This window comes from Aulonocara sp. 'chitande type north' Nkhata Bay, linkage group LG23 (genome assembly GCF_057382095.1).
Source record: "Aulonocara sp. 'chitande type north' Nkhata Bay isolate Kocher_YH1m ecotype deep benthic linkage group LG23, A_spYH_male_GT1.1, whole genome shotgun sequence".
NCBI lineage: Eukaryota > Metazoa > Chordata > Actinopteri > Cichliformes > Cichlidae > Aulonocara > Aulonocara sp. 'chitande type north' Nkhata Bay.
The window spans coordinates 20,154,960-20,217,133 of record NC_141365.1 but is presented as its reverse complement, the minus strand read 5'-3'; the positions used below and the strand labels follow the sequence as shown (position 1 = coordinate 20,217,133).

General features: G+C 41.5%; 2 protein-coding genes across 3 annotated transcripts; one reads left to right on the top strand and one right to left on the bottom strand.

Annotated features, from left to right (window-relative positions):
• Positions 1-11,314: 11,314 nt before the first annotated feature.
• Positions 11,315-22,746, top strand: LOC147301571 (uncharacterized). Its single transcript, XM_086281783.1, has one exon. It carries the CDS (start codon positions 13,177-13,179, stop codon positions 15,682-15,684), a length of 2,508 nt encoding a protein of 835 aa, XP_086137909.1. The 5' UTR covers positions 11,315-13,176; the 3' UTR covers positions 15,685-22,746.
• A 933-nt stretch (positions 22,747-23,679) lies between these two features.
• On the bottom strand, positions 23,680-43,982 carry LOC147301570 (hydroperoxide isomerase ALOXE3-like). Of its 2 annotated transcripts, none has more exons than XM_086283379.1 (14): positions 43,836-43,982; positions 43,543-43,745; positions 43,303-43,380; positions 42,940-43,062; positions 42,742-42,845; positions 36,960-37,126; positions 36,686-36,829; positions 34,888-35,091; positions 32,441-32,527; positions 32,161-32,330; positions 27,969-28,090; positions 26,587-26,687; positions 23,975-24,145; positions 23,680-23,859 (listed from the first exon to the last, which is right to left on the bottom strand). In XM_086283379.1, exons 1-14 carry the CDS (start codon positions 43,980-43,982, stop codon positions 23,680-23,682), a joined length of 2,001 nt encoding a protein of 666 aa, XP_086139505.1. The 2 variants fall into 2 exon arrangements, with proteins under 2 accessions (XP_086139505.1, XP_086139504.1); XM_086283378.1 differs by having other exon boundaries at positions 43,303-43,387; positions 43,547-43,745.
• Positions 43,983-62,174: the final 18,192 nt, after the last annotated feature.

Sequence of the window (62,174 nt, the reverse complement as noted above, 5' to 3'; positions counted from 1 at the left end):
GGGCCCTGGCCCTGTTTAGTGCAAACTCTGAGTAAGTATACCCTGAGTTAACGAAAACTCTTGGTTTTCGGTTTCACAAAGCGAGTTTAGATTAATTCTGAGTGAGTTACTATGACGACACACTCCGTGAAGCTAACCTGCCCCCTAGCAGGTTTACTTCAACTAACCCTGACTGTCTCCGCCTCTTTGTCGGAAACCTGACTTTAGGAAGTGTCAGACATGGCGTGTCCCTTCCTTGAAGAGCCAGTAGATGTTGAAGCCCAAATTCTCCGTAGAGCTCTCCGCCGGGAGAGAGTGATTAGAGCGCGTTTGGACATTTTATCATTTCCTGATGATTTTCTGTGTGTTTATCATTTCCTGATGATTTCCTGTGTGAACGTTACCGTTTTTCAGCACAATCTATAATTTATTTGAATAACATCCTCAGGCCTAATATTGCTCATGTGACACATCGTGGACATCCTCTCAGTTCTGTACATATTATTTGTATCGCACTTCGCTTTTTTGCAAACGGGAGCTTTCTGTATAATATTGGTGACGCTGAGCACATTTCCAAGGCTACCGTCTGTCGGGCAGTCAGGAATGTTACAGTTGCACTGAAACGTCTCCTGTACTCGTTTGTGGTGTTCCCCGGTCATAGACCCACAAGATTTATCAAAGAGGGATTCCACAAAATTGCAGGTAGCAGGATGCACTTGAAAGTCCTGCCGGTTAATGTTGATACCTTTAGTTCTCTAGAGGTCCTTGCATGTGAGCTGACTGGACCCATTCCCACTATCATATCTACTGTATACCGCCCCCCCCAAACCTAACCCTGTCTTCCTCAGTGACTTTGCTAATCTACTAACCCATCTTTCATCTCTCTCCCCAAATGTGATCTTGGTGGGAGATTTCAACATTCACATGGACAATAATGACCTTCTGCTCACCAGAGACTTTTCCTCCTCTCTCGAAGGCTCTGAATTTAAACAATTTATCGACTTCCCCACTCACTCTAAAGGACACACCCTGGACTTGGTCTGCTGTTCTGGTCTTACTCCCTTGAATCTTTCTGCTACTGAAATCCCCATAACTGACCACTTCCTCCTTTCATTTAACCTCACTCTCTGCTGCTCTTCTACCAAGCCAACCCGTCTCATCTCGTTCCGCAACATCAAGAACATTGATATGGACATTCTCACTACCAGTTGGGACAATGTTCAGATTCCGGACTTCTATTCTACTCCTGATGATTTGTTGTTATATTATAATAATTGTCTATGCACTGTCCTTGATTCTCTGGCTCCTGTAAAAACCCACTCTGTTTCCTTCACTCGCTCTGCTCCCTGGTTTACCTCTGACCTCCGAGCTCTGAAGGCCAAAGCTCGGCAGCTAGAGCGTAAATATAAGAAATCTGGTTTAACTGTTGATTCAGAAATCTATAAATACCATGTACTTCAGTATAAAGACTCCATTAACAAGGCCAAACAAAGCTTCTACTCTGGTATTATCAGTTCTTATGAGGGTAATGCTAGGACTCTGTTTTCAGTTCTCAACAAACTAATTCAAACCCCCAACGCTTTACCACCACACTTCTATTCCTCTGAAACATGCAACACCTTGATGCTGTTCTGGACTACGAAAATCGATAACATCCACCAGCAACTCAGATCAAATGTTGTGTCTACGCCCTCTCCAGAACCTTTTCTCCTTTTTGAGCCGTTTTCCACTTTTCATCTTCCTGATTTATCTGATATTTCCGAGTTAATATGTAAATCAAAGCCTGCCACATGTCATCTTGACCCCATGTCCACAGGGCTTGTGAAATCCTGCATCTCTTCTTTACTCCCACTCATCTGTGCTATCATTCACTCTTCTCTCACCACCGGTATCGTTCCCTCCTTATTGAAGACTGCTCTAGTCACTCCTATACTGAAAAAACCTTCTTTAGATCCTAACAACTTTAACAACCTCCGTCCGATTTCCAATCTACCCTTCATTTCTAAGATACTCGAAAAAGTGGTTGCAGCTCAACTTCATTTACACCTGGTTAATAATAACATCTATGAGAGATTTCAATCTGGTTTTCGCTCATGTCACAGTACCGAAACTGCTCTACTTAAAGTCACTAACGATCTCTTAATCGGAGCTGACTCTGGTCTTCTCACCATTCTCGTCCTTTTAGATCTGAGCTCAGCCTTTGACACCATTTCTCACTCTGTCCTTCTAAGCAGACTTTCCTCTCTCGGCATCTCTGACACACCCCTCGCCTAGTTTCAATCATATCTCCTCGACCGTTCCCAGTTTATTCAACTAAGATCATTCCGCTCTCGCCTATTCCCCGTCACCTCTGGTGTACCCCAAGGCTCAGTTTTAGGCCCTCTTCTCTTTATAAATCCCTAGATCAATGTTTAAATTAACACTCACGCATTGACTCTGTCGGCTATGTTTTGCCATGCATGCTCCCTTTCTTTTGCAGCTGAGGCTGTGTTACTTTTTTTCTGCGGAATTTGCATGTTATCGGCATATGCTGCCATCAGAATTTCGGCCTCAAGCGCTGTACAATACATTGACCGCGCCTTCTTTCCCTCCGTCTCCATGGTGACTTGCTTAATCTGTGCTCCACTAATCAGGGCTTTATGTATCCTCGTGCGTGCGCTTAACTTGGGGTTTAAGCAACTCCGCGTTGACTGAACTAATTGTTATCAGCCTTTCTGAAACCGAATATTCCGAGTTGGACAGTTCGGGGTTACTCAACCCTGAGTATCGTTTTTCACTCTGAGTTTTCTAAACCGGCTTCCTGAAATAGGGCCCAGGTACTGCCGCCTAACTGAAAACCAAACGTAGCCAGAAAGGATTAAGATTTGTCATTCTAGCCTTTCTATAGCAGTGATAACAAGTAGCCCCCTGCAACAATTTTGATGTCTTGTGTGGAAAGAAGATGGATTGGCTTTGCAGAGATTTTCAGAAGTTTTGGGCAGAGGGGCAGGTTTGTGGGACCTTGTGGGGCAATGGTAGCGCATCTGAATCCAGATCAGAAGGTTGCGTATTCAAATCACGTCAAGGTCAACCAAGAGTGACAGGACTGCAGCCTGTTTGAATTAATATGTGACTCAAAGTCTGTGCACATGCCACTGATCGACATCTCCCACCGTTTTTGTTTATAAAGCCTGGAGAGAAGAAGAGGGACTCTCCTTGGAGACAAGCACATTTTGTACATGAATGATTAGTATGTAAGTACAGTGGTGTGAACCGGTGATTGGAGAACTGTCAGTCACTCAATGCTCCAGGGCACCGTTGCAACTTTTGTATATGAGCTCCTCCGACTAATTGCAACCTTATCTTAGCAGAAAAAGAAGCACCCGTAACGCATTTGTGAAGAGGTGTGAAGGCACATGGAGAAATTTGTGAGCTTTACTGAGTGGTAGAGGTGACGGGGGAGCCGCAAGTGTTGACCGTCTGGGGAGGGGGCCCGGGCAGCTGGACGTTCCATTGTTTTCTGAAAGCACCAGGTGTGAATACATTGGATAGGTGTGAATAGTAGCTGAATAAGAGGGCTTCTGTAAATGGAACTGAATACAAATGGCAAACAAAACACACAGACCATCAGGGTGTACACTTCACCCCTGGCGTCGTTTCCCACCTCTAAATTTTAAATACACGTAGACACTGATGGCTATCAGGAGGGGCTATGCGCTTACCTCCTGGGTTTTAAATGCACCTTAAAACACACATGCATTAACACTACATATGAGCGGGCGGAGGGAGGTTTGGAGTCTTCTCACACCCCCGCTCTCTGCGACCTGCTGGAGCAGGGGGCCAGGAGGAGGAGTTGGCCGTCCGACTGGGGTCTGGAGTGTGGGGCATCTCTGCTGCTGCGGAGTCGGGGTGGTCTGCTTCTCCCCACCACAGGGAAAAGGGTAACACCACCTGGGTCTGTGTGCAGTTTCCCCCTCCAGGGGCCTAGACCCGGGGCTTAGAGTATGCTTGGGGAGTGTAACTGTGTGTACAGTATCTCTATGTCTGTCTCCACGTTGGTTGAGTGTTGAGTAATTGCATATGAGAGCATGAGGGTGGGAATGGATGTTTGTATCTGTGTGTGCCTGTATGTCTGTGTCTATATGTCATGTTGGGTATCAGATGCCACATCTCTGGGGACATCTCAGGCCCTCAAAGGTATGGAGGCCTATCTCCCCCTACCACTTCCCCTGCCAGTGGCAGACGCCCTCAGACATTATTGCGTTGGTGGTTCTTTGTGGCTCACCCCTTGTTGGCTGCTTATTGGGGCCTGGAGCCTGGGGCTCGCTCGGGCCACTTCGGGGGTGGGGTGCCCTCAGCCTCTCGGCCTGGGGCTCGTTCACTCAGGCACAGCTGGCTGCCGGCGGAGCTCACGGGCACGTCACTGCCACCCCCCCTGGCTAATGCTCCACGGCTGCTGAGTGACCACGCATCTGGGACTCTCCTCAGCTCTCTCTGGGATAGTGGCGCGTTTGCCCCTCTGTTGGTCTTCCTTGGTCTCTTGTGTTCTGAGGGCCTCTGGATGTCTGGAGTCTTGATCTCCTCCATACCTGCTTCATGCCCTGGAGGACGGGGCTGTGGCCCCCCCCACACCCTCTAGCAGATTATTACATGAAGGAACCTTTTAAAAACAAGCGCGTCCATGCTCACAGGTGTACACACGGGTGATCACACCCACAAACTACACCCTTTTTGGCTCCTACCTCAAAGCACACTGTGTGCTGTCGATATTACGTGCTGCACAATAATGTTTAATATTTAGTATTTACTGTTATATTCCCATATATCATTGTGATGTTGTTTATTGTATTGCTCTCATTTTCTTCTGCTTGTTTTCTTTTTTCTTTCTCAACAGGTGATCCAGGTGATTGATATATGTATTTTTTGTCTGCTTATTTAGTTGGTTTTTCTTTTCTTGCCCTTTATCCCCGTCCCTCTTCTCCGCAGTTTTTTCCCCCCTTCCTTTCTCCCTTTTCTTTTCCTCATTCACGTCTGTCCCGTATCTAGCAAGCAAAAATAAAAAATAAATAAAAGAAACAAGAAAAGGTGAATCAAATAGACCATAACGGCAAGACTGGGATGGTCAATTTGGTAAAGTAAATTGGTTGAGCATCTTTCTTCGCCTTTAGACAACAATTCTGATGGCAAAAGAACCAAACGGGACAGGCAAAAAAAAACAAAAAAAAAAAAAAAACATGCAAATTAAGAAAATATCTTTAAAACTTTGGTAAATAATAAATGCTATTCTATATAAAAAAAAATAGAGGTTCCTGACAAAGTCAAAAAGCCTTGATACAATAAACACATTTATGTGATTCTTTTATGCATTTAAAATTTAAAACGGGTCAGTGCCGACCCTAACACAAGAGGAAGGGTAAATGTAGTACAATGTAAAACTGTAGCTCTTTCTCTGTCCACTAGGTGGAGATGTGGGCTCAATTTCATCACCCACTATGTTAAAAACAGGTGGTGATCAGGTGGTAATCAGCCACCTGTTTTTCTCTGCGAAAAAATGCGGCTGAGTGAAAGAGCAACTAGACACTTCAAAATAGTGTACGTGAGTGCTGATGAGAAGAAAGCATTGATACCTCAAACCAAAGTTCTTTTTCGGCTGATTATGTGTTTGTTTATTAAATATTTTTTGTGTTATCCTGATATATCATATCACGTTGTTTAAGCATTACACATGCTGTATGCTTTATAGTTTTGTTGATCTTTTTTGATTAACCTCAGATGTGAGGTTTTTATACTTTTTTAAACACCTGGATCACCTGTTGAGAAAAAAAAAAGAAAACAAGCAGAAGAAAACGAGAGTAATAGAATAAACAACATCACAATGATATATGAGAATATGACCGCAAATACTAAGTCAGCACGTAATATCGACAGCACACAGTGTGCTTTAAGGTAGGAGCCAAAAAGGGTGTAGTTTGTGTGTGTGATCACCCGTGTGTACACCTGTGAGCATGGACGCGCTTGTTTTTTTCAAAAGGTTCCTTCATGTAATTTGGTAAAGTAGCCGCGCTACTGTCCTAGAAAGAGCTGAGGAGAGTCCCAGATGAGGGGTCACTCAGCAGCCGCAGAGCAGAAGCCGGGGGGGGGGGGTGCATTTAAAACCCAGGAGGGCATGGAGCTACCTGCCAGATAGCAGCAGATAAGCGCATGGTCCCTCCTGCTAGCCCTCAATGTCTACGTGTATTTAAAATTGAGAGGTGGGCAACGACGCCAGGGGTGAGGTGTACACCCTGATGGTAATTTGGATTCCGTGTTTCGTGCCCACCCCCAAGATCCTATATGTATGTGTAATGAGAGTGTGAGTAATGTGGATGTCTAAGTTGTGGGATAAAATTGAGGCAGAGGCAGCCTGAAGGGGACAGAGGGGGGGATGCCTCCTCTGCACCCTGGTGACATACCTTTACTCCAAGGCCCTGCATGTGTGGGTGGTTGTGGTGGAGCGGGAAGAGGGAGGCAGCTGGAGATGGGGAGGGAAGGAAGGGAGGGGCAAGTGACCCCTCCCTGGGGCCATCTCCCCCGCTGACCCCAGTAGGCACCCCCATACTCCGCGACCCGCCAGATGGGCCTGGGCCCAGTGCAGCAGCGCCTCCCGGCCCCACAGAGCCCGGGACAGTCCACCCAACCCCACCACAGAGAAAACTGCACCCACCCCATCATCCACTCATCTTCCAGACTACATAAGACAATAGACGCCCAGGCTGAGATCTTCCTCCACCTCTCCTGTATCTCCCCCTCCTGCAGAGAGAGTTCCTGAAGAGAGGAAAGCTCCTGCAAGATGTGACAACCTCCCTCACCAGTTGAAGAGCCCCCCAGGTGGCTCGACGCACCGGCGGCACCCTGCGCCAGGGCTGGGCCCCCATACACCCACCCGCCTACAACCCCGGCAACACACCAACCAAGACCAAAGCCCCCGAGGCCCAGCCAGGGGCTTTTTTAAACTCTGAATTCACAAAGAGATTCAGTCCAGCACATTTTTTCCCCTCAGAGTGATGTTTACAATAAATAAAGTCCCAGACTGAGAATCAGTTTTAAGCATAGTAAGCAAGCAAGATCAAAAGATTTGTTGTCATTGTAATGATGCATGAACACATGTTATGTATGCCACAAAATGGCCTCTGTGAGATGCACTTCACCCACGTACACACACACACACACACACACAAACACAGTTTGTTACTGCCAGATGCAACGTTTATTCTGAGTTTTTATTCGTTTTGACAGTCCACCGTCTGGACAGCTCCCGTCTCAGCTGATCCCCACTTCCCCTCCGCTCCTCTCCCGTCTCACAAAAAAGGAGAAGGAAACCGTCATCAGCCCAAACTCCATCAACTGTGTTCTCACCTGCCTCTCCAGCACCACCCTGTTGAGCTCACTGCACCACTCCTTCCCTGCAGCCGCGCCCAGGGCCACACCTCCGCCACAGCCTCCTTACAAGAATGTGTTAAGTTCTAATAGTGACCAGTAGGAAACCACCACACACACTGAAAATGGAGTAACGCAAGATTTATTTTTCCTCTAAAGCAGACTAGTGGCTGAAGACAAAGTTCTGGACTGCAATCAAAGGCCCAAAGCTGCCATGGTTAGAAATGTTAGACTGGCTACACACAGGAAAAAGTGGTACGTCAAGGGAAAGAGCAGCCAAACACATATCAATCTTGCATTTTTCTGAGAAAGGCTTTCCATCCACCTTATCAGGGCTTCTGTTATTAAGGAGTAGGTTTCCACACCAGATCCTGGGACTTCAGCTCTCAAACTTCAGAAGTTTGAGAGCTGAAGTCTTTACCAACTTCCTCTCATTGGTTACTTTTTAATTCCAGAGTAGGCTATTCCTCCATGAACTCAGCACACCGAGCATCTCCACTCCAGTAATTTTATCACAGCAAATCCACAGGAATCCTGATTAAAACGAGTCCTCCCTCCAGTGTCATTTGATTATTTTAAAAGCAAAAACTTCCAGGTTAGGTTAAAAATAATTTCCTTTGAAATGTGCACTTTTCTCATGTCTCATGTCAACTGGCTTCCATGCTGTAACAGTGCACTCCAAAGAGCTGGCAGCTGGACTAGAGTAGAATCTCCACTCCACATGGTTGTGGCCCACACCTCACAGCTCACACAAAAACACTAAAGCATGCGATTATTAAAATGAAAAATAATACCAACCCAATGCTTAGTGGGGGATTTTCTCAATTTTCCACCATGCCACATTCTGCAACACACACAAATCAAGTGAATCCACCCTAAAGATTGTTCATTAGCTCAGCAACCCTCTGCTGAGGTTTCATTGAAATGAATTACACTGAATTATAAGTGTGGTTGGGTGGGTTGTGCTCTCTGCTTTGATTCTTCTCTCTCCTTCTCTGGAGGATGATGTTAGCTGTCAGTAGTTTGTGGTGGTAAACTCAGGTGGTTTGATTGTGTTTCACAACAGCTACAGGTAAGCTGCATGTCTGCACCTTATTGTAGGTTACCCACACTTTGGTTTATAGTGTAACCGCCTCTTAATTCCAGCTGCTGTGTAGGAAACATCATTCCTACAGTTGCAATCATTAAATGCAGAATAATAGGACTATTTTATTTTTAGCACTCTGTCTCCAGTGGCAGCTGGTGTTGATGCCTTTTGGCATTCTGGCCACACTTAAAATTAAGAGTTTACAACCTGCAGCGGTCTGTTCTCAGATCTGCTGTCTTGCCTGCATTGTCCTCTCTGGAAAAGAGCAGCTAGGGGTGGAACTTTTCTCCCAGAGATTTCCTGGGGCCTGGGTTCTGGTTGCCATTTTCTATTATAGAGTGATTGTTTTGCCAGAGCTATCGCGGGTGAAACTGATGCTACACAGTTCAGGTGGCAGCCTTGTAGGGTTTTATTTCTCACCTCTGAGCCCCTGTTGGACAGCACAGCATGGCGAAGATGATGTCACATCCTATGGTGTGATCATGTCAGTTTTTATAGCCATTTTAATGACATTCCAGAAGCTGAGAAATATTAAAATATACAAAGGGAGATGAAAAGAGGAAAAAAAGATTCTTCTCCTGCTATATCAGCGCTTATGTGGTGGTACTCTCTGAGTGGCAACACCTATCGTTCAGGAGAATATTGTAGTGGCTATTCAGCTCTCTTGGTTGCTGTGGGCGGCCGGCGTCTCCTTTAGTACATTCTGCTACTAACACTCACACACATCCTCTCTCTCTCTCTGTCTGTAACTCTCTCTCTCTCTCTCTCTCTCTCTCTCTCTCACACACACACACACACACAGCAAAATTGTATATTTGTCTACAGAAAGTATACGGTGCTCCTCTAGGGAAACCAAATATGTCTGGCACAACAAAACATTCAGACCATAATTTTGCCTGTTACAACTGGCAGGACATGTTTAAACAAACAAACAAACAAACAAACAAACAAACAAACAAACAAACAAACAAACAAACAAACAAGCAAGCAAGCAAGCAAGCAAGCAAACAAACAAACAAACAAACAAACAAACAAACAAACAAACCTGTGTGGCCTTTGGATATTTTAGCTTGTGGATATGGACAATACTTTTATTTTTATTGCACAAAAGGATGAGAGTATGAAGTGGAGACTGCTCCAGGACAGAAACAACTGCAGTATACTGTTAACACAACTTTGGCTTCTCGCCTCCACTTGCTAATGCTAAGTTAGCCAAGAACCCAGAATTATTTTGTTTTGTAAAAGTTGTAAAGGTGAAATATTCTTTTTGGGAAGACCAGAGAGCAGGGCATTACAGTAATCAATGCGACTGGTAATAAAAGCATGCATCAGCATCTCCGTGTTGGCCCGAGAGAGAATAGGGTGGACTCTGGCTATATTTTTTAGATGATAAAATCCAAATTTGGTTACATGTTTAATATGTGGGATAAAACCAAGCTCAGAGTCGAAAATAACACCCAGGCATTTTCACTTGTAGTGAAGGACATAGTGAAAATGCCTGTAATTTAGACAAGAGTTTCTCTTTCTGAGCCTCAGGACCGATGATTAAAATTTCAGTTTTTGCCCTGGTTAAGCTGCAAAAAGTTTTCTGCCATTTTATATCTAGAATACAGTTAATACAGTGTTGAATACAGTGTTGTTGGCTTTGTTTTCATACCTAAGTACTAAGAGAAAAATCATGTGTGTCCTCATTATTATAGGGATTTGTGTTGTTGTGTGGGGCTGGAGCCTCAGGTATATACTGTCAAATAGTAATTATGAGTGTGGTTCAGGTTTTTTGTTTTTTTTAAGTAATATGAAAGTAATGTAACAGGTAGTATAATGAATGTCTTTCTCCTGGGTGTAATTAAGTGCATTACTTTTAAGAAAAATGTTTTGTGTAGGAACCTTTTTACTTTACTTTACTGAGTAATGTCCCAACACTGATCGCAACAAAGAGGGACATACCTCCAACATGCACAAATATTTGACCACACAGAATTAATTTGCATGAATGTAAGTAATGTCTTTGATATTCTGCTTAGTGGTGGTGGTGACTCTCAAAGTGGAGTCAGTGAGAATCAATAAGGAATCCAGTCGATAAATGATATCAATAATGTGTGAGCAGGAGATATTTTATTTTGTATTCACATAATTAGTTATCATTGATTAATCATTTACCATTGTGGAATCTGATGACAGTATAATCTTTGCTTTATATCTATGGTAATCTGAGTAAAGAGTAATGGATGCATATTATCATCATTGTAATCAAGTCTCAAATGGTATCCATAGCATTGTATTCACCGTCCAAAGAGGAGAGACCTTGTTCTAATTCATTTGCAGGCCTACATCAGAACATGCACATACAGAGTTATGTAAACACGCACGTTCGCACACACACTTATTTACACAGGGAGGTCATGTCAGGACATTCTCTAGTTGGACACACAGGCTCACAGAACTGCACAACATGATATGTCACACACTTGTGTTCTCTAAAGTATCATCTGATGTTTGTATAAGGAGAACTTTGGACTATGGGGAGACTGTTATCATTTCCAGTAAAGATCCAACTGTGATGTCATAATGGCAATATAAGGAGTCGGGATGGTTCAGTTGACGAAGGATTGTATTGCAACTTGTCTTCCCACACTGACTGCGCAAAGTGTGTAATAAAGGTCACTATTTTTTGACACCTACACGGACTCGGCTGTTTTTCCTTCTTACCCAAACTGAACCAGACGTAACAACTTGGTGCCGAAACTCCGGTTGGGGGAGAAGGGAGCTTGCAGCTCGTCGTTGAGGTGACAAACAGGGGCGAAGGCCAGCAGCCTATCTGAGTGACGCCAGTCGACATAAAAAAAGGTGAGTGCCACCTGTTGATTTTTATCCAAAGGCGCTATATTGGAAGTTAAAACTAAATTTAATTAAATAATATTCACTCAGTCTGGGCTTCTGGCGTTGGTCCATAGTGATCTTGAGTAATTAGGTTTAAAATAGGGTATAGTAGTCTGACTAAATTCATTGCTGTTTATTTTGGGGGTGAATTTTGAGTTAAGAGGTTATGTGTTTAATTTAATACGGTTTAAAGAGTTTGAAGGAAAGTTGACTGGGTGCCAGCCGGATCAGCAGCTAGTGTAGGGCATTTGGTTTTAATTGGGTAGCAAAAACGCGGTTTTGGGCTTCAGATAATTAAACGGGGGGGCTGAAAGCTCACCGTGAGGCTTTTAAAACAAGTAAATTTATTTAGGACTGGAGACGTGCTCTCCTAGGAATGCAGTTCGTCCAGCAGGTGGCACTGACCCCTAATTGCGGACGCGTGGTTAGGTTTTAGCCCGGAGTTGGCCTTCCGCGGGGATTCGGACTCCCGTCAAAAAAGGCTAGACAATCAATGGGTGATTGTCTTATACTGCATTTTTTGATCGACAGGGTCGCGGACCCGGCCGGGACCTTTTAACGTGGCTGCCTTGTGAGTTTTAAGTATAGCTGAAGGCGTGGGTTTGATACTAGCGCCAGAGGTGGAGCTCCTTTCCAGCCGCGGGACACGGTTATAAAGAAAAGTAGAATTTAGTAATGTGACCGTTTTCAAGGCGGCGTACTTGAAACGTTAATTGACCAGCAAGGGCGCGGCCCTGGGCTATAGATGCTTATAAATCAGTCTAAAATATAGGAACACCGCTAGAGAAATATACGAGATAAGTGGTTCTGGCATGCGGTGTGTTTATACGGGCCCGTGTGTATATTGTATGTAAATTACCCGTGTGTGTGTGTGTGCATTTAAAAGTGTAAATTGTATAAACTGTCTTGTGTTGTTGAATTTCTTCTGTGTGGATCCAGAGTGTGAAAAAACGAAAACGCCTTTCTCTTCTCTCGCTGTTAGAAGAGAGGTGTGTGTGTGTGTGTGTGTATTTCTTCTTAGGAGAAAGGAGGGGTTGTGTGGTGCTGCGCAGTAGCGGGCACACGCGCGCGAGTACGAGCGGAGTGTGTGTGTGTGTGTACAGCTGCGGCCCTTGGTTTCATCTCTCTATTTCTCCATATTTGTCCTTCTGAGCTTCTTTTCGTTAGGTGAAAGGGGGTCTCAGAAGTGTGGTTAAGAGATTTCAGTATATTAAATAAACTAAACCTTGTAGTCTTGTGTTTGTGATTTCCTAATGTGACTATGGTTTAATAGAATTCCATGAGTAATGATCCCTTGTGTAAAACTCCAGTAAGGTAGGAGTGCGGGGGATAAAATATCTTGACAAAATTTGAGAATTGTGGGTGATTGCTGGGAGATTTTTAGTTGGGGCGTATTTCCTTCTCTACCTGGAAGAGGCAGAGATCTGTCCTTTATTTGATGTTGTGTAAATAAAGCTTTTAAAAGTTGGTTGAGTCTCTCGTATAAGGAGGGAAAACGGTGCATGGTAGATTGTCTGGGTTATTTTTGTATGTGAAAACTTTGTAGTCGTTAGGGAAGTGAATGTGAGAGTGAATTTTCGCTGGCTTTGCGTGCTTAAAACTGTTATATTAGACGTTTGTCAAGCTTTTAGCTTGAAAGGGGGATTAGACAGTGTGTGTGTGAGTGAAGGTGCGTCTGTGGGCGGTCTCTCTCTCTCAGGCTGGAGCCTAGCGGAAGTTCGGCTTGACCAGCTTGTGAGATTCTGACTGCCGAAAGGAAAATACAACGAGGCAACCCCTAAGGGAGGAGCCTAAGACCGGCCATTTTGGTAAGGTAAGTGAGGTCAAAAAGCAAAATGGCTGAAGAGGAAAAGGCGACCCCTGGTGGAGGAAAGAGATACAAGCCACTGAAGGAGCAAATACAGGAATTGAAGAAAGCCATTAAAATGACTGAAGGGACTTCTTCAAAAGAGATTGCTCGTCAGTGTCAGGATTTAGAAAAAGAAGTGAAGGAATTATGTGAAAATCAACAGAAGACATTGGAGGACAGAATCCCTCTGTATTCCATCTTTCAACTGGAAGGGGAAAAATGTGAAGAAAGGATCAAGGAGCTTGAAGAGGAACCCTTAGGACGTTTCCAGGGGAGGAAAATAAAGGCTGAAAAGAAACTTATGATGGAAAAACAAAGTAAGTATTGTAAGCTTATGATTATCTCCCAAGGTGTTTCTCACTGGATGCAAGAGGAAGTGAACGACATCAAGCCAGCCTTAAAAAAGGAAGCTGAGGCTGAGGGAAAGCTATATCCCAGCCTGAAGGACTTCCTGAGTGCCCCACCCCCTCCTTATATTTGTCCAGTGGTGGCTCTGGAGGGTGGTACTATGTGGGGGCCGGAAGGAAGAACAGGAAAAGTGACAGGTGGAATTGTCAATTTACAGGAGAATCCTCCACCATCGACATCTGCTCCAGCCACAGTGGAGGCAGACACAGGAGTAGTGCAGTCTCAATCAGGGGCACCTGCACAGAAAGCGATGCAGTCTCAATCAGCGGCAGCTGCATCAGAGGTAAGCCAGCTTCACCCAGTTGCTGGGACATCACAAGGAATCACTACACGGGGGTTGATCTTGATTCCTCCCTCTCTTTTTAGCCCAGATAGAGCTACAGAAGAAGCTCAACCTGTGGCGTCTACAAGTACCGGTCAGGTGACATCGCAACAGCCCAGCCAGGAAAATCCATCCCAGGAGGTCTGGACTTCAGAGGAAGACTCACCTTCAATGCAGTATCAGAGGGCGCCATCAAAGGCGACCCGTAAAACTAATCAGAGGTCAACGGTTGATGATTCTGAGAAAGAACAGTGGCAAGGCCACGTTTTTGGAAAACAATCTGACAATCGGGAGGCCGTGATACAGCTGGAACGCCTCTTTAGAAAATTAGAGGAGGAAGGCGTAGCAACCCCACGTAGCGTAGCACAAACACTTTATGCCTTGGAAAAGGACTTGGCGGCCTCAGTAAAAACCAACACACGAAAATCCAGAGAAGTGTCAAACCTGCAAAGGGGAGGATTTGCCCCAACTTTTCAGGCTCCCACAGGAATGACGACCCTTCGCTCTGGGAGGGTTTTGGAGGATCCAAGAGATAAAAGACCGTCTATCTTTGAGAAGAACCAGAGGAAGACTGTTGCATTGCCAACTGAAGAAGGGCAGGGTGACACAGAGGAGGAATTACCCCTCACAATGCCTTTATTGACGGGTGTAAGGGGTGAACCAGTCTACCACCCCTACAATATCAGAGATCTTGAGGCTCTGGTGAAGCAGCTGCCCCCAATCACGGAGGGAGGAGCCGCTTGGTTGAGGAGACTAGGAAGTCTTACAGAAGGAGAGGAATTGGCTCTGGGGGATTTCCGAGCTATCGGTGGGAGGACCTTCAGAGGAGGAGGCCTCGCAGATGTAGAAGAGATAGCAAGAACTGTATGCCAACCAAACGACGTCCCCTATGCAAGGGTGCGAAATGCTCTCTCTGACGCAGTGCGTGAGAAGTATCCGACTCATAACATGGGCACTACACCTAGGATTGTTTGGACTCCAGAACATTCTCCTAGAGAGTTTATGGAGCATGCAAAAGAACAGTGGATTCTTCAAACTGGTGAACATCCTGGGCGGGAAGGAGAACCAAGGGCGTGGTTCCGATCTGCAGTATTAGCAGGTCTCCCAGAACGAGTAAGAACAGATTTACAAAAGAATCCTGACTTTGCGGTGGCGGAGTCAGCAAAATGGGAGAGGCACGTTATACATCGACTTGAGCTGGAGAAAGACGAGGTGAACAAGAAGAAACAGGAGCTGGAGGAGGCGCAAGGGCACTTAGTGAAATTGAAATTGGCAGAGGCGAGAGAAAAACTAAACGAAAAGAAAAAGGAAACCAAAGATGGACCTAAGAAGATGCTGGTGGCGCAGCCACGGGGCGATTCGGGGCCTGATTGGCCAGATTTGAATCCGGTTCTGTACCCTGATGACCGATGGCCCGCCAATGAATTCCCAAGGCAAGGAAGACCCGCGGGGAATTGGGGGACTACTAGGTCGTTGAGGGGACGTGGTGGATCCCAAAGGGGAGGTGGACCAAGGGGCCGTGGTCTGGGGGGACCTATGCTGGACCCGAATGTATGCCGAAGGTGTGGAGGACGAGGACATTGGGCTCGTAATTGTCCTACGCCATGGCTACCAGAAACAGCTTATCCATCATCTCCCCAGGCACAGGGAACTTTTCGAGGCAGAGTGGGCCAGACAAGGGGACATCAAGCTCCGAACCCAGGCATGGCGCCAGCGGCTCAGTATCCCATGGGCTACTGGGGCGGAGAGGAGGAGCTGTACTGACGGGACCCACAGAGACCAGACAACATGGGAGTGGCAGATCCTATGTTGTCAATGAGTGTGGAAGGAGATGAAATGACCTTCCTTGTGGACACTGGGGCTACCTATTCAACACTGAAACAAAAACCAAACAGTGCCACACTTTCCAACCATGTGGTCAGTGTTGTCGGGTTCTCTGGGGTACCAATGACGCTGCCAACAACCAATCCAGCCCTGACGGTGCTGGGAAAACAGACATTGAAGCACAGCTACGTGGTGTCTCCCCATGTGCCTGTGAACTTGATGGGCAGGGATCTGCTCATCAAACTGGGGGCCACCATCATGTGTTCAGCTGATGGACTAACAGTTACACTTCCAGGAGGAAAAGAGTTTCCGTGCCTGGGGACATTTTCAAAGAACCAGTACTTGCTGAAAGACTGTGAACAAACGACCGCGGACATCTATTGGGGTCGTGTGGTGGAAGAAGGCATACTAAGACAATATCAGTTGTGGAAACCTTGGATTATGGCCTTGGCAGTCTTCTCTCTCCCCAGGGATCCGTTCCATGTCACCCTCTATTATGATAGAAATGATGATGAAATTTACAGGGACCTGTTCCAGTCTGACCTTGAAGGCCAGACTTGGAATGTGTGTTCTCAAAACATCTATGTCGGTCCGGAGGGCGTCGCGGCAGCAGTAAAATTAACCGACGAACAACGGCCTTGGTTCAAAATGGGACCTGATTCAGTGCCCCATATAACATTGGCGGTCCATGAGAGTCATCAGGCGAAGGAGCTGGGGACGATGGTCAAAAGAGCCCTCGAGGAACCTGGCTGGCAAGCTACTCAGATTCCAGACGTTTGGTACTCGCCAAAATGCAAAATTTATCGTATCACTTGTCAATCAGAGGACACAGTGATGTTAGAGCATGAACAAATCTCAAGAATCCATGGGAGGGAAAGAACAGATCATGCGGATGCAGTTGCCGCACTTGCGACTCTTCCTGACACCTTGTGGTCAGCAGGGCCTACGGATGTGGGCCAGGCAACGTGTTCGCCCGTTTTATTCCAGCTGAAGTCTGAAACTCCAATTTGGAAACCACAGTATAGGCAAAAGAGAGAAGCTGAGGAGGGAATTGCAGAAACCATTGAGGGGCTATTGAGAGTAGGGGTGCTTGAGCCCTCTCAATCCTACTGGAATACTCCTATTTTGCCAGTAGAGAAGCATGGGACAGGAAAGTACAGAATGGCACATGACTTAAGAGCCATCAACGCCATTTTACGTACTGACACGGTGCCAGTCCCAAACCCATACACAGCATTGACGGCATTAACACCAGACCAGAAGTGGTTTACATGTATTGATCTAGCGAATGCATTTTTCTGTCTCCCATTGCATGAGTCTCTGAGGGACATTTTTTCATTCACATATGGGGGACAACAGTACAGATACACAAGGTTGCCACAAGGGTTTGCACTTTCCCCTGGCATTTTCAACCAAGTGTTGAAAGAAGCTTTATCGCCATGCCATCTCCCAGAGGGGTGTTCACTAGTGCAATATGTTGATGATTTGCTCATTGCAGCTCCATCTGCTTCGGCATGCACGGCAGCTTCACTTACCATACTGAGGAGACTCGCTGAGTGCGGTTTCAAGGTCAGTAAAGAAAAGTTGCAGTTGGTCCGACCAGAAGTAACATTTCTGGGCCGTGTCATTGCTCACAAATCAGTGGGTCTGCTAAACACTCATCGTGATCAGATTTTGACACATCCAAGACCGCGTACGGTTAAGGAGTTGCTCTCATTCTTGGGGTTAACAGGATACAGCCGGCACTTCATTCCAAATTATGCAGGCAAAACAGCCCTGTTGAGGGATTTGGTAAAAACGGCAGGTGTCAGAAATCTTAAGGCTGAACTGCCATGGACATCGGCCACTGAGGCGGCGTTTATTGCATTAAAACAGGACTTATCCAGATCGGCTGATCTTGCTATTCCTAATTATGAACAACCCTTCTATCTTGATGTTTCTGAAACACACGGGATAGCTAATGGGGTGTTGTTTCAGAAAAAAGGGGGAGGAAGAGATGTACTTATGTACGTCAGCATCAGGCTGAATTCATTAGAGACAAGGCACCCGAGATGCACTCAGCATGCCATTGGGGTGTCAAAAATTATACAAAAGACAGCACATATAGTGAGGGACCATCCGTTGAAGGTGCTGACCACCCACAGTGTGGTGGCATATGTTAACTCACAAGCCTTCACCATGACACCTCTTACACAACAGAGAGTGTGTAAAGTTTTAGACGCTCCTAACTTGACCTTCACACATGAAGGAATTAACATGGCAGATTTAATGGAGTCAGGAGGAGAACCTCACGACTGCGCAAAGAGAGCTGAAGTGGACGAGAAGATAAGAGAAGACTTGAAAGCAGAACCTCTGACAGGAGCTGAAGATTGGTTCACTGATGGATGCTGCTACAGGGATGATGAAGGATTAAAAGCAGGCTACGCGGTAGTTTGCAGAAAAGGGGCTGCATTTGAAGTGAAGGAGGCTGGAAGACTTGAAGGGCAGCAGTCAGCCCAAAGAGCAGAAGTAATTGCTCTAAGTCGAGCTTTGAGACTTGCAAAAGGAAAAAGAGTCAACATTTACACGGACTCAGCTTATGCCTTTGGAGCGGCTCATGTCGAGCTGGCCCAATGGAGAAGAGCAGGATTCAGGACAGCAGATAACGCACCAATCTGCCACAAAAAAGAAATGGAGGAACTTGAGCAGGCCTTGGGAGATCCAGAGGAGGTGAGCATCATAAAATGCAAAGGCCACTCCTCAGGGACCGGCCTGATGGCCAGAGGAAATCAGGAAGCCGATCGAGCTGCAAAAGAGGCAGCGGGTTATAAAGCATCACGACAGATGGTACAAATAACGGTGGAAGAAGAATTAGGAGTTAACATGCTAGAGGAAGCCAGGAAGGCCCAAGGGGAGGCTGCCCCAGAAGAGAGGGGGATCTGGAAGAGTCGAGGAGCCTGGGAAGAAGGAGGTCTCTGGCGAGGACCTGATGGTCGACCAGTGTTGACAGCCAACTTAGCAAAACAGAAGATTGCCGAAGCGCACGGCCTTGGACATGTAGGTGTCGCCCAGATGGGGAGACATCTGTGCCATTGGTGGCATCCCTTTTTGAAGGATATGATCAAGGAGAAGGCTAGGACGTGTCTGATCTGTGGGAGGCACAATCCGAAGCCAGTGATTAAACCAGAGGCAGGTAAGTTCCCCATTCCAGAAAGACCAGGTGAAGAGATTGTCATTGACTTCACTGACATGATTGATCCAGGCCCAGGAGGAGTTCGATATCTACTGGTAAGTGTAGATGGTTTGACGGGCTGGCCTGAGGCATGGCCTACCAAGAGGGAGGATGCAAAAAGTGTGATTAAGTGTTTAATCAATCATTACATCCCCCGGCATGGTTTCCCTAAGCGGATTAGGTCCGACAATGGGACTCATTTCAAAAACAAAGATTTGGCAGAGGTAGAACAGAAGCTGGGGTTGCAACATAGATTTGGCACGGTATATCACCCCCAGTCGCAGGGAAAGGTAGAAAGAATGAATCTAAACCTGAAGAATAAAATTGCTAAGATTTCTGCTCACACGGGGCTAAATTGGGTAGCGGCCCTGCCAATTGCATTGATGATAATAAGATGTTGTGTTAATCAATCCACAGGTTTCACACCATATGAGCTGTTGACAGGACGACAGTTTCCAGGTCCTTGGACAACAGTACCGGCGGAAGAAAGTGTAAAAAGTAACAGAAAACATATTGAATGTTGGAAAGAATTAAAAGCTCTTGTGTCTAGTTTCACACAACAGGTTGGAGAAGGGGTGAAAGCGGAGGACAGGTCCATCCCCGATGCCAAGGCGGTGTGGCTGAAGGTCATTAAGCGAAAGTGGAGAGACCCGAGGTGGACCGGACCCTTCGAAGTAACTGCCCGAACCACCAGTGCTGTCCGTCTCAAGGGGAAAGGGGAGACCTGGTTCCATTGGTCTCAGTGTGCAGTCGCGGACGAGAGCTTGCTGGAGCTAGCCTCCACCCAATCGACGCAGGGGGGAACATAGAGCCAGAATAATACTCGTTCCACCTGTGCCACGGTCCTCCTCAGTAGTCTAACCTGAGTGAGGCGAAGAAAGAAGAGGAGCGTCACGCGCCAAGGAGGAATCCATTCCAGGCTCTTAAATAGGCTAGGGCTCTAGTCTAAAGTATTTGATAGTTTAAAGGGATCGTAATAGTTTTGTATGTTACTCGCATATTTCTATACTCATAACTTTATACTCTTCTTTTGGTAATTTTATCTTTTTAGTACAGAGTAAAAGTAAACGAGCCTGGGAACAGTCATCATGAAATTGTGGGAAAATTGGAGAATAATGGGGGTGTTGGGGTTAATAAGTGTTATAACGTGTTTCTTTGTTTTTTGGCAGACAGGTGAATTGCCCAGACACAGAGGTTTATCCGCTCCAGAGCCCGAACCGATCAAATCGTCGAAAAAAGTCAAGCGTACGGTTGGTTCAGGTGGGGATGATGGGTGTCTCAAAGCCAGTGGCGGAGTCGAGTTTGGGTATGTTAATGGATCCACAACAGCGTTCACATTTGATTTGTGTGAGGTAATTAAATGCTCGGGTGACGGGAGTAGTTGGAGAACATATAATGTGTGGGTTTGTTATCATCCAATGATGTGTTACCCTAAGTCGGTGTGGGGCCCATCATGGGATAGTGACATCTACACCTATGTAACGGATCAGTGGTGTTCTTGGCAGGATGTGGTCGCGTGGACAGGGGTAGGATGGCAGCCAACGGTGCCACCGGCCCTTGAAGGAATAGCTATTCAGAGAGATTATTCTGTTACAAATAACCCTATTACTCTTTCCCTAGGACCATGGAGTGAACTCCCTGAACCTGGGTTTGATGGAGGTGCGTTTTATTTAGTAGTAGGGGTAGATAAAGTAGGGACAGATCCATTCGGGTTAATTCGGGTGAATTTATTTAATCCCAGGTCTAAACCGCTGGGAAATGACTCAGCACTGAATCTCACAGTGCAAACGGATCCCGTAGGGACAGTTACTTACAAGGATCCAGAAGAAAAATGGTTTGTTGCCACTGATTATACTAGGTTAAAACCTCAGGAGTTGATAGAGCGTGCCACAGGCTTTGGAGATAGGAATCTTTGGTTAGATTGGGTGGCTCAAAATGCAAAGGAGCAGAAAGTGGTTGATTGTGTTGCTTGTGCTACCGCTCGACCACATTTGTTTACTGAACCTGCTCCTCTGTATCCAGAGGATGAGTGGGGATATAAGTGCATGTTGAGATTAACTAGAGAGGCGGTGGACACAGGTAACTGCACCACTTTATCAGGTTTATATCCGCCAATTGATAAACGTACACAACCAGGTTCATTCACACCAAAACGAGATAATTATACATGTTTTGAGTTCTCTACAGACAGAGTGAGATTTAGGCTAGGAAGGATTGATCCAAGCTGGTGTCAGAGGACAATCACCGGTAGGACTACCAATGATGTAAGTGACCCAAGCACAATTATAGGCACCTGGGCGAGAGGTGGGCTATATTATTATTGTGGGGAGTATACCCTTTTGGTGCAGGTTCCCTTGGGGAGTGTGGGAACGTGTGCTCTGGTGCGCCTAGCTGCACCTTTGATGCTCATAGGCAGTAGGCTAGAGACAATTCCACAGCAAGGCGCAGATGTGTCTACAGCCAGGCGGAGGAGAGCTACAGGGGCTATCCACAAGTATGATCCAAGACGGGACTCGCCAACCTGGATAGACTCAATAGGAGTTCCCAGAGGAGTTCCAGATGAGTATAAGTTAGTTGATCAGATAGCGGCTGGGTTTGAAAGTGTGTTTTTGTGGGTGACTCCAAATAAAAACGTTGATCGCATTAATTATGTTCATTATAATGTGTTGAGACTCTCTAATCTCACTAGGGACGCGGTGGAAGGTCTTGCAGAACAATTAGGTCCGACGTCGTTAATGGGAATCCAAAATCGCATGGCGCTGGACATGTTATTGGCTGAGAAGGGAGGTGTGTGTGCGATGTTCGGAAATTTATGTTGCACCTTTATTCCCAACAATACAGCTCCGGACGGAACGGTCACGCGGGCGCTGGAGAATTTGAAAGCGTTATCTAGAACCATGCATGAGCAATCAGGCGTAAACTCGAGGCTGGGAGACTGGTTCACATCTGTTTTTGGGCAATATAAGGGATTGTTTATGTCTGCCATGTTTTCTCTTTTAGTTTTTCTAGGTTTATTGCTGTTCGGGTGTTGTCTCATTCCTCTGGTGAGGCAGGTGTTGGGTAATCTGGTGAGCAGGGCCATAGCTTCTGGTTCAGCTGGGTCAGCTGGTCCGGAACATATGATGCTGTTGCGAGAAGCCGCTTGGACGGAGGAGTGACACAATATCTCGAAATGTTGGCCTTTTTTCTAAAGGCCAAAGAGGAGGAGTGTGAGCAGGAGATATTTTATTTTGTATTCACATAATTAGTTATCATTGATTAATCATTTACCATTGTGGAATCTGATGACAGTATAATCTTTGCTTTATATCTATGGTAATCTGAGTAAAGAGTAATGGATGCATATTATCATCATTGTAATCAAGTCTCAAATGGTATCCATAGCATTGTATTCACCGTCCAAAGAGGAGAGACCTTGTTCTAATTCATTTGCAGGCCTACATCAGAACATGCACATACAGAGTTATGTAAACACGCACGTTCGCACACACACTTATTTACACAGGGAGGTCATGTCAGGACATTCTCTAGTTGGACACACAGGCTCACAGAACTGCACAACATGATATGTCACACACTTGTGTTCTCTAAAGTATCATCTGATGTTTGTATAAGGAGAACTTTGGACTATGGGGAGACTGTTATCATTTCCAGTAAAGATCCAGCTGTGATGTCATAATGGCAATATAAGGAGTCGGGATGGTTCAGTTGACGAAGGATTGTATTGCAACTTGTCTTCCCACACTGACTGCGCAAAGTGTGTAATAAAGGTCACTATTTTTTGACACCTACACGGACTCGGCTGTTTTTCCTTCTTACCCAAACTGAACCAGACGTAACAAATGGAATCAGAATCGCTAAATTCTTATTAATTTCGTCCTTACTGCTAGTATTTACTAATATCTTAGGACTCCACGCCTTCATCTAAATATGACAAAAGCAATCTGCAATAAAATGAGGATTTTGACTGGGTCAGTGTTTATATTCCATCTTTTACATACAGAAAACAGTTCAGAAAGAGATCAAATTATCATCATTTATGTCAGGCAAGCTTAAAAATCAGTTGATATAAACAGGGCCTAAGTATAGTTCACACAGAAAAATAACATAGTAAGCTCCTTCTTCACCCTTTAAATCATGTATTCACAGGCAGAAATTTCTAAGAATTTTAAATGAAACATCATAAAGTTATGCATTCATGTCTGTCTATATCTGTGTTAAATCTCTATGATCTCTAAAAATGATATAGATAGCTATTAATTTTCCTATTTCAAAGTAGGGACACTTTTTATGGATTCATGCAATACACTGCAATAAGACAAAAATATTGATTATATAAAGCTTGTATTGAAACAAAATTGAGAATTAAAAACCAGAGAAGTGCAAAGGAGACCTTATTTCTTAAAGCCCTTCTCACCCTAGCAGCTTTCTATCTACGTATTTACCTTTTCATTATCAAAGAGAGAAACAGCTTTAAAATTATGATTAAAAAAGTAGAAATCATTATAAATCAGAAACACTCTTTCCACTGATATATTTTCTAATTATGAAACATAAAACCTGAAACATAAAACCTGGTCATTGTATTAACTCAGAAGAATATTTTAGAAATTGCTGGTAAACTAAAGTTAAATCAATAGAATGAGTTTCAGGCAGAGCTCAAACTTCACTTTCTTTTCTGTTTTTGTTACTGAACTAAAGGAAGAGAAGCTGCCTTCTAATATTCAAATGGACACACTGTTTTCAGTCACGTCAGGATCCAAGTATGTGTATGGCAGGTCCAACACTGAGTTTCTGGCTTTGATCTCTGCACTCAGCCTTTTGAGCTCTACTTGGAAATCCTTTATTTTTTGGCAGGGAACCTCCTCAGTGAAATGCTCCTCTGGGTACTGGCCAAGAAAGATCTGATGAGATAGATATGAGATCACTGGCATGTTTTGCTTCTTCCACTCAAAATGCATAGTTGTATGACTTTTGAATTTGACATTTTGATGTACATTACATAACTTGAACACTTACAGAGTCAGAGGACTGCTTGCTGAGTAGCCACATGACGGCCATGCCATGAACTGTTGTTTGAATATTGGGGAATGTATCTATCATGCTTTTTTCACTTGCTTTCCCCTTTTTAGTTGGTGGGGGAAGCTGCAAGGTGACAGGACTATTGGGCATCCAGGCCCCAAAGTCGTACTGCATTGAAGGAGTAAAGGAAAGGTCATTAATAGGCTCTGAAGCACATAGCAGTGTGATATTGGTGTTTGGTCAAGCCTGGAGAGTCAAGGGGTGTAATACACATTAGGCTCTAACTTGATTAAGGACAAACATGAAGGAAAAGAGTGCATCCTTAAATTGCTGACCCAAAAACTAGAAATATTTGATGAAGAGATCTTTAAGAGCTTGAATGAAGGTGACTGGACTAGAAAGGGATCTCAAGATTGCATTGTAGGTAGCCAACACCACCCCTGTTTATTGGTCATTCAGTGGACATTGATGGCTTCTTTCACTCCTCTTTCAAACCATCTCTGTCTTCTCTGTCCAAAATGTGAATACCATCAACCCTAACTCTTTTGATCTCTACAGCCACTTCATAAACACATGGGACAACATAGAAGAGTCACGTCGACAGGCAAGACGTTCAAGATGTTCCTCTGCATCTGAACAACAAAGGTCACTCTTTTGAGGATGCCAATGTTCGCATTTTGGACAGAGAAGACAGATGAGTAATGAAAGAATTCATCCTTGTCCACTGTGGATGATCATCCTTGAACAGAGGTGGTGGTTTATGACACCAACTGTCTGCCATCTATAATCCAATTTTGAGATTCCTTCCCAGACACTTTAACCATCTTAAATTGGTCAGAGTGGGCACGCTCCATTTTGCTTAACTATTTTTAAATCCCTGTAGAACTGGAAACACGTAAGCTACCGCAAAAATTTTTTTTTGCATATGAAACCGGAGGAGTTGTGCTTACATTTTATGCCATCAGCTTGTCCTAGGTTACGATTTCCTTCCACATATAGCAAACGCTCTGTGTCCACACTACCGTTTTCAGTAGTTTTCAAAGAGTTGTGCATCCACATTGAAATGGCCAAAAACGCCTATATTCAAGCACAAAAGCGAGTGAGAATTAAACAATTTGAAGAAAAGCTATCTGGAGCATGTAAATACTGATATTAATCTTTAATAGGGCTGTTAAAATTGAGAGCAATCAAAACAACTGCTGTATAATGCCCTTTGTTCAATTGGTCACATGACTGCATCACATGACTAAAATGCGTCATCGTTTTAGAAAGTCTGCGTTTTCCAGCGCCCACACTGCGACAGGACACCTCCAGTTTGAAATGTATCCATTTTCGAGAGCGTTTCCAAAACACTGTGTTTTTCCTTGAGGAAAATGCCGGCTCAGTCTGGAAAACGATGCATTTTCGTTTGAAAACGCATTCGTGTGGACATAGCCTTAGGTCAAATGGCCCAGGATGTGAGTGGGCACTGGTTCTTATGTAGCACTTGCTACTCTCCTGGAGACTCAAAGCACATTTTCCTATGTCTCCATAAGTGCTTTCTAACATTCACACTCCACTGGATGCATCATAGAGTTACTTAGGGTTAGCATCTTGCCCAAGGATATTTGGCATACAAACTTGAACTCGACAGGGTTTGAACCACCAAAATTCCAACTAGTACGGAGCCTGCTCTACCACCTGAGCTTCAGCCATCACTAAAAATTTAATGTGAAAAGCAAGATGGACCTGAGATCATCAGTCAAGCCAGACTCTAAAATTAATATTCTCTTAGGACTTAAGTATACTTACCTTTTATAAATTATCCTGCCACTAACAAAGGAACACTTGTTAACTGAAGTGTTTTCCCAAATTGAGAGAAAAGTATTCATGGAGTTGGCAATAATTTATTTTGCTAACTAAACAATGCTCCTTTGCCTTTAATGTCTTGAATAATGCTATATCATCCAGGTAAGTAAATTGAGGTTGATTCTGTTCATCTAGATGTAGCATTTTCAGTGGAAGAAACATTTCGTCACTCATCCAAGTGACTTCTTCAGTCTCAGCTGACTGCAGGTTTCCCCAACCTTTACGCAATTACTGACACTAGTGCAACTGAAAGGGATGTGAGGTCAGTTCGTTTATCATGAATATGCAAACTGTCATGACCTTTGATCAAAGGCAACTTTTCAAAGCCCACTGATCTAAGACCATTGATCAATGGCCATGAGCACTATTTAATGAGAGTTGGGGAATGGCTTCAATCACAGCATTGTAAGGCGGTGAAAGATGTACCCTTAGGCCTCCTTCTCGATTCAGAGATGTTTTTTCCGTTCTTGTGTAAATGGCCTCCTTGACTCCCTGTGTTCCTCCCTGTCCAGGATGTGTTCAGGTAGCTGAGACTGAAGTCACTTGGAGTAGTGACGTTTCTCCACTGAAAACTTTACGTCCAGATGAACAGAATCAACCTTTTGGGGCTTAGCAATTGAAATTTGTAAAGTGATTGTAGTTTATTTCTGATATATTGTAAGGTGGTTAATCTTACCACTTTAAGGTCTTGAAGGTTCTTGCATGGCCTTAAACTATTACAACCTAAATAAATGAAATTAAATGATGTTAGAAGGTTTCACCTGCCCAGAGTTGACAGCTGAGTGCTGGGCAGAGCAAGTGAAGATCACCATGGTGACGAACTTGACCATCTCATCCACAGTGCTGAATTTCTGTGGAATTCCTGATGATCAGAACAAAAAGAAATGGCATTACTTCAATACACTGGGGAAACCAAAGTAAAGTTGTATCAAAATTACAATATTGTAGGTGCACATAAAGTTCTATTATCATAATAAAGTCTCACATCATGCTTTGGTCAGTGTATATAATATATAGGTAGTCCAAATATGCCAAAAACTTTAAACTGCTCTAAATGCTCAGATTCACACATTTTTTAGGATGGGGTAAAGTGTCCAATAGTAGGGATCACTACTAAACTAAACACTACTTACACTTTTTTTAATGCTAAAGTGGGAGTAGCACAAAGGTAATCCACAGGCAGTAACAGACTGCCCATCTACCTGCATCTACCTGTTGTTTTCAAGGAAGTAGGGTACTCCTGATTTTGCTGTTGTTGATCTTTTAGCCAGTGGAAGAGACAAGTGAAGTTATGACATACAAAATGCTGAAGTGGATCAAAATGTAAAAAAAAATGTTTCCACCACAGCCAGTGTCTGTATTGTTCATTCTATATTTTTAGTCTTTGATTTTTCTTCTACATTTCTGCTGTCTCCCCCTTCTGTTTCCCAGCCCCTTGTGAACCAATCAGAATTTGACCATGGCCATTCATGCTCAGCAAACTGCTTATGGGATTTTGGTTGACTGCATGGGAGCTTATTTGCAGTGGTTTCTAAACTGAAACATGTACGCAGACGGACACATTTGTGGGACCGTAAATCACGTTGGGTTTTCACCCAAATTCTGCTCAATGTCAAGGTCATCTTCTTGTCATTTTTACAGGCAGTTTTTCACATTCACTAAAATCTGTACTGATAAAAGTTCTAGTTTGGACTGTGATGTTCAGAAAATGAATGCATTCTTGCACCCCTTTACCACTGAAACATAAATGCCATCATTAAGTTTAGTTATGGTATAAAAATGTAAGATAGTTTAGAGCTGGTCAAAAACTTGGGCCACACCATTGACAAAGTATATCTTAGTGGTCAATAATAGTTGGTGAATGAGAACCAGTTGTCCTAAATTGATTTACAGGATTTTATTTCTCATTAGTTTGTGCATTATAGCCAGTGAATGACAGAAAAAAAGCTATAACTTTGCTTCTGTACTTTGATGTTATTTTTTTGGTAGGTATTACAATAACCTGTGAACTCGAATAGATCATGGACCAAACGACTTGGATCTATATATTTGAACTGCAAATCAGGCATTTAAATTCTAGTAGAGTTAAAATCTAAAATCACAGAGCTTTAAATGAGCAGAGTAAGTCCAAAATAAAGCTCACCTCTGCTTGCTTGTGAAAGGAATCCATGTTCATAAATGTCCTGAATCCACTTCTGCAGTTCAGAGTCTTTCTGGACTTCAGCATCAGTCTTGTAGTAGGAGGTGAGAATTTCTTTCACAAACCTTTGAAATATAGAGCCATAAGCAATGAAGCACAATCCCAATTTAAATACAGATTTCTTAAACACACTAGACCATAAAATTTGTTAATGTGTATAAAATGTGCTATTTTTTCCCCAACCTTTGGATCTTTTTTATATGAAAACTTTTATTTTCTACATAGTAATGGATGACAGTAAAGGAGGCAGGGTATGAATTTTTTAAGGTTGTTTTCAAGAAAACCAAGCCATGGGAGTACCTCAAGTCTACTAGACCCTAACCTTAACCTAAAAACAAAAGTCTTATAAGAACCCTCGTGAAGCTGATTCTGATCATCTTCTTGTGACGTTTTTAGTGGGAGAATCGCTCTGTCACTCATCCAAACAATAATTGACACTGTCTCAGCTGAACTCTGCACGTGGCGAATAAAGCCTTGATTGATTGATTGATTGATTGATTGATTGACAGCGTTGTAGCATGGGCATTTATGGGTGCCAACCAGGGTTTTAATAGTTTTGCAATTTTCATTAGTTTTTAATTTTATTTAGTTTTGACTTCAGATTTTCAATTTTATATCAGTTTTAATTAGTTTTTACCAATTGTTTGCTAGATTCGTCTTTTTTTTTAATCCTTAGTTTCAGTTTAGTTTTGATTAGTTTCAGTTATAGTTTTAGCTGTGTTTGCAATAATTAAGTGAAACAAAATCCCAGTTTCATCATATCAGTCATGCTCTTCTGCTTATCCTTGGGTATGTTGCTATTCCAGCTACCATACCCTGCACCCTGGACAGGTCGCCTGTCTGTCGCAGGGCTAACACGCAGAGACAGACAACTCACATTCCCACCTATGGGTTCTTTAAATAAATAAATAAATAAATTAGGGCAGATGAACAACCATTGATACCAGGCAACTTGTTTATATTATTGTATTTTGCACAACTCTGTTGCTTGTGAAGCTCGCACACAAGAATTTCACTCACATGTGCTGTACCAATGTACCTGCACATGTGATGTGACAATAAAAGTGATTTGATTTGATTTGATTTGAACTATAAAAGGTATATCTTAGCCCGAATGAGACTATTAACTCTTGCAGCACCGGGTGTTCATATTTTGGTTCAAGTGAATTGATAAACTTCTTGAAGGCTCACACAGTTGTGTAGATATCCCCGTCCTGTTGTCTCGGGATGCATCACACTGCCTGGCCTGGGGTTAGATTCTGTTTCTGGGGATTAGGGTTGAGTGTGCTCCCTTACCTTCTCAAGGTAAGCTAGGTTAGCCTTCTTGTGCGAGCTTTTCAAGTGCAGTTTAAGGATTGTGGGATTTTTTTTCCTTATAGAAATGTCCCTCATAATTAGGGATGGGTATCGTTTAGGTTTTATCCGATACCGGTGCCAAATCAGTACTTTTTAAACGGTGCCGGTGCTCAAACCGGTGCTCAAACCGGTGCTCAAACCGGTGCTTAAAGAATGGAGAACACAAAATTGGTCCAAAAACCTCTCATGTTCAGCTGTTTTTTGTAAAAAGATAACAATGTTAGCCTTTTCTGCAGCTATGGGGCATATATGGCATCACTCTTGGCTGGAAGCAGTGCTTAAACAATGGAAAAAACACAAACTTTGTCCAAAAACCTCTCATGTTTAACTGTTTTCCACTTTTTCTTTGGTCATTTTAGCCTTTTTGGCCAGGGTGAAGGGAGTATCTGCCATCAAACAAGAGGACAGCCGCATGTAGCTATGATGATGTTTGCTAGTTCGCCTTATATGCATTAATGTAATAACGTGGTTAGCCTACTCAACGTAAATTACACACGAACAACATTAAGCTACTCACGCAGAGAAGAACGGCTGCTGCTGCCATCATCATCATCATCCTCATCATTTCTGCTACACTGGCAGGACTAGGGGCCAGGACTCTCCTCTTCGTGTTTTTGGGGGATGTTGCATAACAGGCAACCCACCCGCAGTAGATGTGCTCGGTGTGAGGTCTCGTAGCAAGCTATCAAATACGGCACATTTCTGGGCTTTTAAAAAAAATGCTATGCGTCGCCAGGTGTTTCATCAGATTTGAGGTGTTACCTCCTTTGACAGTATCACAGTATCACCTTAAAGCACTTGTTGCAGGCTGCTGAGTTTGCATATTTTGCTGTGAAGTACAGCCAGACTTTTGACCGCTTCGCCTTGGGCATTTTTAATCTGTAGCTCTGCTCTAAAGGAACGTACGTAACTGGCCCACCTACTATCCTCGGAAACGTAAAATGATTGGCTAGAAGTGTATCACAGCTCAGGAAAAAAAAGCACCGAAATAAAGCACCGAAATGTGCGCTGCTTTTCGGTCTGGTTACTACCGTTTATGTCAGAACCGACACCGGTACCCATCCCTACTCATAATTTGTCGCTTTCCACTACAAGACACTTGCTTTATCCAAAACACAGTCATATTCAAAGTAATCCCAAATTGGACCTCTGCGCTTTCTCCTGACTTTTCCTGACATGATTCTGCGCGTGGACGGAGCAGCAACACAGACGATTTGACTAACGTACTTGCCACCTGCTGGCATAATGAGACACAGCAAGAGAAAAACCTGGAAACTAAACTTCATTTTCACCCTTGACTATTGTATGACACACACACATCAATGAAAACTAAACACATTTTTGCTATAAATTCAATTAATTTTAGTTCGTTTTGTGAACACTCATTACAGTTTTAGTTAGTTTTCCTTTTTTTTCGCAAAGTCTCGTTTTTAGTTTTATTTCCATTAACGAAAATGTTTTTTCACTTCTAGTTTTTGTTATTTCGTTAGTATTCGTTAACAATAATAACCTTGGTGCCAACCGAACCAGAGCACTAGTATTTATGATAAGACTGCTGATAGAAGTACCAGAATGAGTTGGGAAATGTATAAAGCTCTGCTTGCTGCTCAGATTTAGCTAAATGCTGCAAAACTGATCAGACAGTTTCACAGTGTAAATAGATAATCACAAAAGAAACCCAGAACTATTTTAAGCTAAAGAAATTAGATTTTCTTCCTTAACCACAGCCTTCACCTGATCCTAAGCCAACAGCGCATGCTTTTTTAGTTACTGAAGACAAAAGTGAATGTAGACAGACCTACAAACAAGAAGCAACTAAAGATGACTGTGGTAAAGGCCTGAGCATCTCAAGGAGAAAGCGTAGCATTTGGTGATCTCCATGGCTTTTCATCTTCAGGCAGTCATTGGCAGCAATGGACCCAAGCATTAAAATCTGCACCTGTGTTTAAAATTAAGTTATTCAAATTAATTTTAAGCCCCTGACAACAAGTTACTATGTTTAAACATGTATAAAATATGTATAAACAGCTAGTTCAATACTTTGTGCTTAACCCCTAGAGTTAAAGCTGAAAGTCTGCACATCTTGATGGACTGATTTAAAATCCATTGCTGTGGTGTAGTAAGACAATATTATAAAAATGTTGTTACACTCCATATATTTCTAGACATAGCTCTATATTTACCACCATACTGTAATAAACTGTTTGACCCAAATTTAACACATGAGCATCCTGATAAGGCTTTTTATTTGAAAAAAAAGTGAGTTTTTCCCCACTGCTCCACAAACTGACCAATTAGGCCTAACCTGATAGTTAGACTAATACCTCTTTTCCCCTTTTACCGACTTGATTCTACTCTGTCTTGGTCATTTTCCTTCGCAAATGAGTACAGTGTGTGGGTGGATGGGTGGGTGGGTGGGGGTGGGGGGGGGTGGGGGTTGAGCAATGTGGCAGAAGCTCCCATTATGTAATATGTATTCAACACAAACAAAGCAATGGAGGATGTCAAGGCGATGGTATACTGCCCCTCTGACTTTTCTTTTTGTCAGACTGAGGAAACCACGGTGTTGGGTTTTGTGTTGCCCTTTCCCTCATTTCCAGGTTTCAAATATGGAAGTTTTGATTTTTGCAGTCTACTGATGTCACATTTTTAGATCAACTCAGGTTGCTTGGAACGCCAGCCGAGTAGGTACTAAACAAAGTATCTGGTATACCACCTAATGGAAAACGCTAAAAATAAAGTTGACCCGAGTAAGCACTCAGAGGGAGAATTAGAGAACCTGAAGATGATTTCCCAAAGCTTCAATCCATCATCCCTGTAGTAGAAATTTGGTACATCTTTCAGCCCACGTTCTGCAATATCATCTGGGATACAGAGGGAGCTGTAGGTCAGGGAGGATAACGATTTCTGCAGGATTGTGATTACACCCTTTCCACCAGAAGCTGCATACTAGAGAACAGATACAACAAATACAAGTGAGAAGCAAATACTGTACACAATAGTAAAAAAGAAAATGTTGTTTAGGTTTTGGTCTGTTCAGTGTGTTGGTCTTTTCGTACCCGAGTCAAAACTCCCGTCTTAGATATTAGAAGTTGCCGAGCTAAGACGTTAATCTGAAGTGTGTAGCGAGTGTGAGGCATCAGAAGCTGGCAGAAAGGGAGAAATTTATTAGTAAGAAAATAACTTTTTCCTTCCTTATTTGATGATTTCAACGCAGTCATGTGAAAAAGAATTTTTAAACAGGTTTCTATGCAGTCTTGTGAAATTCTTACTACACTGTCACACACCTGGACAAAAATGACTCATATGTTCGAATGCTGTTCATAGATTTCAGTTCAGCATTCAACACCATAATCCCCCAACAGCTCATTCAAAAACTGGTCCAGCTGGGGCTCAACACCTCACTGTGCAACTGGCTGTTGGATTTCCTCACCGGAAGACCTCAAGCAGTACGGGTCGGCAGTAACACATCCAGCACCATCATTTTAAACACGGGGGCCCCGCAGGGATGTGTGCTGAGCCCCCTCCTCTTCACTCTGCTGACCCATGACTGCACTCCATCATACAGCTCCAACCTCTTCATCAAGTTTGCGGACGACACAACGGTGGTGGGTCTCATTAGCAACAGGGATGAGACCGACTACAGAAGTGAGGTGAGACGCCTGGCCACGTGGTGTGCTGACAACAATCTCTCTCTGAATGTGGAGAAGACGAAGGAGATTGTTGTGGACTTCAGGAGAATGCACACCCAACATGCTCCTCTGACCATTGACGGAGCGTCTGTGGAGAGAGTGAGCAGCACCAAGTTCTTGGGTGTGCACATCACAGAGGATCTCTCCTGGACGTACAACACCACAGCACTGGCCAAGAAATCACAGCAGCGTCTCTTCTTTCTCCGCAAACTAAGAAGAGCAGGAGCACCAGCCCCCATCATGTACACTTTCTACAGAGGCACCATCGAGAGCATCCTGTCGAGCTGCATCACTGTGTGGTTTGGAGCCTGCAATGCGTCCTGTCATAGAACCCTCCAACGCATAGTGAGAGCTGCAGAGAGGATCATTGGTGTCTCTCTCCCCTCCCTCCAGGACATTTACAGCACCCGTCTCACTAAAAAAGCCCTTTGCATAGCGGCTGATCCCACGCACCCAATGCAAAGCTTCTTCAAGCTGCTGCCGTCGGGGAGGAGACTGCGGAGTCTCCAGGCCAGGACCAGCAGGCTGAAGGACAGCTTCATCCATCAGGCTGTCAGGAAGCTTAACTCCCTCCCGATTCTGCCCCCTCTCCCCTCTCTCCTCCACGGTCTCACTGAACTCTGTCACACACACACAAACACACACACTCTCTGACTCACTCACTGGCCTGCACCAGTTACCAGTCACTTTGTGGAGCATTGGACTGCCATTACCTCATAAGACTTTGTTGTTACACTTTCTCTTACCGTACACTACTAAATCTCCATTTGCACTATTTGCCTATTTGCACTACTCTGCCTGGTTTACACTCAATGTCACTTACCCATTATATTGTATATTGTATAGCTTTCTTGTTATATGTAAAATTGTATTTATTTAAATTTTTACTTTTTAATTATTTTACTTGCATTTTTAATCACTTTTATATTTAAATATATTTAAATGTTCATTTGCTATTTATCTAGGGATTGAGAGTAACGCAATTTCTATTCTCTGTATGTCCTGTACATGTGGCAGAATCGACAATAAAGTTGACTTTGACTTTGACTTTGACTACCTCTTAATAAGAGGGCCAGTGGCACCCAGTTGCTGCTGATGAAATGCACAAAGCCAAGAGGTTTTGAGAGATGTTTTTGAATTTTGTTTAAGCATTGTATTTTGGATTATCTTTGTTTTAGGATTCTGGTCTCAGTATAGTCGCAATTCTTTTTAGTTCAGTCCTTTATTACAGCTCTGTGTTTCCTGTTTGTTTTCTCTGGACTTCTCAGTTTTGTTATCCAGGTCTTAGTTTTGTTTATATTCGATCTCATATTTCTGTTATAATGCCTCCCGTGTTCCTTGTGCATTCTTGTGAAGTCACTCTCGTCTCAGTGTTTGTTTACCTTTCTGTTTTTGTTTCAAGTCTATGTTTCTGTTCATGCATTCGGTTTTTTCCCATTTTATTTTGGTGGTCTTTTGTCTCTGGTGCCTTGTGTTCTCCCTCTGGCTGTTTGAGAGTTCCTGATTTTTTTTTCTCAACTTGAGTTATTTTTATAATGTTCTTTGGACAAATGAGACTAAAGTAAAGATGTTTGATGACAATGCACAGCACCACATTTTGTCAAATGTGGTGCTGTGCATTGTCAGCACAAAGACCTTGTACTAACTGTTAAGCAGAGTGATGGAGAAGTGATGAGCCAGAGGAACTGGACACTACATTAGTGCTGCTGCATTGACTTTCCACATCTTTTCCTTTTTGAGAAATTGACTGGCACTAGTTAGTGCTATATTCAACTCCAAGGCACAAAAGACTTAGACTGTTTAGCCTCAGTTACCTTGTACAGTGGATGCACCATGGGCAGGTTACGCAGCAGTGAGACTGTAAAAACCTCAGCCAGCAGGTGTGTGCGTAGCAGGTGAACACTGACTTCATAGAAGTTGAAATCTGCACTTCTCACAAAGATTTTGGCCATCAACCAGTCATACTCAGAATCAGTAGGAAGGAAGATTGGGTTGTCCTTTGCTGGTTTCTGCTTTAGCTGAAGAAGAAGGAAGAGATATGCTTTTAATTCATTGCATTTGATCTATTATCCTCATTATTTGATGAATAACCATATTTTGGTTACTTATTTAGGTGAGTTTTGTCATGTTCCTGGGTCTTGACTCAGAGGGTTAAGTGTTTTTGTCTGTGTCCCGCTCCGGACGCTTGGCATATAGTTAAACTCATCCCATACTGTTTGAGTTTAGCAGAATTAATTTTTCGTTTAATAATGTATTGCTGATTGCTTTTTTGATGGCCAATTAAATTATGCAGTCACATTATAAATAGCTGCTATCTGAGCATCCCTCTCTTACTTACCTGTTGCCCTATACATCCAGGTCTCTGCTCATGTGGCTTCCGTAGCTGTCACAGGTAGGAGTCATGTTTATGCCGCTGCTTCCTCAGTCTGTATTGGTTACACTGTAGCTGATTGATTCTGCTCATGCTTTTGTAGAAACTTCCTGCGGATGCTTATATTCTCAGAAATATGTGTCTCAGTAAGATGTGGTGTTTATCCCCTTGATTCTGTAAGTTTCCCTACTTCTGGGCCCAAGGTCTTAATGCATTCATTCAGGCTGCTCTTTTTAATGTGCTGTAACACTTTGTATCTTGTTTTATTTAATATAATGAAGCCTCATCATTGGGGTAATTGGCAACCTCTCTGGTTTTTTATTAGCATCATTTATATGCAGCACATGTTCAAGCTCAGTTTTTAAAATCTTATGATGTAACTACAGTCAATGGGCTAACAGTTTACCAATACACCAAATATCTGAATGCTTCAGAGAAGAGTCAGAGCTCAGGATCAGCAATTTTTCAATTTCTCATAGTGAGTCATCCAAAATATGTAGTAGTTAGATATTACTGGCTAACCTTGGATTGGGCATGGATAATCTCAGATGTTCTCTTGACTCAAATTTAGGCAATGTTCAGTATCTTCTCCCAGCAGGGAAATCGGGGACCCTCACATTGTCTTTTTTTGTTTTGTTTTTTTTGTTTTTTTGTTTTTTTTTTGGGGGGGGGGGGGGGGGCTGATGCTCATCCTCCATCCTCAATGTGCTATTGTTTATATTTTTCTAACCATAGGTCTATAGGTAGCCACCACGTAGCAAACCATTATATGCCAGCTAGCCCAATTTCAATAATGCTACAAACATTGCTGCTGTTTAGTTTTCTGCCGTGTGTTCTGTTTCTTTTTAGAAATCCATTTGTGTTCTTTTTTGCTTTGCCTTTTATGGGTTTTTTTGCATCTTAAGAAGAAAGTGTGCCCTCTTGATGCATGCTAAATCATTCAGGTCTGAAAAAACATTTCATCACTCATCCAAGTGACTTCTTCAGTCACTGCAGGTTTCCCCAACTTTATAAACAGTACATTTGCACAATGACTGAAACTAGCACCACTGACTAACGATGGGCTGCGAGGTCAGTTTCTTGATCATTAATATGCAAAGTGTCGTGACCACTGAATTACAGCCATGATTGCTGTTCAGGGAGTTGGGGAATGGAATCACAGCACTGTAAGATGATGAAAGATGCACCCTTTGACTTTGTCAACTTTGTCAAGCATTAGTATTATTGAGTGTTGAACTCACCTGAATAGCAATTGGCATCAGCTTATTATCAGGGGTTTTCTGAAGCAGAATAAGAGGAGCCATCAGATACTGCTTCTTTTTGTTGATGGTGTTTGGTTGCACTCCATCCAGAAGCTTGTAGTCACACAGGAAGATGTTGCCCTTCTGTTTGGAATTCCAGAAAGCATTACTGATGATTTTATGTCATGCATGCAGTTTGAATATTACAATTATGAAGTGAATGTACCAGTAAGATCAGCCAGTCATCATTAGTTCAAGAGAATTAAACACTTACCATCATTTCGTCTGCCAGACTTCCCCGACCATGGAGAGAGACCATGTCACCAGTGACAGGAAAGTTCTTTGGGAGTGCTTTACAGCATCGGATCAACATGGGGTTGACACCATTGAGAAACTGATAGCCAAATAAAGAGTCTTCCTTCCAATGTTTATGAACAAAGTCTGGAAAAATAATATTTTTTACTTGATTTTGGAATACAGGAATCACCACCTAAAGAGTCTTGATGCATGCTATATCATCCCCAAAAGGTTGATTCTGTTCATCTGTTCATAGCGTTTTCAGTGGGAGAAACGTTTAACCACTCATCAAAATAACTTCTTCAGTCTCAGCTGACTGCAGGTTTCCCCAACTAAACAGTACATTTGCACAATAACTGAAACTAGCACCACTGAATGAACAATTGGCTGACTCAGTTCCTTGATCATGATCATTACTATGCAAATTGTCATGACCACTTAATGAACAGTCGCGGTGCAAAAGTACTGTTTATAAGTTTGTGGAAATCTGCAGTCAGCTGAGCCTGAAGAAGTCACTTGGATGGGTGATGAAACATTTCTCCCACTGAAAACGCTACGTCCAGATGAACAGAATCATCTTTTTGATCCTACCTAAAGACAACATAGTGCCCAGAAATCTCCGATGACACAGGGACAATTGGGGATTTCCCTGAAGGAAGTTTTTTGATCTCCAAAAACCTTTGTCTGTTGTTAAAAAACTTCTAGCTGCAACAAACACTAAGTTGCACTGGGGTGGTCTACAGCTTAGTACAAAGGGGTTGGGCTCAGAATTGGAACTTCCAACTCTGAAACCATAGTTCACAGTCAGAAAAGGATGGATTGCACAGATCACTGCATTAAGATGAAGATAGAGGTAACTTCAAAATCACATGCAAAGAAACGCACAGAGGATTAACAGCAGATGATCCAGCAAAGTCTACAGGGAGGTCAGGCCTATTTATGCACAAGCACACACATAAACACACATAACAAGTGAAAACTAACACAAAGCATATGCAGGAAGTCAAACTGATGTTGGACACAAATGAAAACAAAATAAAAAAAAGGAACAACCCAAACCTGAATTCAGATGGCCAAACATCAAGTACAGAATAAAATAAACATGAAGAGTCTGAGGATGAACAGAAGGCAGAGGAGGGGCGGATAATAACACACTGAGGGAGCTGAACACTCAAAAGATTACAAACTCAAACAATAAACTGTGGTTTAATACAAATGTAGCCAAGTGTACAAGTATACAGATAATAATATTTTCTACTTTAGTTTAAAAAAATATCAGTTTAAGGTGAAAAAAGAGCTCTAAAAATTTCTTTGAATGCATGTTCTTTGTTTATATTTATGTTAAAACAAAAATGTTATTGAGTAGTTTAATTTCATTGTTTACACAGTTTCCTGTTTTCTGCATGTAGTGTGCACTTTAATTTGTTCATTTTGGTGATTTGTGTCATTGCATATTTTGGTCACCAGGGGGCAGTGCTTAAGAGTTTACTGCAGTTTTACCAAAACTTAGAAAAAATGCATCTTGGGAATTACTGTTTTTTACAAAAAGGTGATATCATTGGCAAGAAATCAATGATGCAAAGGACCTGCACGTGCACCTTAGGGCGGCTATTTTCTGTGTGTAGGGGATAAGTTGTGATATCATATGTGTTCTCCAGTATCCAGGTTTGCTGAAATATTGCTGTGGAATCCAGAGGCCACTGCCATATTTCTTCTTTGTATATATTTCATTTATTTTACCTCTTTTATTTCTCTGGTCCATTTTTGATTATTCTGTCTTCACCGAAAACAAAAGACTGCACATTAAGAACCCCAGTAATTGTGTCCTGTGAGGTTATTCATTTCTCAGGCTATACAAATAAGGAATTCAAAACTAATATTTTAACAGTAGAGCAATCTAGGTTTGTACTCAAAGCTCATTTTAAACTGAACTGTGAACAGGAAGTCAAAAAATACAACAAGAACTAATGCTCAGATTTACTTGTATGATAAAAGCACAACTGAAAAAGACTAAAAATGATCAAAACGTTCAAACACTAGAATAATAAACAGGAAACTGACATACATTGACTAAGAGTCCAAAAATCAACACAAGAAACAGACTCGAAACCATTCTTGTTTTTAAGTGTAGTTGAATATATTTGATTTCCGGTGTACTCACCGGTACATTTTTCGATTATTTGGATTTATTTGGATTAATTGGATTATTTGGATTCAGATTTGAATGAACAGGAACATTCACACTCAGGACCAGATCGATCTCTGCCAGAGATTGACTTGCAACGCTTGTCCTCAACTTCTGTTATTTCAGCTGAATGTGTTCTCACGTCTTCTTCTCAGTGAGCTGCACTAGCGTAACTGTTTGAGCTATTTTAGCCTACCTGTTCGTTGCTCGGGCCGGCTTGGCTCCTTTTCCTCCACATAATCGAAGATGTGGACCAAGATGTTCCTGAGCTGGTCGGCACTATTTTGGATTCTCCTGATGCTCGTCTACCATCCTACGGCTGGACTGCTCCGCTATACAGCCGCTGAGCTCCTGCGCCTTCGCGGGCAGCTATCGCTCCCGTCGCCGGCGGAGCTCCACTACCACCCGGCATCACTTTCCAGCCTCGCCGGAGATACATCCATCGCGGGTCCCGCAGGATTTTCCATAACTCCAATGGAACTAAATCGTTCTGGTCTGCTACTTGCCGCCCTCGCAGGAACCCTGATCGGGCTGTTAACCATCGATCTCTAGCCCACCTGCCCAGGGCGCCCACCGCGATTAGCAAAAAAGAAGATACTCCACTCAACTTCGGTCTTCTAAACATTCGTTCATTGACAAGTAAGGGACCTCTCACCCAAGACCTCCTATCTGACCGTAAGTTTGACTTTTTCTGCTTAACTGAAACCTGGCAACAACCTGATGACTTTTCTCAGCTAAAAGAATCTGCTCCTCTGGGGTTTGTTTACTTTTCTAAACCCCGCTGCTCAGGTTGTGGGGGTGGTCTCGCAATCCTTTTTCGCCAGCACTTGAAAGTCCTGCCAGTTAACGTTGATACCTTTAGTTCTCTAGAGGTCCTTGCATGTGAGCTGACTGGACCCATTCCCACCATCATAGCTACTGTATACCGCCCCCCCAAACCTAACCCTGTCTTCCTCAGTGACTTTGCTAATCTACTAACCCATCTTTCATCTCTCTCCCCAAATGTGATCTTGGTGGGAGATTTCAACATTCACATGGACAATAATGACCTTCTGCTCACCAGAGACTTTTCCTTCTGTCTCGAAGGCTCTGAATTTAAACAATTTATCGACTTTCCCACTCACTCTAAAGGACACACCCTGGACTTGGTCTGCTGTTCTGGTCTTACTCCCTTGAATCTTTCTGCTACTGAAATCCCCATAACTGACCACTTCCTCCTTTCATTTAACCTTACTCTCTGCTGCTCTTCTACCAAGCCAACCCGTCTCATCTTGTTCCGCAACATCAAGAACATTGATATGGACATTCTCACTACCAGTTTGGACAATGTTCAGATTCCGGACTTCTATTCTACTCCTTATGATTTGTTGTTATATTATAATAATTGTCTATGCACTGTCCTTGATTCTCTGGCTCCTGTAAAAACCCACTCTGTTTCCTTCGCTCGCTCTGCTCCCTGGTTTACCTCTGACCTCCGAGCTCTGAAGGCCAAAGCTCGGCAGATAGAGCGTAAATATAAGAAATCTGGTTTAACTGTTGATTCAGAAATCTATAAATACCACGTACTTCAGTATAAAGACTCCATCAACAAGGCCAAACAAAGCTTCTACTCTGGTATTATCAGTTCTTATGAGGGTAATACAAGGACTCTGTTTTCAGTTCTCAACAAACTAATTCAACCCCCCAACGCTTTACCACCACACTTCTATTCCTCTGAAACCTGCAACTCCTTGATGCTGTTCAGGACTACGAAAATCAATAACATCCACCAGCAACTCAGATCAAATGTTGTGTCTACGCCCTCTCCAGAACCTTTTCTCCTTTTTGAGCCGTTTTCCACTTTTCATCTTCCTGATTTATCTGATATTTCCGAGTTCATATGTAAATCAAAGCCTGCCACATGTCATGTTGACCCCATGCCCACAGGGCTTGTGAAATCCTGCCTCTCTTCTTTACTCCCACTCATTTCTGCTATCATTCACTCTTCTCACACCACCGGTATCGTTCCCTCCTTATTGAAGACTGCTCTAGTCACTCCTATACTGAAAAAACCTTCTTTAGATCCTAACAACTTTAGCAACCTCCGTCCGATTTCCAATCTACCCTTCATTTCTAAGATACTCGAAAAAGTGGTTGCAGCTCAACTTCATTTACACCTGGTTAATAATAACATCTACGAGAGATTTCAATCTGGTTTTCGCTCATGTCACAGTACCGAAACTGCTCTACTTAAAGTCACTAACGATCTTCTAATCGGAGCTGACTCTGGTCTTCTCACCATTCTCGTCCTTTTAGATCTGAGCTCAGCCTTTGACACCATTTCTCACTCTGTCCTTCTAAGCAGACTTTCCTCTCTCGGCATCTCTGACACACCCCTCGCCTGGTTTCAATCATGTCTCCTCGACCGTTCCCAGTTTATTCAACTAAGATCATTCCGCTCTCGTCTATTCCCCGTCACCTCTGGTGTACCCCAAGGCTCAGTTTTAGGCCCTCTTCTCTTTATAATATACATCCTCCCTCTAGGTACCATCTTCCGCAAATTTGATCTTCAGTTTCACTGTTTTGCTGATGACACCCAGTTATATCTCTCTTGCAAACCTGATTCCTCCCTCCCACCTTCTTCCCTTACAGAGTGTCTATCCGAGTTAAAATCCTGGTGTACCTCTAATTTTCTAAAGCTCAATGAGGATAAAACTGATATCCTCCTTATTGGCACCAAATCCAACCTTTTGAAGGCAAACCATTTCTCACTTACCATCGATAACTCCACAGTTTTCCATTCTACTCAGGTTAAGAGCCTTGGTGTCATCCTAGACAGTTCACTTTCCTATAAATCTCACATCAATAATCTCACCCGTTCTGCCTACTTCCATCTACGTAACATTAACAGATTGCTTCCTTCTCTTTCCACCTTTGGTCTCCTCCAAAAATCCCTCCATAAGCTTCAACTGGTTCAGAACTCTGCTGCTCGCATTATCACCAGAACCCCCTCTTACCAGCACATCACCCCTGTTCTTCAGGAACTTCACTGGCTGCCTGTGAAATTCCGGATAATTTTCAAACTTCTTCTGCTCACCTTCAAGGTCATTCATAACCTCGCTCATCCTTACCTTTCTGACCTGTTAACCACCACCTGTTCTGCCCGTTCACTTCGTTCTTCTTCTTCTATCCAGCTTACTGTATCTTCCTTCCGCCTCACCACCATGGGAAGCAGAGCTTTCAGCTGCTCTGCTCCCAGGCTGTGGAACTCTCTGCCCCCAGAAATAAGAAACATTGGTTCTCTCCCCCAGTTTAAATCCCAACTCAAAACTCATCTGTCCAAATCTGAATATTCACTGTGAATCCACTGTTTGTTAATTTCATCTTGTGCTTTTATTTTATTGTTCTTATTCTGCCATTGTTTTACTAAGTGTTTTATCCTATTGTAAAGTGTCCTTGGGTGACTTGAAAGGCGCTCATAAATAAAATTTATTATTATTATTATTATTATTATTATTATTATTATTATTATTATTATATAACATCGTGAAGTATGAGCAATGTTTGAGTGAATGAACTTCTGATGATTTGTTACCTGTTACTTGAGTTCGATGAGCGCATAAAAGATGACTAATATCATCTATGTGAGTCCAGTTTTTCTTTAACTCAGCCATTTCAATCAGTTCCAACTCTACCAGTCTAGAAAAGAAAAACATTACTTATTATGATGCTTATAATTTCATTAGATGTGTAGAGATAAAAAGAGATGTGTAACAGGACATGAATACTTCACCCTGTGACTGCAGTGTATTTCATCTCTGCTGTCTTGGTCAAGGAAAAATGGACATCATAGGGCAGAGACTGAATGCTGTTTCCCTTAATGCAGTGCGGTATCCCCTGTGCATATACATCCCAGCTGGGCACGATAGCGATAACAGAGTGGTGAGTGGAGAGCCTAATTACCAATGTATCTGCAGTCTCAATGAAGATTATATATAAACCTAACACACTTAAATTTTACATGATATTTTTTATAAATCCTGGTGGATTTTATGTGATATTTATTTGTTTCCATATTTCATTAATATACACCAAATTTTGATTTCAGGCAACTTAATGTTAAGATGCAAAATGTAAAAATACTCTAATTTCTTACCAAAAGACTTTCTGTCGCTGCTTAAGTTCCTGCTGCCGACTGCACCCACCAAGATGACTGTTGCTGTCATCAAAGATTCTGAGAGCTTCATAAAAGATTTGAAAAAGATAAAAAATAGTATATTATCATCTTTTAAAATACAGTATCATTGCAGTTTTGCTTGATCACCTTTATTGCCTCTTTATTGGTTATCTTTTTGGGTGTCATTGAAACGTATAAATAAGACAAGCACATTTCCACAAACCTGTCCCCTCTCTGAAGCAATAGACCTCACTGTCAGTAATCCAGTGGTAGATGGGGAAGTGGTAGGTTTTGTTTTTAGGGGATTTCACTTCCACCTTGGCAGGATACCAAGAGTCTTGGAGAAACCTTTTCTGTTTGTCTAACTTTATCATCACCAGCTTTCCAAGGGATTTGGGGCAGGACACAATAAAATGAGATACCTGGAAAAAACAAAACAAAAATAAAAACAAAAGATCCACATCACATGTAGTTTTAAATAGTTTTAATATGCAGAGGGGTTTCAGACTCACTTGCCCTCTGAAGAAAGATGGTTTCCAGCTTGTGAGATCAATGCGTTTGCTCTCTCCATCTGTCCCGACCAGTGTAATGTAGACGTTATTGAAAGTGGAGGCCAAGGCCAGATTGCCAGTGAACACGGTCACTTCATAGTTAATCATTGTCACCCTTAAAGTAGAAAAACCCAGATGAAGAGAGAATTTTAATAACCATTCTCAGCATCATTTGACCGAACATTTAATTCAAATTAGTACTTTATTCCATCATAAGTTGCAGTCCAATTATTGCAGATTGAAATAGTTTCATAAATAATCTGCCTTATCTCAGCAAATGAGACCAAGAACATCCTCTGAAGAAATGTTGATATGAAAAAAGTCACCACTAATATCTTTATGTTTTATAGGACTGCTCAGTAAGCTGCATCAGTCATTGCTGATCACAAAAGTATGAACCGGCAGAACCTGCAAAAACTACTACAGAGTTAGAAGGGAATTATCGTCAAGGACTGTTTTATTAAATTAGAATGAATTATGCATTTTATCCTTGTCTCTTTTCTCTCCTTCTTCCCCTCTCATCTCTCCACTGGTTGCTGCAGATGGCTGCTCCTTCCTGAGTCCTGTTAGAGGTCCCTTTCATTTAAGTTAGTTTTTATTCCCTTCATCTTTACGTTGATCTGTATTTTGAAATATTGATGTTCCAGAAGGAGTTTGATAAGTAAAAATCCTGAAAAATTATTAAATCGTATTAATTTTATTCTGTAAAATCCAAATGCCTGACTTCCTCTTCTTATTGAGTTCATTATGGCTCCAAGAGACATTTCTGAACAACTTGGGATGTTCAATATGGTAACTGCACTTGTGAATGTAGCTGAACAACAGTGAAAGTCTTAATTTATTGAGCCATTTTATCTCATTCAAACCTGAGACAGATTTCAAGTTGAACAGCTTCTTTAATGATGGGATAAGGCTATGGTGGCAAGGTCAGGTTCATAGACGTATTCTTAATAGGTGAAGTCAGTGCAGTTAGATAAGTGGTGGGTGCAGGAGTCCAAGCAACCACTGAGGTGTTTCTTTTTATTTTTTAAGGAATATTTTTGTTTATTGCATTTTATCATAATTATCTTATCTCACTATCTTACTTGGCTTCTTAGACTAACATTAAGTGCAGATAAGATGTCTGCTTTAGTTGTGGGGCTGACACTCTTTATATCAGTAACAGTATGCGAGCAGGATAACAATGACAAACAAAAACATCAGCTGCATAGTTCAAGTGTGGTGCTGATATGATCAGTTCTGTCACTTATACTATTGTCGTTTAGCGATAGACAACACGTTCTCACTCTCAAAGCGTCACATTTTACGCTAGGTGACAAATCGTCAACATATCACCAGTTTAAAAAGGTTGTGTGTGTGTGTGTATGTATATGTGTATATATATATATATATATATATATATATATATACATATATATATGTGTGTGTGTGTGTGTGTGTGTGTGTGTGTGTGTGTGTGTGTATATATATGTATATATATATATATATATATATATATATATATATGTGTGTGTGTGTGTGTGTGTGTGTGTGTGTGTGTGTGTGTGTATATATATATATATGTATATCTCTAAATATACGAAAAGTAAGTTTTTGTTCCATATGATCGGGTTAAACAGTCTGACTCACAGAAATAACATATTGAGACATTTATATTTGACCAGGTGCACAGAAAACATCCCTGAATCGACAAAACTCGGTCATCTTATCGTTAGACACCGTCAAAGTTAGTTCACAAACGCATACATTTTTTGATGACAAAATAATTAGGAAACATTGAAGCATACAACCAGTTGAGGGGAGAGATAGGGTTCGGCAATTGAAAGGTATTGTTTTGTTGAGTAAAATCTCTTTTGTTATATTTTAACTTTTAACATGAAACACGCCTCTCTGGAGCTTTTCTCCAGGAGCTAGTAGCAGTGACAGTAGCATATTTTTAAAGCACCGTGTGTGACGAACAACCTGTTTGAAAAAACTGTGCTTTGCCTCGAACCTCATGGTCCACATGGCAACAAGTGGCCCAAAGAATTTAATCATCTGTGGATAATGCTCCACAAAATGATGTTTTTGTAACAGCTTCAGTCCTGGAAACAGCTTTTTCAACCTACATCTGTGGTCAGAGACTCTAGACTCAAGGAAAGCAATTGATTGTTCTGTGTGTACTGGTGCAACAACTAGTTCAGCAATGTCCTTTAGGTCCAAAATTACCTGCCAAGCTGTTTCATCTGGAGGTACCAAGTGTCCTACCAACAATGGAAGGAATCGTAAGAGACTCCAATTTTCATGAGCATTTCCTCCAATGCTTTTGTTCTGCATGAAAGTCCTGGGAATAGCATGAGGGCGATTACTCTTGTCTGCCCATTTGTAGGGAAATGTCCGAATGGACTCATTGAGGCTGTCAAAGAAGTTTTGCTTCATTTTGTGTGAGTATTTCCACAAACTTTGAAGTTTAGGGTCCCTTTTTTTCCATCACATGTGCTCTACAAGTAACACCTGGCTCATTGGATTACCTGGAGCCTGGAATTAATTTTGTCTTCTAAGAATTTAAATTGGTGATCAAGAAACATGACAACTAAGAGGCTAACAGAAGATACTGTATTGAAGAAGTTAAGAAGTCTCTTAACTTCATGTCAGAGGAATTGAGTAAGGTGGTGAAACAGCAAGCAGGACTACTGGACTTAATTGAAGAAGTAAGACAACTGAAGATTGTGATTAAGGAAAAAGACAAGAAGATTGAAGAGCTGGAAAAAAGAGTTGAAGATTTGGAGCAGTATACAAGAATGGAAGATGTGATTATTTCTGGACTGAAGACAAATCACTACACCTATGCACGGAGTACAGCAGGTGACAAGGAGGGGGAAGATGCACCAAGAGCTGAAAAGGATTTGCTTGAGCAGCAAGTTATTCAGTTTTTCAAAGACAAAGACATTCTTTTGGATAGCAAAAACATAGCTGCATGTCATACTGTTCCACAAAAACATACCAAGATGCCAACTATCATACTACGATTTGTGAACAGGAAATATTAAGTTGAACTGTTAAAGATGGGAAAGAAGTTAAAGGGAACCGGCGTATATGTGAATGAGCATCTCACCAAGAGAAATGCTGAAATTGCACGACAGGCAAGACTATTGAAGAAGGAAAGGCACATCCAAGATACCTGGACCAGGAACTGTAAGGTATTCATAAGACTTAATGGGACACCAGAACAAGCTAAAGTAATTGTTGTCAGAGACATTGCAGATCTTGAGAGATTTAAACAAAAGAAATAGAGTTCAATGTAGAAAAGAATTGTGTTGCTGACTGTGATATGAACAATATCTGATAAGTGTGAGAAAAATAACTATGCATGTGAATGTGTGAACAAAAAAAGGCAAAAAATGGAATAGTTTGGATCTCATGATTATAAATTTTATGAGTTGGACAACAGTATTGATCCAGATATCCACCTCTATCAGAATGTTGATATGACATGTGAATATTATAATGGGGAAGAGTTGGATCCCAAGATAAAAGGTTTTTCATTAATCCACTTTAACAGTCGGAGTCTTTACAGTAATTTTTCTAAAATCAAAGCGTATCTTGATCAATTTCAAAATAAGTTTGCAGTGGTAGCAATTTCAGAAACATGGTTGAATGACGACAAAGAATTGCAAGATGGACTAGAGGGCTATGAAATGTTTTGGCAAAATAGGAAGAATAGAAGAGGAGGAGGTGTTGCTATGTTTGTTTTTTCACATCTTAAATGTAAAGTTGTTAACAATATGACTGCTGTGATTGATGGAATGTTTAACCATTGAAATTCAGGTTGAAAGCTCAAAAAACATATTAGTTAGCTGCATTTATCGTACACCTGCATCCTGTATAGATCAGTTTACTAAAGAAATTTCTGTAATATTGGAAAAACACAAGGAGAAGGTGACTTTTTTTTTGTGGTGATTTTAACATCGATCTATTGAAGGCAAACGACCATAATAAGACTTCAGAATTTATTGTGGAATCCAAAATGTTTCGTTTTGGATTCCATCCGTTGATTCTAAAGCCGAGCAGAATAATGATGGATAGTGCCACTTTGATCGACAATATTTTTGTCAATAAGATAAACAGCAAGATACATAGTGGACTGTTAGTCACAGATGTAAGTGATCACTTGCCTGTCTTTTCAGTGATTGAAATGAACAATCAACTTCATTTTCAAGAGGAAAAGCAAATGGATTACAGTGGTAGAATAAAAACACCAGAACAAATTGCGGCTTTTAAAACAGACTTAGAAAATTATGACTGGCAAAAAGTTTATGTGGAAGACACTAATGATGCATACAATGCGTTTTTGGATATATTTTTGTCAATCTATGACAGCCATTGTCCAATTAAAAAGTTTTCTAAAAATTATAAAAAGAAAAAACCATGGTTTACACAAGGTCTGGAAAGAGCCTGTAAAAAAAAAAAAAGGTTATACAGGATTTTTTTGGCACATAGAACAAAGGAAAATGAAGACAAATATAAAAAATATCGAAATAAATTAACATCTATTATGCGATATGAAAAGAAAAGATATTATGAACAGCTGCTTCAAAAACATAAAAGTAATATTAAGGCTACCTGGAGTGTATTAAATGGGATAATAAAAAATCAACATAATACATGTTCTCCAACACGTATTGTAACAAGAGGTAATGTAGTGATTGAGAATACTGAGAGCAAAGATAATGAATTTAATGATTACTTTGTTAATGTAGGTCCCAACTTGGCAAAAGAAATTTCTGTACCAGGAGGAAATTATGATAAAGTAGATTATACTTCTTGTAAATGTAACTCAATGTTTCTTGGTGGAGTCTGTGAGACTGACATTGTAGAAGTGGTGAGTAAATTCAAGAGTAAAAAATCCATGGATTGTGACGACCTTGACATGTCACTAATTAAAGAAGTTCTTCATAGTGTCCTTCAGCCGTTAACATATATTTGTAACAAATCATTTCAAACTGGAATTTTTCCAGATAAAATGAAAATTGCCAAAGTGATCCCACTATATAAAACTGGTGATAAACAGATTGTGTCAAACTATAGACCAGTATCTTTACTGCCTCAGTTTTCAAAGATTCTTGAAAAACTATTTGCAAACAAACTAGATTCTTTTATTGATAAATATGATTTATTGAATGATCATCAGTATGGGTTCAGAAGAAATCGCTCAACATCTCTAGCTGTGATGGAATTTATTGAAAATATTGCAACGGCTGTGGATGAAAAACAGTTTCGAATAGGTGTGTTCATTGATTTACGTAAAGCCTTTGATACAATAGATCATTCTTTACTTTTACGGAAGTGTGAAAGGTATGGTTTAAGAGGTGTTGTACAATTTTGGTTAAATAGTTACTTGAATAATAGGTTCCAATATATGAGTATTAATAACATGAAATCTAAACTTAGAAAAGTAACTTGTGGAGTTCCACAAGGATCTGTTTTGGGACCTAAGTTATTTTTACTTTATATAAATGATATTTGTACAGCCAGTGATACTTTAAAATTTGTGATGTTTGTTGATGATACAAACTTATTTTGCTCTGGAAAAGACATAAAGTGTCACAACAGGACTGAACGGACTCACGCGCAGGCTCTAGGTCTTGAAAGCACAAGAGTCTTTATTATGATACACCAGGTGATTATTTACAAAAGTGAGGGGAAAGCCGGGCTCCGGGGGTCCACACACGAATGGGAAAGACGCCGATAGTCACACACACACACACACTCCGTCCACTCCTCTTCACACTCCACTCACTCGGGTAACACAGGGGTAGGTAGGTCCAGGGAATCTGTACACAGAGACACGAAGGGATAGTAAGGTAAATCGCTGTGAAAACACTTCAGAAGTAATTGAGCTGGGGTTACACTGACGAGGGTCGGCAACGGTCCAGCGACGAGAAACACGGGGCTGCCATCTTATAAAGGAGCTGGATCACTCGTGATGAGCCACAGGTGCGTGGGCCAAGGGCAGGAGCCCACAGGTGAGCTCTGCCCAGGCAGAGGGAGGAGGGAAAGAGGGGAAGGGAGAGAGCAGGGAAAAAATAAAAAAAGAATACAAAACATATGTAGCCATACTGAGCCGACCGGGTAGGCAGAGGAACCCTGACATAAAGAAATTACTGAAAACAGTGGAAACAGAACTCATGAAGTTAAATAGATGGTTTGTATTTAATAAACTATCATTGAATGAAAGTAAAACAAAATTTATGTTATTTGGAGGTAGTAAAAGTAATATTAAAGTAAAATTGAGACAAAATTTTTAGGAGTAATTATTGATGATAAACTTTGTTGGAAGCCCCACATAGAACATGTGAAACGAAAATTATCCAAGTCTATTTCTATTCTTTATAAAACAAGAGATTTTTTGAATAAGAACTGCCTTTATTTATTGTATACTTCCCTTTGTTTGCCTTATATGACCTACTGTGCAGAAATTTGGGGGAACACATACAAAACATATTTGGATTCAATACTTAAATTGCAAAAAAGAGCTATTAGAATAATAAATAAAGTTGGATATAGGGAGTCCACCAACCAGTTTTTTGTAGGATTATCTATGTTAAAATTCATGGACATTATATATTCTAAAACTTTAGAAATTATATATCGTGTGATGAAAAAGAATGTTCCAATTTGTATTTTAAGTATATTTCAACTAAGAGATGGAACATATGATTTAAGGGGGTCTTATAAGCAGTGTTGGGACTAACGCGTTATTAAGTAACGCGTTACAGTAACTACGTTATTATTGTGGTAACGAGCACGGTAACTAGTTATTATGCCAAAATCAGGAACGCGTTAGTCGTTACTGGGATTTAGATAGGCTCGTTACTCGTTACTTCGTGTGGTGGCTATCGCGGAGCTTCCACAGATTCAGTAACATTAGCAAGTGGTGGAAGCCAGCAGGTGGATGAAGGAAAAGGGACGCAGAAGGAAAAGAGACCCGAGGCAGTGTGAACTGAACTTCAGGTAAGAAGTTATGACCTGCAGTCTCTCTGGGTCAGATATGAACCAAGTTTAGGTGGAGTTTATTTTCGTTATTATGACTTTTTCCGTACTGCGTGCTAGCTAGCATGACGGAGTTTCTATACAGCTGGGTGGGTGCTATGAAGTTAATGATGTTTTAACTTTATTTTGTTCATAAGTTATTAGAGTTGCCAACCATCCCGTCTGGTATTCAGAGAAAATATTACGCAATAAGAATTGAGGTAAAAAGGAACAGTTTGTCCCGTAATTCAGCTACAATGAAAAAGACACAAAGCTGGAGTTATTCTGTGTCTTTACGCTGCACAGCTGCCTCTTCTTCTCTCATTCTCCCCCCTCCCTCTCCCGTTTCTACTTTAATCATGAAAACTGATCAGTGATCAGCTGATCGGCTCTCTTGTTTGTTTATCGCTCACTTTGCGCCGAAAGAGGAAACCAGCGGATGTCGCGCTAAACAACAGCAGCACGTTTAAGCTTGATCAGCTGTTGTTAGAATTTATTTAATATTAATTTCTAGTATCAGCTGATGTTTGCTGGAGCCACAGCTGCAAAAAAACTGCTGGTCATGATATCAGTTTGTATATCTGGTGAGAGGGAAACATGAAGATGAAACCAGGAGATGTCCTTACTGAATCATCAGAGCTGAACAGGTGATGGAGAAACAGGTTTACCTTTTAGGTGACATGAATGAGTTGAAGGGAAGTTATGAACTGTTTCTGAGAGACAAATAACCCCAGGATCCTTTTCTATGCAGCTGACAGCTGGTAACTGTGCAGGGGCGGATCTAGCAAAGTGTTGCCAGGGGGCCAGGTAGGGCATTAACAGGGAAAGGGGGGCACAAAGAAATACTTTTCTTTCTTATTCTCATTTAAAATGTCTAGCTTTTAAAAAATAATTATCTGAATCTTACAACAAAAGATTGATAGATTGATGCATATATACCATCAAAACAGTGTACATCACTGTCACAACAGCGTTTGTTTTCATTCAAAGGCTTTATGATTTTTCCTATAATGGTGCCCCTCTAGTCAAAATGCCCAGGACGATTTTTTTGTCCCAGTCCAGCCCTGTATGCAGCTCATCTGCAGTCTGGTGTTACCTACATCTTCCTATTCAGAAGGCAGAATTTCCAAGTTCTGAGTACAATCGAAAGCACCACGACTGCAGTTTTTGTGTTGGATGTAAAAGACGCACATGACGCTGTGACGTAGGCTAGAATCATGGCAGCAGTCAATGACGGTCCAGGCGTGGGATTTCTCTCGTGGAAATATGCACATTATCTTTTCCTTTCTATTGGTAGGTGGCACAGTGCACTTGTGGCAAGTAAGCAAGCTAGAAGACTGGCAAAGTTATGGAAGAAACACATTAACAAGAGAATTCTGAGTAAAACCAAAGTTACTTTCCCTAGTAACTAGTTACTTTGAAAGTAACGAGTAACTTGAAGTAACTGAGTTACTTTTGAGAGAAGTAACTAAGTTACTATTTTAAAGTAACTTACCCAACACTGCTTATAAGTTTGAAAGGCCTAAAGTGAGAACCAATGTTAAGTATAGATGTGTGTCAGTTTTGGGAGTGAAATTATGGAATGGACTTAATGATGAACTGAAGATGTGTTTTTCTTTGTCATTCTTCAGGAAGATTTTAAAAATTAGTATTATACAAGGTTATAGAAATTTGGTTTGTTAAAATTTTTTTGTGTTGATTTAATTTCTTGATTTATCATTGATTTCTTTTCAAACTGTTATACAACTTATTTATCAATGCTATTTATTTTCTTGGTTAAGGATTTGATTATTTCTATGGGGGTAAGGGATAGGATAAGTATAAGCCATAAGGCTTCAGCCTATTCCTTTTTCGGTTTCTGTTTGAGTACTTTTATGTAAAATTATAATCTGTTGTTGTTGTTGTTGACTGAAATAAATTTCAATTCCTTCATTCATTCATTCATTCATTCATTCATTCATTCAAGTGAAAAATATTTTTTCAAAATTAAGATATTCAGGCAGTATGCCAACTCAACTGGTAATATGCCCTCAAATATGTCATGTGCAATATCTGGAGGATATCCACTGCAAACACTGAAATGGGAGAGATGTGCAGAGAAAACACACCGTCTTTTAACACCGTGACATGGTTTTGCATTACTCTGTGCAGAACTTACATGCATTTCATGTGTCTCTTTGCTTCTGAGAGTAAACGCACCTGAACTAACCTCTGTTTCTTGAATGTCAGATCTTTTGGCCTCACAAAATTTGCAAAAGTATTCACCTGAAAAACTCTCAATAAATCCAGAAATACTGTGTGCTCCCAAATTATCTGCTATGACACACTGTATTGTGCCCCTGAGAAATTCTCCAAGATGTGCAATAAAAATCCCTTGACTTTCCAAAGTAACAAGATCACTCAACAACGGCTCTAGAATCTTTTCATATCCATATGTCTTTACATCTTCAGACTTGCAGAGTAAAGCCAGATAAATGGAAGTCAGTGATGAATGGCAAGCAGGTGGTAAATTGCTAAGAGTCCAATATATGGCACAAATTTTGTGCTTTTTACGTGAAGTTCCAAGTGGATTGCAAATCTCAAAATCGTCAATATACAAATTCAGTAAAACTCGCAATTCACCTGCTGATAAAAAACTGTTTTCTTTGAAAAACAACCCCTCCCTAAAAGACCTGTAAATCACTTCTGCCCCACTTTGTTCTGTTATGCGACTACCATCCAAAACCTTAGCAAGAAGGTGGCAATCACTGAAAAGCTGCCATAAAACCTTTAAAACTGGAACATACTGAAATGTTCTTTTATTTTTTTCATCCAACACATACTCTACAGGCTCTACAACTTTAAAATTTTCCTTGCCCCCGCCCGACTATTCCTTAATGCCAATGTTGTGGCGGGAGGGACGATTTCACAATTTAAAACTGCAGGCTGTCTGTACAGTGAACTTTACAGCTAACTACAACAGAGAAATTGCCTCGTTTCATAATTTGTTAGTACAAAGTGTGCCACCAGAACTAAGCTAAAAATATATGACAATTTAACATAGCAGTTTTCATCAATACAATTACTCTTTTAATAGAGCAGTAGCTAATAGAGCACATAGCTAGCTTAAGTCAAATCACGACAAAGTTCAGAGGTGTACAACTGCTTAGACTTCTTTCTCCATGTGCACACGTCTTAAAGAGTCAACATGCTTTGACTGAGGTAAAAAAAAATAAAACAAAAACGACCGTAAAAGCTTTACTTACCGAAGCTAGACCACCTTTACACAAAGTTGTGTGATTAACTTGAACCTGCTTGCAGCACACAAAGTGTCGGCTTTTTCAGTCCGCGCGCAAAATGGTGGCCTGTCCTAACGCATGCGCAAAATGGCCCAGCAGGATGCTATGAAAAACATACTTAAGCATTTTGAGCTACATTTAATTAACTAAAATTAATTGGATTAAAACGCAGGGAATGTATTCTGGAGTTACTCGAATTATATAGACAGGAATTACTCATTTGAATTAAAAAGATATACCAAAATAAAATATGCTATATCTAAAAGGAGCCAATATCACTTTTTTCAGTGTTGGTGGACTAACTTTTGCTGCTACTCATACATTTCTTTAAGTCAGCCCAGAGGCGATTTTAGCCCATTTTTGGGGGTGCTTCAGCACCCCCCCCCCCCCAAGGTGTCTCAATTTTCAAATTTTTTAATAATATTTTGTACATTTCAAGGTCTTTTGTATTTTTGGAGTGTATTTTTTATGTATCTGTATTATAATATACATACACATTAAAAGTGAATCTCTGTCCAAAAAATGCACTCAGTTTACTTTTTACTCACTATGAGCATCATTCATTATTCTCCCGCAGTAATTGAGGTTAGTATATGTTTTTTTTTTTTTTTAATTTTTAAATTAAATTTTTTTTTAAATTTAAAAAAAATATATTTTTAAATTTAATTTATTTTTTTTAAATTTTAAATTCCAATCCATTCTTCTTTGGCAGCATTTAAATAACCTTTATCGGATTTGATGATTTTGACTCACTCACTGGCCTGCACCAGTTACCAGTCACTTTGTGGAGCATTGGACTGCCATTACCTCATAAGACTTTGTTGTTATACTATCTCTTACCGTATATTACTAAATCTCCATTTGCACTATTTGCCTATTTGCACTACTCTGCCTGGTTTACACTCAATGTCATTTACCCTTACCTGAATATTGTATATTGTATATTGCATAGCTTTCTTGTTAAATTGTATTGTATTTATTTAAATTTTTACTTTTTAATTATTTTATTTGCATTTTTTAATCACTCTCTTATATTTAAATGTTCATTTGCTATTTCATCTAGGGTTTGAGAGTAACGAAATTTCTATTCTCTGTATGTCCTGTACATGTGGCAGAATTGACAAATAAAGTTGACTTTGACCTTTGACTTTGTTACAGACTTTTCAAAAAAGTGTTTTGCTTTTCTTTCACAAATGTGGGGATTCAATTGTGTTGAAATGTACAAAACAGTGATGTCATGTTTTGAGACGAGGACCCAGGCACAGAGAGACTTGATGAATTTAAGAATCTTATGATTTAATAAAAAAATTTGCAGACTTGCACAGAGAGGGTAAAATTATGATGACTGATAATGGAGATGAAGACAACAGACGATGAGGACAGGGAGGATGCAGGGGTTTAAATGCACCAAGGAGACAGTCAGAGGGAACTCGGGACAACTGGAGACATTTAAGGATGCAGGGACTGACAGAGACAGGGAAGACGTCTCATCGTGACGAGTAAAGTTTACCTTGCCTGGATGGGCAGCTCTCTGGGTGCACAGCACCCCCAAAGCTCTGATCCTAGAATTGCCCCTGAGTTAGTCACCAGGTTTGTGCACAACTCAGCAGGTATTTTTAACCACTAATCTTTGAAGATGTTCTTGATCTAATGAACGTCTTCCTGTGCTGCTCCTACTGTGCTGTGCCTAGTTAGTTTTTCAGTCAACAGTCCATTTCTTACATCAATATTTGATATGTCTGTGAAGGTTCTCAGTCATCCAGGTCATCGTAGTCTAAGGAGCTTGGAAAGAAAAGTGTCTGGACTTCTTTAAGTTGCTTGAAAACTTAAGTTTGGAAACCATGTGAACCAGTTCACTCCTCCAGGAAAAAAAAAGCACACAAAAAACAAAATGAAAACACTCCCTTCAAGTAATACATCAATATTACAAGTTCTTCTTATATGAACAGATTAAATATTTAATTATAGAAAGCTAATGATGAATAATATGTCCTTCCTTCCATTGCAGAAAAAAAATACTCCATTATGATCACATGCTACAGGTTGAACAGCTCTGTGAGTGTCTCTGTTTTTACATTTGGCAGTTTGTGGCAGTGTCAGTTAGAGCGAGCCAGTGTACCCATAGTGCTGATCTGAAGCTCAGATAAATGAATAGGATTGTGTTAGGAATTAAACATGTAGATCACCCAAGAAGGAGGCAGAAGTGTGGAGGTAAGAGTATAGACTTTAATATGGAGAGAAATTTACCTTAAAAGTGTTAGAAATGCGTACGATGTGATCTACAAGCGTTTGTAACTTTTGAGGATTCACAAACATGTGCTCCAATCCACACACAAATACAACGCAACCTGACCACACGTAAAACAATTTCACAAATGCGTACATCCAAGCCTGAATAAATACTCATCATTTACTCAAAACCTTTTAAGTTTAGTCTCACAAATCTGAACATTTTTCTCTTTAAAAGGATTTCCTTGCAGAAAATACTGTCAAGTTTTTTCTTTTTCTTTAATTAATACAGTAATCATTAATTAGCTGATTACTTTCCTTTAAAAGTAATGTGAAGAAAGAAACATCCAGCAAGTACCTACATTGCTAACAAAATGCTTCATATTAATAATATTGTCATTCTCTTATACACATTACTTGATGGATAACAAGAATGGCCACTGGAGGGCGATGTGCTATCATGATGGAGCATTTAAAATTGTGTTCTGACTTAGAGTCCATTCACATGTAGGATTTCAGTAGTGATAGCAATAGTCTCTCAGAGCAAAACATATTCAGGATATCTGAGCCTGATTTTTTGAACTTCCTCATTTCACTTTCTACAATGAGCCTTAGTAGGATAGTTAGTGTTCGCTAATATTAACCAAAAGAAAGACAGCCGAGGTTCAGATTTGATCCATAAACCAAAATGATCCCTCCATGATTCAAATGTCTTTGAGTCCAATTGCTCAGTCTTCTGTCTTAGTTCTATATAATCAGTCTTCAGCAAATTTGCACAAACCTGTCCCCTCTCTGAAGAGGTCCACGTCATTGTCAATGATGCAGTGGTACACAGGGAGGTGTCTCCTTCGGGAGAGGTCGCTTCCACTTTGGCAGGATACTAAGAATCTTTATGAAACTTTTTCTGTTTGTCTAACTCTATGAGCACCAGCTTTCCAAGGGAGGTTGGACATGATATGCTAAAGTGTGACACCTGAAATAATGACAAAAGCTCTGAAAATACAGAGAGGAGCTTCAAATGTGTATGATAATCACAACACAGTTACTGCAGAGGTGAGCACAGTTTAGAAATGGAGTTGGGTTTCACACTCACTGCGCCTCTGTAAAAAGATGGTGCAGCTTTTTGAGATGTGTACGTTTGCTCTCTCGAGCTGTACCAAACAGCTTCATGTAGATCAGGGGTGGGCAATTCCAGGCCCCGAGGGCCGGTGTCCCTGCAGGTTTTAGATGTGTCCTTGAACAAACACAGCTGATTTAAATGGCTAAATTAGCTCCTCAACATTTCCCGATGTTCTCCAGAGGCCTGGTAACAAACTAATCATGTGATTCAGGTGTGTTGACCCAAGGTGAGATCTAAAACCTGCAGGGACACTGGCCCTCGGGGCCTGGAATTGCCCACCTCTGATGTAGATGTTGTTAAAAGTGGTGGCAAAGGCTAGTTTGCCAGTGAAAATCAAAAAATTCCTGATGAATAGAGAATGATATTAACCCAAAGATATCATGAGAAATCATTTCAAATTTCAGTAGCATTTGTACTACAGTAATAATGTGGTAATGCTGGAATAATAAGGTGGAAAAAAGATGCTAATGGTATTGACCATAAACCAATAACCTTAAAAATGTTTCTCAGTATTGTTTACCAGATAAAACAAAATGGATATTCAACCTTGTGCTACATGAACCAGCAATGATAATAAGCCCAAAACCATGTAAAGTTCCTGACACAGGGGCACAGGTTGGCTTAGTTTGTCTGGTACAGATTGTTGTTCTTACAGGCTCTCTCCTCCCATGTGGGCGGATCCTGGGGTTTCCTGCTCTTCAGCTGGACATGCCTGATTGTTATCTCATTCATCAGAGCCAGTATGAAAGAACCAGCCAAACCATCCAGTTTGTGCCAGCTAGTCTGCCTCTCATAGGTGATGACAGGGAACTTTTTTTTTTTTATTATTTGTTTCCTGTATTCCTCCTGCTGAATAAAAAAATGAAGGAACACTAAAAACTGCACATGAACAATATTTGTTATTCAATGAAGTTCAGCTCACAAAAGAGGAGTCTCAGCAAAAGAATGACATCCGTGTATGATTTTAGTTTTAAACTTCAAAATGTTAATCTAGGGACCTTTGCAATCATCCAACCATGATCCACGTTCCCTGGTATTCCTTTAGGTTTTGCTTTGTTTCTGAAAAATACTCCTTCCTGTCACATTTACAGTTTGAAATAAGCATTTCAAATCATTGAACTGTTATTTGACCTCTGTATATTGTGTTCACATTGATATGAGTAGTGCAAATACAGTGGGGCAAAAAAGTATTTAGTCAGCCACCGATTGTGCAAGTTCCCCCACCTAAAATGATGACAGAGGTCAGTAATTTGCACCAGAGGTACACTTCAACTGTGAGAGACAGAATGTGAAAAAAAAAAAAATCCATGAATTCACATGGTAGGATTTGTAAAGAATTTATTCGTAAATCAGGGTGGAAAATAAGTATTTGGTCACCTCAAACAAGGAAAATCTCTGGCTCTCACAGACCTGTAACGTCTTCTGTAAGAAGCTTTTCTGTCCCCCACTCGTTACCTGTATGAATGGCACCTGTTTGAATTCATCATCTGTATAAAAGACACCTGTCCACAGCCTCAAACAGTCAGACTCCAAACTCCGCCATGGCCAAGACCAAAGAGCTTTCGAAGGACACCAGGAAAAGTATTGTAGACCTGCACCAGACTGGGAAGAGTGAATCTACAATAGGCAAGCAGCTTGGTGTGAACAAATCAACTGTGGGAGCAATCATCAGAAAATGGAAGACATACAAGACCACTGATAATCTCCCTCGATCTGGGGCTCCACGCAAGATCTCATCCCGTGGGGTCAAAATGATCATGAGAACGGTGAGCAAAGATCCCAGAACCACACGGGGGGACCTGGTGAATGACCTGCAGAGAGCTGGGACCAAAGTAACAAAGGTCACCATCAGTAACACACTACAACGGCAGGGAATCAAATCCCGCAGTGCCAGACGTGTTCCGCTGCTGAAGCCAGTGCATGTCCAGGCCCATCTGAAGTTTGCCAGAGAGCACATGGATGATACAGCAGAGGATTGGGAGAATGTCATGTGGTCAGATGAAACCAAAGTAGAACTTTTTGCTATAAACTCAACTCGTCGTGTTTGGAGGAAGAAGAATACTGAGTTGCATCCCAAGAACACCATACCTACTGTGAAGCATGGGGGTGGAAACATCATGCTATGGGGCTGTTTTTCTGCCAAGGGGACAGGACGACTGATCCGTGTTAAGGACAGAATGAATGGGGCCATGTATCGTGAGATTTTGAGCCAAAACCTCCTTCCATCAGTGAGAACTTTGAAGATGAAATGAGGCTGGGTCTTCCAACATGACAATGATCCAAAACACAGCGCCTGGGCAACAAAGGAGTGGCTCCGTAAGAAGCATTTGAAAGTCCTGGAGTGGCCTAGCCAGTCTCCAGACCTCAACCCCATAGAAAATCTGTGGCGGGAGTTGAAAGTCCGTGTTGCTCGGCGACAGCCCCAAAACATCACTGCTCTCGAGAAGATCTGCATGGAGGAATGGGCCAAAATACCAGCTACTGTGTGTGCAAACCTGGTAAAGACCTATAGTAAACGTTTGACCTCTGTTATTGCCAACAAAGGTTATGTTACAAAGTATTGAGTTGTATTTTTGTTATTGACCAAATACTTATTTTCCACCCTGATTTACGAATAAATTCTTTACAAATCCTACCATGTGGATTCATGGATTTTTTTTTCACATTCTGTCTCTCACAGTTGAAGTGTACCTCTGGTGCAAATTACTGACCTCTGTCATCATTTTAGGTGGGGAACTTGCACAATCGGTGGCTGACTAAATACTTTTTTGCCCCACTGTATACTTTTTTCATATCACTGTTACTAAAGGCCACCAGATTGTGATGTTTGTGATTTCACAAAGACCTACAGTCCTTCAGAAGTTTCTGCTGGAAAAGGTTTCCTTTCTTTTTATCTTCAAAACTTTTCCTGCTGAGTTTATGGTCTTAGACACCCATAGACTTGCAAACCCTTATTACACCTTTGTTTTTTATTTATTACTTTTTCTTAGAGGGAAACTATCCAGGATAGAAATGTAATTTACAGAATAAGTAGGTGTAAATTCTGGGTTTCAAAGTCTGTTCAGGCTGTAGATCAGAGAAAACAGAATAACTAATTGTTACATCCCCACATGAAAGCTAGGCAAAGAGGGTGGGGGACAGTAACAATTGGATCCGGATTGGAATGAATAGGACGCCAGGCGGAGGTGTTTAACACAAAATGAATCTTTATTATAATCAATTAACCCATATAAACAGTAACAAAAGAAAGAGGCAGAAACACTGCTTTAATGATAAATCAGACAGGCCAGCCGAAGGAACGGTGGCCGCTTCAACTAGGAAGCTGCTATGCTGTTCTTAGCAATAAAACCAGGTAGGCCAAACCAAGAAATGGAGGTCGCGTCACTTAAGAAAAACTGCTGCTCAGTTGAGAGTTACTCACAAAGAGCCACGACCGACCGAATCCACCAGAAGCCTCTCCCACACCGGCACAGCTCTCCTCCAGCTTATATCACCTCTGGAGGGTAATTGGTGGTAAACAAGGGCAGATGAGCAGCAGGTGTGTCCTAAAGGAGAAGGCAGGGGCAAGAGAGAGGGGGAGGACAACACCACGCCCACACGCTCCCACAGCCTCACAGGATGTAACACTAACGCACAGGATCAAGCACACAAAACAAACAGTCTTCACTTTTTAAACAGAATATGACAGAATGAGAACACAGTTTGAAATGAACATCTATATATATGTAAACATTAACGCATCAAAACATACATAAACATGAAACAATGTTAATTAGATTATAAGAGTTTTAGACTGACCTGTTTCTTACTTTCACCTATTTTTTTTAGCATTTGGTTGCAGTTAAATGTTGACCTTTCTCCCTCCGTCTTTTTTCTCAGCCACCTCACCAAGCAAGATGTTCAGCATTAACTCTAAAGACTCACTTACACTTTGCCTGCATGTACATGAGAAATACAGCATGATATAGGCACAGAGACGAGGAGAGAGAGAGAGACGGAGCATAGACTAACAGCCAAAAGTTTGGACACACCTTCTCATTTAATGTTTTTCTTACTTTTCATGACTACTTATATTGTAGATTCTCACTGAACGCATCAAAACTTTGAGTGAACACACGGAATCATGTAGTAAACAAAAATGTGTGAAATACCTCAAAACATGTTTTATGTTTTCTTATCCTTTGATTTGATTACTGCTCAATGACGTTCATGAGGTCGTCACCTGAAATGGTTTTCCAACAATCTCATTAGGAACCAAAGATCTGGACTCATCAAACCATGCACAGATTTCCACAGGTCTAATGTCCATTACTTGTGTTTCTTGGCCCAAACAAATGCTTTTTGGGGACACATTCAAAGTTGACTGACCTAGACCTTCTGTAATGTAATGATGGACTGTTGTTTGTCTTTACTTAGCTGATTGGTTCTTGCATATTACAGTATAAATTCTAACCATTCTCAAATAGGGCTGTAAGCTGTGTACCAACCCAACTTCTGCATAACACAACTGATGGTCCCAACACCATTAAGGAAATTCCACAAATGACCCCTGACAGGGTACACCTGTGATATGAAAACCATTTCAGGTGACTACATCATGGAGCTCACTGAGAGAAGGCCAAGGGTTTGCAGCTCTGTCAACAAAGCAAAGGGTGGCTACTT

Excerpts from the sequence above, each read along its gene's own strand:
- LOC147301571 (XM_086281783.1), top strand. The coding sequence starts at position 13,177 with ATGGCTGAAGAGGAAAAGGCGACCCCTGGTGGAGGAAAGAGATACAAG.
- LOC147301570 (XM_086283378.1), bottom strand. The coding sequence starts at position 43,982 with ATGATTAACTATGAAGTGACCGTGTTCACTGGCAATCTGGCCTTGGCC. Across the intron at positions 36,830-36,959 it reads GTCTGGCAGACGAAATGATG|AAGGGCAACATCTTCCTGTG; the intron begins GTAAGTGTTTAA and ends AATTCCAAACAG. Across the intron at positions 24,146-26,586 it reads CAGCTGTCAACTCTGGGCAG|TACGACTTTGGGGCCTGGAT; the intron begins GTGAAACCTTCT and ends CCTTCAATGCAG.